General features: G+C 43.3%; 3 pseudogenes; 1 reads left to right on the top strand and 2 right to left on the bottom strand.

Moving 5' to 3' along the window:
* Positions 1–2256: 2256 nt before the first annotated feature.
* Positions 2257–4087, bottom strand: LOC100982333 (ornithine aminotransferase, mitochondrial-like; annotated as a pseudogene).
* A 166-nt stretch (positions 4088–4253) lies between these two features.
* LOC100982669 (protein SSX5-like) lies at positions 4254–12637 on the top strand (annotated as a pseudogene).
* A 14447-nt stretch (positions 12638–27084) lies between these two features.
* LOC100981000 (X antigen family member 5-like) lies at positions 27085–32087 on the bottom strand (annotated as a pseudogene).
* Positions 32088–60948: the final 28861 nt, after the last annotated feature.

Raw genomic sequence — 60948 nt, 5'->3', positions numbered from 1 at the left:
ATATTTTTATACAAAAAATAACTCAAGTGGATCATAGATTTAAATCTAAAATATAAAACTAAAAAAAAATCTTTTACAAGAAAGCATGGGACAAACGTCTGAGATCTAGGGCATAGTGAATGGTTCAAAAAGCATAATCCATAAGGAAAACAAATAAATTAGATTTCATCCAATTTAAAACTTGTGCTCTGCAAGAGACCCTGTTAAAAGGATGAAAAAACTGGGTCTTGACTAGGAGAAAATGTTTGCAAACCACATATCCAAGAAAGGACTCACATCCAGAATATATAATGGATATGTATAGTACTCTCAAAACTCAATGGTATGCTGAGTGTGGTGGCTCACGCTTGTAATCCCAGCACTTTGAGAGGTCGAGGTGGATGGAGGGCAGATCCCTTGAGGCCTGGAGTTCAAGACCAGTCTGGGCAACATGGCAAAAGCCCATCTCTACTAAAAATACAAAAATTAGACAGGCATGATGATGCGTGCCCGTAATCCCAGCTACTCGGGAGGCTGAGACATGAGAATCGCTAGAACCTGGGAGGCGGGAATTGGAGTGAACCAAGATCGTGCCACTGCACTGCAGTCTGGGTAACAGAGCGAGACTCTGTCTCAATAATAATAATAATAATAATAATAAACCTCAATGGTAAAAAATACAAACAAATAATCCAATTAGAAAATCATGAAAAGATGTGAACATATACTTCACTGAAGAGGAAATAAGCAAATAGGCACATGAAAAGATGTTCAACCCTCATTTCCTTCACTAGATGCAAGTTAAGACCATGGTGAGGTATCACTACACACTTATTACAATAGATGAAATAAAGCACATAGTGACAACACCAAATGGTGACGAGGATGCAGAGAAACTGGACACCTCATTAAATGCTGTTGGGAAGGTAAAATCTTACAGCCACTCTGGAAAGCAGTTTGGTAGTTTCTGACAAAACTAAACATGCAATGACCATACATTTCAACAATTACACTTCAGAGAAGTTAAAATGTATGCCTATCCAGAAACTTGTACATAATTGTTCATAGCAGCTTTATTTGTAATAGCCAGTAGCTGGAAATAATCAATATGTCCTACAATAAGTGAATGGTCAAACTGTGGAACATCCATCCTATGGAATACTACTCAGTAATAAAAATGAACTATTGGCCAGGCACAGTGGCTTACCTTGTTATCCCAGCACTTTGGGAGGTTGAGGCAGGCAGATCATGATGTCAAGAGTTCAAGACCAGCCTTGCCAATATGTTGAAACCCCGTCTCTATGACTAATACCAAAATTACCAGGGTGTGGTGGCATGCACCTGTAGTCACAGCTACTCAGGAGGCTGAGGTAGGAAAATCACTTGAACCAGGGAGGCGGACGTTGCAGTGAGCTGAGATCATTCCACTGCACTGCAGCCTGAGTGACAGAGTGAGACTCTGTCTCAACAACAACAACAGCAACAATGAGCTATTGATACACAGATATTAATAGCTTGGATGAATCTCCAGGGAATTATGCTGAGTGGAATAAGCCCTTAAAACGTGATATACTATAAGATTTCATTTGTACAGCATTCTAGAAAAGACAAAATTGTAGAAGTGGAAAACAGATTAGTGGTTGCCAGGGGTTAGGAATGGTGGGTGGGAGGAGAGTGAGTATTACTAAAAATGACTAGCACAAGGAATAGCATTGTGGTGATGGAAGTGTTGTGTACCTTTTTTTTCTCAAAGGGATTCTCACTCTGTGATCTAGGCTTGAGTGCAGTGGCATGATCTTGGCTCACTGCAACATCTGCCTCTTGGGTTCAAGGGATTCTCCTGTCTCAGTCTCCCATGTAGCTAGGACTACAGGCACCCACCACCTCACCTAGCTAATTTTTGTATTTTTAGTAGAGACAGGGTTTCTCTGTGTTGGCCAGGCTGGTCTCAAACTCCTGACCTCAAGTGATCTGCCCACCTCGCCTCCCAAAATCCTGGAATTACACGCATGAACCACTGCACCTTGCCATGTTCTGCACATCAAAACACTTTCACTGAATATAGATGCCATTACATTCTCTTACTTATGTTACAAAGCAAAAGGCAGCTTCATAAACACTATTCCATTATGTATCAACTGAAAAAAAAAACATATATTCCAGAAAAAGGTTTTGAAGACACATGGGAGTGGAATGTGCCCACATTAAGAGCAGAGCTTTTACAGGACCACCTCTCTCTAGTCGGCTCCCAGGGACCACTGAAAATGGCTGCTACACTCAGAACGACAAGATGGTCTTGTTATTGATTTCGCTGGACTCTCGAATCTCATCCTCCTTGACCACTAGCGGAGGCAAAAACTGATGATGTCACCATGGATTGGCTGGGCCAGAAATCCATAATCTCGAAGTTGTAGATACACCTTCCAAGCATCACAGTCTTTGTTGTCTTGAATAACAATAGCATTTAATAATTCTTTTCCTCCTAGGCAGAGTGGCTCACGCCTGTAACCCCAACATTTTGGAAGGCCGAGGCAGGTGCATCACCTGAGGTCAGGAGATCAATACCAGCTTGGCCAACAAGGCGAAACCCCATCTCTACTAAAAATACAAAAATTAGCCGGGCATAGGGGCACATCCCTGTAATCCCAGCTACTCAGGAGGCTGAGGCAGGAGAATCCCTTTAACCCAGGAGGCAGAGGTTGCAGTGAGCCAAAATCGTGGCATTGCACTCCAGCCTGGGCAACCGGAGTGAATCTCTGACTCAATAAAATAACTAAATGAATAAATAAAACAATCATTTTCCTCTTACGGCAGTCACAACATCAGAAGGTAGCTTCATGGGTTCATTTCTCAAGAGAATACCCATTTTTTTCCTGCATTTTCAGCAAGGTTTTCTTCTTCTAAAACCTCAAGGGCTGCGATGGTCACTCAGCAGCCTAGTGGATTGCCACCATATGTGGACCCATGTTCCCCTGGCTTAATGGTCAGCATTATGTCATTGTCTCACAGCACCACTGACACAGAGTATCAGCCCCTAGAAAGGGCCTTTCCAAGGAGGACTATATCAGGTCTGACATTTTCATGATCAACAGCCAGCCCTCTACCAGTTCTGGCCAATCCTATCTGTATTTCATCAGCAATGAACAGAACCAAGCTGGGAGCATGAGATGGGACGAGGGTAAGTAAAAATACCACAAACCTTACTACTATTCTTATGGAGATTCAGCTGGTCTTTCTTTCTTTCTTATGTATTTATTTATCTATTTATTTGACAATCTTGCACTGTTGCCCAAGCTGGAGTGCAGTGGTGTGATGTCGGCTCAATGCAACCTCTGCTTCCCGGGTTCAAGTCATTGAGTGAGCCCAGGAGGTCAAGACCAGCCTGGAAACATAGCAAAAGGCAGGGTGGTGCATGCCTGTAGTCCCAAAGCTGAGGCGGGAGCATCGCTTGAGCCCAAGAGAGCGAGACCAACTTGGTCAACATAGCAAAACCCTCTCCACTAAAAAAAACAAAAATAAAAATATTAGTGGGGGCTGGGTGGTGCATGCCTGTACTGTAGTCCCAAGATCGAGGCGGGAGGATTGGCCAATGTGCTGGGATTACTGGCGTGAACCACCGCTCCTGGCTGATTGCTACATCTTGAAATACCCCATATTCTCTCTAAGTGTTGGTGGGCTCTTGCAGTCTCAGAAATTCTAGCTCACTTCCTTCTAATAATTTACAAATCACCCAGTAATAGCCTCTAAATCCCTTCACAATAGCCATGCTCATTTCTCTTCAACAGAACAGAACCTCCCAACCCTCTGCCTGATCAGATCCATCACCAGAGACCATGTTATCTCTGGGACTCACTTCCCTTCCTTTTTTTATTGAGTGAGGGTGTCAGAACTCCCTCACTCAATACAATTACATAGTCATGTCCCTGCCTCTCCAAAAAGGGTCTGTACATCTTTCGGGGTAAGCCTAGCTCCAGGGAAACTACTAACAAGAGTAGCCAACCCCCTCCTAAAGACTCAAGGCTGCTTTGCCCATAGGAAACCTGTTATCCCCAATCAATACTTCTCCCAGAGATCCCTGGTTTCCTGTTTTCATCTGACTTCTCCCCATGGCCTTACTCAGGAACAGATAAGCCCCAGATGGAGAAATGCAGCACCTGATTCCAGGTGACTGAGTGTGGCCGGCCTTCACTGATTTCTCCCTCCACAAGACCAAAGGTCCTGTGGCTGGAAAGTCTCATTCTGTTTCTCTTGCAGGTCAGACTACTCCCGGTGCCATGAACGGAGACAACGACTGTGCAAAGAGAGCTAGGGATGATGCTCAAATACCAGAGAAGATACAAAAGCTGAGGTGACCTGGAGGGGGCATAGTAGTGGCCCAGGGGACAGTGTGGGGTGACCCGGTTTCTGAGGAGGGGAGAACAGAGACACTGGAGACAAGGAGCAGGGTCTCGGGGGAGATCTGGATCCTTGGGAACTTCCCACCCTCGCTCTGTCATCACCTAGCATCCCTAGAGACAAGTCTCTGACCTTGCACTTCATTTGGTGACTCCCACTCCATTCTGGAAGGTGGGAAGAGAGCCAGCCAGCAGCATTAAAGCCCTACTGTGTGGCAGGGGAGAAGCTAGGGTAGGTGCCCCATGTTCTGTCAGTTAGCCATGGCATCAACCAGGAAGAATTATCATCCCCAGTTCCCAGATCTAGCACACAGGAAGCGGCTCCAGCTGAATGGCAGACATGCCTAGCTGAGTACTGCCAGAATTCCTTTTTTTTTTTCTTCTAGGCCTTCAATGATATTGCCAAATACTTCTCTAAGAAAGAGTGGGAAAGATGAAAGCCTCGGAGAAAATCATCTATGTGTATATGAAGAGAAAGTATGAGGCCATGACTAAACTAGGTAACAGAAAATTCTAGGTACAGACAAGTCTGGGGACACGTGAGCATCCCTTTCCCTGCTTTGGCTACTTCTTAGGCTGCAGAAAGTACCTCACATTTTCCTTTTGTGCAGGGAAAAATCGCAAGGCAGCTTCTGGGTGTTCTGCTCTTCTGTATCCTGTCAGGGCTGAGGGCAGGGACTGGCCACAGTGGAGCTCATACCTGGATCCTGCACGTTTCTCTTCATTAGGCCTCTGTTCTGATGAGTCCAACTGTCTCTGTGGCATCCTGGCAACCCCTCACCGACACTACCTTCCTTCTCTTGGCTTTTCTCTCTTTTGAGTCAGACTCTCACCATGTCACCTAGCCTAGAGTGCAGTAGTGCAATCATAGCTTACTGCAGCCTCGAGTTCCTGGCCTCAAACAATCCTCCCGCCTCAGTCTCCCAAAGCGCTGGTACTATAGACGTGAGCCACAGTGCCAGGCCTAAGCTTCTCTCTTAGGGAATAAACATTTTGCTTCTTTCTAGGTTTCAAGGTTACCCTCTCACCTTTCATGCATAATAAACGGGCCGCAGATTTCCAGGGGAATGATTTTGATAATGACCATAACTGCGGGAATCAGGGTGAGTAGATGGGAAGGGGCTGGAAAGGGTCTCCTCAAGCCCAGTTGCTTTTCAGCTCAGCTACTTGGGAAAGATCCTCAGGCATTTTTTCCCTCACACACATCAGGGCTGAGTGAAAAAAAATTGCAGGCAGAAAGTTAACTACAGAGGCCATTCATATAAAATTTTAAAACATGCAAAACAAGAATATATATTTTTATGGATAATTAGTAAATGGTAAATATATGCAAACATGAATGTGAATAAAAAGCCATCAAATTAAGGTGACTGGCTGTAAGTGGAGGAGGGAGGGAGAGCAGGGATTGCTGAGTGCTGCACACACAGCTTCAACTGTGACTTGTCGATAGTGTGCTTTGTTTGTTTTTATTTTTGAGATGGAGTTTCACTCTTCTCGGCCAGGGTGGAGTGCAATAAGGCAATCTCAGCTCACTCCAACTTTCAACTCCCGGGTTCAAGTGATTCTCCTGCCTCAGCCTCCGGAGTAGCTGGGGTTATGGGTGTCTGTCCCCACCCCCAGCTCATTTTTTTATTTTTGGTAGAGACGGGGTTTCACCATGTAGGCCAGGCTGGTCTCAAACTTCCTGACCTCAGGTGATCCACCCGCTTCAGCCTCCCAAAGTGCTGGGATTACAAGTATGAGCTACCACGCTCAGCCTGTTTGCAGTATTTCTAATATTCTGTATGAAAAAATGAGACCTAACACAGCTGTGGGGTAATATTGAGATCTGACTGGACTCAATATTATTCCCCATACTTTTCTGTGTGTTTGAAATATTTCTTTTTAAAGGACATGTTGCTCTTCCTAAGCACCGTTAATGAATCAAAAGACAGTTAAGAAATGTGAAAAGTGACAAAAAAAGAAAGAAAGTGTTAAAACTATGGATCCGCCAAAAACTTCCAGAGTTTGTTTCATTAACAGCATGTAGGTATTGGATAAGTATCTTAGGAGTGAGGGTGATGAACACATTATGTAATAAGCATCGCTGTTTCTCTGTATTTTATCAAAACCAAATAGTCTTCTCATTCCCAAAGAACCCTGATTCTCTGTGATGAGATCGGGAGTGAGTCTGAAAGAGTGATCCCTCATCCAACACAGAGAGAGCTTTCCCACTTGTCAGTGAGCAGAGATAACATGGAGTGAAAAAAAGACAGGTTCTTCGGTAGAGATCTTTGTACATTTCAGGAATACAAAGGGGACATATGTGTTTACTGGCTCTTCTGCTCTGACAACACAATTACAAGACAAGGTCAAACTGTCCAAACTGTCTCCAATAGACCTATTACTCCCCAACTAAACAGGCCAGATTCTACCATCTCCCACAATCACTATAAGAGATCTGAAAATCCAGTGCTTGAGTATCTGCCAAGTTTTTGACATTAAAGGAGTGTCTTCATACCGAAAATATTTCAGAGCCACTGGACTAAATCATCCATGGTTCATCACACATTTAACAGCTTAATTGACATACCACAGTATTCACCCATTTACCACAGTATTCATCCATACCACAGTATTCACCCATTTGAAAATCACCCAATGATTTTCAGTTGTTGCCCATCTTGAGTGGATACAGTTCAGATTCCTAACCAATCAATTTAATTATTTGGGAAAAAGTAAAAGATATGTAATGGAATAAGATGAGACTGTGATGGGGTTTAGTCCCCATTTGATAAACTATGAGATGGAAACCATGACTAAACATAATTCAGAAGCGAATCTCCAATAACTCCTCAACAATGAGTGGACTCATAACCCTCTGCTGCAGAATACCCTGATGCGACAGAAGTCTCTCTAGAGTTTGGAAATCTTTACCAAAAAAGAAAAATTCTGATGTATTCTCTTTCAGTTGAATGTCCTCAGATGACTTTCAGCAGGCTCCAGAGAATCTTCCCGAAGGTGAGTATCTCTCAAATCTAATGGACCAGAGAACCTTTGTCCCTTCATGGATGTGAACACTGGTAAGAGTGGGAGAATATCAAAAATGCCCTCATTGCCTCCTTCTCCCCATATCTATCACAAAACCTGGTGTAGCACCAACGGTTTGATAATACTAACAGTTGTGATCCTTATTACTTCTTTTGTCTTCATAGTGATGCCAGATACTATTTTAAGCAGTTCACATGGATGAATTTATTTAATCCCTAAGAAGACCTCTGTGACGTTGTGTCTGTTATTATCTCCAAATAATAACGAGTCACACAGTTGAGTTTTCATCCATATAAAAGTCATGTGAGTTGGCGCAAATCTTCTAAGTTCTCTGAGCTCCAGATTCCTGGTCCACGAAATGGAAGTAAAGAATCACAGTTCATGTTTTAGATCATAGCTATCAGCAGCATAATAATAAAATGAGGCTATCGGGGTACAGAGATGTTAAAGAATTTTCCTGAGGCGCAGTGGCAGTGGTAGTCTAATCCAGAGCTCCAAGCCATTTAAAGCTCATTCACGTTTGCATTTGTTATGAAGTTCAGATGTTGCTCACTAGGGCTTTACCCCATAGGGCCTGCTGGTGCTTCCATTGAGACACCCACTCTCACAACAGGAAGGACCAGCTGGCCTCAGCTCTGTTACTGGGGCCACTCGCATGGCTTAAGAATCGCTTTGACTGTTGGCCCCTCCCTACTGTGAGCTCCTTGAGGGCTTTGCCTGCACCTGGGACATCCGGGAATCCCCAGTCCCAGCCCAGGGGATACCTCGGAGGCCCCTGAATGAGTGACCCCACAACTGCAGATTCAACTCTTGTTTAGAGGGTAAAGGGATCTAGGAGTTGGGTTGCCAGTATGGAGACCGAATTCAAAGAAGGATTCAGAAATGTATTAATTGTTATTATTACTACATTTAAACCGTGTTTACAAGCTCAGAGAGGACTTTCCCTTAGCCTATTTTACATGTATTGTTCACTATTTCATAAGTGAGGGAGCTGAATAAAAAGTAGCTTAATGACCAGGTGCAGTGGCTCACGACTGTAATCCCAGCAATTTCGGAGGCCGAGGCGGGCAGTTCACGAGGTCAAGAGATCAAAACCAACCTGTCCAACATGGTGAAACCTCATCTCTACTAAAAATACAAAACTTAGTGGGGCGTGATAGCACCTGCCTGTAGTCCCAGACACTAGGGAGGCTGAGGCAGGAGAATCGCTTGAACGCGGGAGTTGCATGTTTCAGTGAGCTGAGATTGCACCAGTGCACTCCAGCCTGGCGACAGAGCAAGACTGCGTCAAAAAAAAAAAAAAAAAAAAATAGCTTTGTCAGTGACACATCCCAAAGCAACCAGAATTGTTATGGGAACCACCTCACTTAATTCCACATTCAATGTTGGTGCCTCGGTAGGGTGGTATGCCATATGTGATACTGCTTTGTTTGCTGCCTGGATTAATTTCAGCAAACCATTTCTTTCCCTCTCCCTTCCCTGTATTAATCTCCCCACACCATCTTTCCCAGCAGTGTTTTGTCCCCTCTCTATGTCTTTACATTTACTCTCCCAGCAGCTGTCTACAAGCTTATATGGGATCCCTTGTATTTTACAGAACCTCTTCCCCTTGTAGACCTTGTGAATTCTTAGAATGCTATTTTTCTCCAAATCTCCTGTATACCAAACTCTCAACTACATGGAGATTTTTGCTGTTTGCAAGAATGTCAGTCTTAAAAGAGTGTGAAGATAAGCATTCTAGCCCTGGAAACCCCATTCATTTGGGCTGTTCCATTCCCTTCTGACCTCCCAGGTTTCTCCTAATTTAGGCAAGTGTAACTCTCCCAGCGTTATTGAGAACATTGATTAAGGTAATGCATGTGAAGACACTTTGTAAGCTCTGAAGCACTATAGAAATGTCACTGATACTGTTTATCTGTGACCTTCACATTATAAAGATCATGCCCAAGAAGACAGCAGAGGAAGGAAATGATTCGAAGGGAGTGCCAGAAGCATCTGGCCCACAAAACGATGGGAAACAGCCGCGCCCCCCAAGAAAAGCAAATACTTCTGAGAAGATTCACAAGAGATCTGGTAAGAAGAAAGAATTCGGGAACAACCCCTCTGGCTTTTCTGGCTATTTTCAGGTGTGTGGACTGGGTGTGTGGCATTGATCCCAGACAAGCCTGGGTCCAGGCTGGGCAGAGGAGCTTGCCCAGCTCCAGATGAAGCCATGTCTAACGTGACTTCCAGAAACACAGACTGGAGTTGTCATCCATATAAAAAACCACATGATTTGGGGCAAGTCTTCCAAATTTTCTCAGCTCCAGATTCCTAGTCCATAAGATGGAAATAAAGAATCATAGTTCATAAATCGTTTGGAGGTATTAAATTAAATCTAGAAGGTCTGATGATATGGAAGGTGCTCAAGCAATTCTGTCGGTGATTACCTGGGATCATTTCTTACTCAGCTCAATGCCTGATACCCAATACGGGTGTACTTCAGAGATATTGCAGGTTCGGTTCCAGACCACTGCAATAAAGAGAGTCACACACATTTTTCTTTTTTGAATTCGTAGTGCATAAAAACACGTTTACACTATCCTGTAGTCTACTAAGTGTGCAATAGCATTATGTCTAAAAATGTACATAGCTTAATTTTAAAATAATTCATTGTTAAAAATGCTAACAATCTTCTGAGCCTTCAGTGAGTCACACTCTTTTTCCTGGTGGAGGGTCTTGTCCCGGTGTTGATGGCTGCTGGTGGATCAAGGTGATGGTTGTTGAAGGCTGGAGTGGCCGTGGCAGTTCTTAAAAGAACACAGTGAAATTTGCCACATCGATTAGCTCTCCCTTTCGTGAAGCATATCTCTGTAGTATGTGGTGCTATTGGATAGCATTTTAACCACAGTAGAACTTCTTTCAAAGTTGGAGTCAATCCTCTCTAGCTATGAAAGTCTTAGATGGCATCTCCTTCCATTAGAAGGCTAGTTTATCCATATTGAAAATCTGTTGCTTACTGTAGCCACCTTCAACAGTGATCTTAGCTAGATCTCCTGGATAACTTGCAGCTTCTCCATCAGGGTTTGCTGCTTCACCTTGCACTTTTATTTTATGGAGACGGCTTCTTTCCTTAAACCTTATGAACCAACCTCTGCTAGCTTCACACGTTTCTTCTGCAGCTTCTTCACCTCTCTCAGCTTTCATGGACTTGAAGAGAGTTTGGGTGTTGCTCTGAATTAGACTTTGGCTTAAGGGAATGTTGTGGCTGGTTTCATCTTCTATCCTGACCACCTAAACTTTCTCTATTTCAGCAGTAAGGCAGTTTTGCTTTCTTATTCGTGTGTTCACTGGAGTATTAGTATTATTATTTCCTTCAAGAACTTTCCCTTTGCATTATATACTATTATTTCCTTCAAGAACTATTCCTTTGCATTCACAGCTTGGCTGTTTGGTGCAAGAGGCCTAGCTTTCAGCCTACCTTGGCTTTCAGCATGCTTCCTCACTAAGCTTAGCCATTTCTAGCTTCTGATTTAATGTGAGAGACATGTGACTGTTCCTTTCATTTGAACACTTAGCGGCCATTGTAGGGTTCTTAGTCATCCTAATTTCAGTGTTGCTGTGTGTCAGGAATTAGGAAGGCCCAAGAAAAGGAAGAGAGGCAGGGAAGAGCTCATCTGTGGAGCAGTCAGAACACACACAACATTGGTCGATTAAGTTCGTCATCTCCTATGGGCGCAGTTCCTGTTACCCCCAAAACCATGACACACAACTGGGTGATTATAGTCAATAATAACTTAATTGTACATTAAAAAAAATAAAGAGTGTAAGTGGATTGTTTGTAACACAAGGATAGATGGTTGAGGGTATGGATACCCTGTTTTCCATGATGTGAGTATTACGCATTGCATGCCTGTATCAAAGCATCTCATGTACCCCATAAGAATATACACCTACCGTGTACCCACAAAAATAAAAAACCAAGATTTAAAACACTAAAGAACAACAAAACAATTGCAATCATAATATCAAAGCTCACTGATGACAGATCACCATACCAGAAATAATAATAATGGAAAAGTGTAAAATTGGTGAGAATTTCAAAAACAAAATTGCGGTATCTGTGAGGCACTATAAAAATGAGGTGCAATAAAACAAGGTATGCCTGTGTGCCCTTAAATCATGCTGAATGAAAGGAGGTATAGGTGAATGTTCCCTTAAGTGAAGAGGTTGGGAATCTAAACCTGACAGCGGAAGGAGCCAGAAGCTAAAACTTTCATTGGCATTTGGCCTGTATTGGTGTGGGTCTAAGCTGTCAGCCTCTGTAAGCCAGCGAATGTGAAAAACTGGATGCAATGTTGCAAAGGTTTCTTAAACGTCAGTGACTGATACAGGGGAATCTGATGAGGGGAGTACATGCTGAACAGGAAACAGAGTGAGCTGGGCTTGACCAGGACACATGGCAATGGAGAAAAGCAGATGTGAGATGCTCATAGTGGTACTTGGTGTGTGTGTGTGTGTGTGTGTGTGTGTGTGGTGTGGTATGTAAATGCAGAGGAAAAAGTCTGAAATTAAACACTCAGAACTGCCCTCAGTAGTCACATCTGGGGAGAGAGGAGGGTAGTACTGTTCTATGCAGAGAATACCTGACAATACCTGTTTTCTAAGGTAGGTGCATGGATACACAAACCAAAATATGCATTAAGTATGTCTTGCTCATCAATGAAAAGGATAATATCTAACAGAACAGCACACTGTAAGAAAATACAATGGAGATGCTAACATCGAACTCTTGGCACACTAAGAAAAATGACGCGCAACTTTTCACTGTTGTGAACACTTGCTTTCACTTGCTATGCACCTGATGACGAGGGGTCCGCAGCCATGCCCACATTTGTGAATGGTGACCATGTTCTGTTTCTCATCATGGGCATGTGTCATATCCCCGAGGCTGAGGCAAGAGGAGATAAGGAAAGTAAGTGGCATGAGTTCCCACTGCCTGATAACTCAATCTCAACTCCTCCTGACCTGCAGACCCGGCACACTCCGATTCTGCCCTACCTCAGGACCTGCACACGCCTTCCACGGTTCCTCGAAGTGAACCATCTGCTCATGTCAAAGTGACTTCCTCGCCTGGGTTATCAATTTCTAGGCTAGAGGAAGGTGTGGCCTGCATATCAGGGCTGACCTGGGGTTTGGGAGCCCACAGCATCCTGGGTAGGGAGGATCCCTTAGATATACAGGACAGGGAGTAGAAAGAGCATGGGAAATCACCCGGGCATGGTGACTCATGCCTGTAAAGCCAGCACTTTGGGAGGCCGAGGTGTGCAGATCACGAAGTCTGGAGCCTGCTGAAAGTCATCTGAGGACGTTCAACTGAAAGAGAATACATCAGAATTTTTCTTTGTTGGTAAAGATTTCCAAACTCTAGAGAGACTTCTATTGCATGAGGGCATTCTGCAGCAGAGGGTTATGAGTCCACTCATTGTTGAGGAGTTATTGGAGATTCGCTTCTGAATTATGTTTAGTCATGGTTGGTTCATTTATCGGTGGCATCAATTCAGAATTTTCCATCTCATGGTTCATCACATTGGACTAAACCCCATCACAGTCTCATCTTATTCCATTACATATGTTTTACTTTTACCCAAATAATTAAATTGATTGGTTGGGAATCTGAACTATATTCACGCAAATGTACAACAACTAAAAATCATTGTACACTTAAAATGGGTGAATACTGTGGTATGTGAATTAAGCTGTTAAATGTGTGATGAACCATGGATGATTTAGTCCAGTGGCTCTGAAATATTTTCAGTATAAAGACACTCCTTTAATGTCAAAAACTTGGCAGATATTCAAGCACTGGATTTTCAGATCTCTTTTATTTTATTTTATTATTATTATACTTTAAGTTTTAGGGTACATGTGCACAATGTGCAGGTTAGTTACATATGTATACACGTGCCATGCTGGTGTGATGCACCCATTAACTCGTCATTTAGCATTAGGTATATCTCCTAAAGCTATCCTTCCCTCTTCTCCCCAACCCACAACAGTCCCCAGAGTGTGATGTTCCCCTTCCTGTGTCCGTGTGTTCTCAATGTTCAATTCCCACCTATGAGTGAGAATATGCGATGTTTGGTTTTTTGTTCTTGTGATAGTTTACCGAGAATGATGATTTCCAATTTCATCCATGTCCCTACAAAGGACATGAACTCATCATTTTTTATGGCTGCATAGTATTCCATGGTGTATATGTGCCACATTTTCTTAATCCAGTCTATCATTGTTGGACATTTGGGTTGGTTCCAAGTCTTTGCTATTGTGAATAGTGCTGCAATAAACATACTTGTGCATGTGTCTTTATAGCAGCATGATTTATAATCCTTTGGGTATATACCCAGTAATGGGATGGCTGGGTCAAATGGTATTTCAAGTTCTAGATCCCTGAGGAATCGCCACACTGACTTCCACAAGGGTTGAACTAGTTTCCAGTCCCACCAACAGTGTAAAAGTGTTCCTATTTCTCCACATCCTCTCCAGCACCTGTTGTTTCCTGACTTTTTAATGATCGCCATTCTAACTGGTGTGAGATGGTATCTTATTGTGGTTTTGATTTGCATTTCTCTGATGGCCAGTGATGGTGAGCATTTTTTCATGTGTTTTTTGGCTGCATAAATGTCTTCTTTTGAGAAGTGTCTGTTCATGTCCTTCACCCATTTTTTGATGGGGTTGTTTGTTTTTTTCTTGTAAATTTGTTTGAGTTCATTGTAGATTCTGGATATTAGCCCTTTGTCAGATGAGTAGGTTGCGAAAATTTTCTCCCATTTTGTAGGTTGCCTGTTCACTCTGATGGTAGTTTCTTTGGCTGTGCAGAAGCTCTTGAGTTTAATTAGATCCCATTTGTCAGTTTTGGCTTTTGTTGCCATTGCTTTTGGTGTTTTAGACATGAAGTCCTTGCCCATGCCTATGTCCTGAATGGTATTGCCTAGGTTTTCTTCTAGGGTTTTTGTGTTTTTAGGTCTAACACGTAAGTCTTTAATCCATCTTGAATTAATTTTTGTATAAGGTGTAAGGAAGGGATCCAGTTTCAGCTTTCTACATATGGCTAGCCAGTTTTCCCAGCACCATTTATTAAATAGGGAATCCTTTCCCCATTTCTTGTTCTTGTCAGGTTTGTCAAAGATCAGATAGTTGTAGATATGCGGCGTTATTTCTGAGGGCTCTGTTCTGTTCCATTGATGTATATCTCTGTTTTGGTACCAGTACCATTGATGGGACGTATCTCAAAATAATAAGAGCTATCTATGACAAACCCACAGCCAATATCATACTGAATTGGCAAAAACTGGAAGCATTCCCTTTGAAAACTGGCACAAGACAGGGATGCCCTCTCTCACCACTCCTATTCAATATAGTGTTGGAAGTTCTGGCCAGGGCAATTAGGCAGGAGAAGGAAATAAAGTGTATTCAATTCGGAAAAGAGGAAGTCAAATTGTCCCTGTTTGCAGATGACATGATTGTATATCTAGAAAACCCTATCCTCTCAGCCCAAAATCTCCTTAAGCTGATAAGCAACTTCAGCAAAGTCTCAGGATACAAAATCAATGTGCAAAAATCACAAGCATTCTTATACACCAATAACAGACAAACAGAGAGCCAAATCATGAGTGAACTCCCATTCACAATAGCTTCAAAAAGAATAAAATACCTAGGAATCCAACTTACGAGGGACGTGAAGGACCTCTTCAAGGAGAACTACAAACCACTGCTCAGTGAAATAAAAGAGGATACAAACAAATGGAAGAACATTCCATGCTCATGGGTAGGAAGAATCAATATCATGAAAATGGCCATACTGCCCAAGGTAATTTGTAGATTCAATGCCATCCCCATCAAGCTACCAATGACTTTCTTCACAGAATTGGAAAAAACTACTTTAAAGTTCATATGGAACCAAAAAAGAGCCCGCATCGCCAAGTCAATCCTAAGCCAAAAGAACAAAGCTGGAAGCATCATGCTACCTGATTTCAGATCTCTTATAGTGATTGTGGGAGTTGAAAGAATCTGGCCTGTTTAGTTGGGGAGTTATCGGTCTATTGGAGACGGTTTGGACATTCTGACCTTGTATATTTGTGTTGTCAGAGCAGAAGAGCCAGTAAACACATATGTCCCCTTTATATTCCTGAAATGTACAAAGATGTCTAGCCAAGAACCTGTCTTTTTTTCACCCCATGTTATCTCTGCTCACTGACAAGTGGGAAATCTCTCTCTGTGTTGGATGAGGGATCACTCTTTCAAACTCTCTTCCAAGCTCATCACGGAGAATTGGGGTTGTTTGGGAATGAGAAGAGTATTTGGTTTTGATAAGATACAGAAAAACAGCGATGTTTATTACATAATGTTGTTCATCACCCTCACTCCTAAGATACCTATCCAATACCTACTTGCTGTTAATGAAACAACCTCTTGAAGTTTTTGGCGGATCCACAGTTTTAATACTTTCTTTCTTTTTTTGTCACTTTTAACATTTTCTTAACTGTCCTTTGATTCATTAACAGTGCTTAGGAAGAACAACATGTCCTTTAAAAAGAAATATTTCAAACACACAGAAAAGTATGGGGAATAATATTGAGTCTGGTCGGATCTCAACATTACCCCCAGCTATGTTAGGTCTGATTTATTTATTCAGAATATTAGAAATACTGCAAACAGGCTGAGCGTGGTAGCTCATACTTGTAATCCCAGCACTTTGGGAGGCTGAGGCGGGTGGATCACCTGAGGTCAGGAAGTTTGAGACCAGCCTGGCCTACATGGTGAAACCCCGTCTCTACCAAACATTAAAAAATGAGCTGGGTGTGGGGGCGGGCACCTGTAACCCCAGCTACTCTGGAGGCTGAGACAGGAGAGTCACTTGAACTCAGGAGGTGAAAGTCAGAGTGAGCTGAGATTGCCTTATTGCACTCCACCCTGGCCGAGAAGAGTGAAACTCCATCTCAAAAACAAAAACAAACAAAACACACTATCGACAAGTCACAGCTGAAGCTGTGTGTGCAGCACTCAGCAATCCCTGCCCTCCCTCCCTCCTCCACTTACAGCCAGTCACCTTAATTTGATGGCTTTTTATTCACATTCATGTTTGTATACATTTACCATTTACTTATTATCCATAAAAATATATATTCTTGTTTTGCATGTTTTAAAGTTTTATATGAATGGCCTCTGTAGTTAACTTTCCACCTGCAATTTTTTTTTTCACTCAGCCCTGATGTGTATGAGGGAACAAGTGCTTGAGGGTCTTTCCCAGGTAGCTCAGCTGAAAAGCAGTTGGGCTTGAGGAGACCCTTTCCAGCCCCTTCCCATCTACTCACCCTGATTCCCGCAGTTATGGTCATTATCAAAATCATTCCCCTGGCAGTCTGCGGCCCCTTTGTCACCCATGAAAGTTGGGATGGTAGCCTTGAAACCTAGTAAGAAGCAAAACATTTATTCCTTAAGAGACACGCTTAGGCCTGCCATGGTGGCTCATGTCTGTAGTACCAGCACTTTGGGAGGCTAAGGCTGGAGGATTGCTTGAGGCCATGAATTCAAGGCTGTAGTGAGCTGTGATTGCACTACTGCCCTCTATCCTAGGTGACAGAGTGAGACTCAGACTTAAAAAAAAAAAAAAAAAAAAGACAGAGAGAGAGAGAGACAAGCCGAGAGAAGGTAGGGTGGGTGTGTTGGGGGCGGTGGCGGGTTGGGGGAGGCCTGGGATGCCACAGAGACAGTTGGGCTCATCACAACAGACTCCTAAGGGAGAGAAACGTGCAGGATCCAGGTATGAGCTCCACTGTGGCCAGTCCCTGCCCTCAGCCCTGACAGAATACAGAAGAGCAGAGCACCCAGAAGCTGCCTTGCGATTTTTCCCTGCACAAAAGGAAAATGTGGGGTACTTTCTGCAGCCTAAGAAGTAGCCAAAGCAGGAAAAGGGATGCTCATGTGTCCCCAGACTTGTCTGTACCTAGAACTTTCAGTTACCCTGTTTAATCATGGCCTCATACTTTCTCTCCATATACACATAGATGATTTTCTCTGAGGCTTTCATCTTTTCCCATTCTTTCTCAGAGAAGTATTTGGCAGTATCATTGAAGGCCTAGGAAAAGACAAAAAGGGAATTCTGGCAGTACTCAGCTAGGCATCTCTGCCATTCAGCTGGAGCTGCTTCCTGTGTGCTGGATCTGGGAAGTGGGAGTGATAATCTGTCCTGGTTGATGCCATGGCTAACTGACAGAAAATGAGGGACTTTCCCTAGCTTCTCCCCTGCCACACAGTAGGGCTTTAATGCTGCTGGCTGGCTCTCTTCCCACCTTCCAGAATGGACTGAGAGTCACCAAAGATGCAAATCAATTTTTTAGACTGAACGGGGAACCCTAGAGGGAAAGGTTTCTTTGTGGGATGCCACAATGGAGGCCTTGGCCAGCTCCTGCCTGATGACTGTATGTCCTGCTGGGGGTGCCCTAACAAGGGTAAACTCTTGTTGTCCAGGGGTACCACCTGTGCCCTCTGGGATTGCCTGTGCGCCCTGACTAGCCCATCACTCCCTTATCGCTGGAAGGCATTCACATCAGCTTCAGCTTCCTGGCCGGAGTTGTGCTGAGCCAGAAATGCTGGCTTGGGCTGGATAAAAATGGTTAATACAGAATCTTAGGAAGTCCCCTGCCTTTGTCAGATACACCTTCATCATTAATAGGATTTGTATAAGATGGCTATGATGGGAAATCTGATGTGTCAACTTTGCTAGGTCACAATGCATGAGAAATGTTCACTTTGACCAGGGTAGATGTCTCCGTGTAGGGTTTTCTTTACAAGAGAAGTAGCATTCAAATCAGCAGACTTTGGGTAAACCTCCCCAATGTGGGTGGGCCTCAACCAGTCACTTGAAGGCCTTCAGAGAAGAAGACTGGGGTCCTCCTCAAGATGAAGAAATTCTGCCTCCACCCTGCCCTTGGATTTGAGCTCTCATATCACCTCTGCCCAGGCTCTCCAGCCTGACATCCAGCTCTGTGAGATTTGGACTTGCCATTCACAACAGTTGCATGAGCTAGGTCTTCAAACTCAATCTCTCTCTCTCTCTCTCAATCTCTACACACACACACACACACACACACACACACACACGGGAACCCTAACCAATAGGCTGCTTACATCTGGGATGCTTAAAGGGCGTAACTGAGATTAGTACTGCAGGTTCGTCTCACTCTGCTGCATGGCATTCTCCTCCCACCCTCTGCAGACTGACATCCATGGGGCTCATCACTGTGACTCAGGGTTTGGTCACCCAACCATGTACAGATCACTACCATTCCACAAGTGTTCCCTGCTCTCCTTCTGTATGTGAGGTCCTCTGTTCCATCCTGAGGATACAGAGATCTATAGGGTATGTTTCCAGCCTTCAGGAAGGCACTGGGAGCCTGGTGAGGGACATACATATGCAACATCAGTTACAGCAACAGGCATAGCCAGTATGTTCACCAACTCATGAGAGATCACATTACCAACATCTCCCACTTAAGTTTCCCCATCAACTAACAGCTTATCCTGGAAATGGTCACGTTCATAGGTAAGTTGCATTCCCCTTTTTCTATTTTCTCCAGGAATGGACACATACAAAGCAAACTGATACCGGAATGTTGTGTCGGAGTAGAATCCAAGAATGGAATGCGCTGCAGTGATGTGATTTCTCAAGCAGTCAATAAGTCTTTATAAGTTCCCAGATGAAGCAACATACAGGCCCCCCTCGGTTTAAAGGGAGTGACATGTATGGAAAATCCAGTTTAGTGAAGACTCTGGAAAAAGACGTTTACTTCCCTGTAACACTCAGTCCCCAAATGCCAGTAGCCCCTGCCAATCATTCCAACAACTGCAGCTGCCCTCAAAAATTTCCAAAATGACCCAAAGTGGGCAAAGATATTGGGGCAATAAACCACAAGTTTATGATTGAAACAAAGTATCCTCAAGCTTCTTATTTACATCAAAAAATAGGAATGTTGGAGTTGGTGCAGAGGAAATAGCAGGGTAGCATGAAGAAGGACACAATTTTCCCCAGGAGGGCTTGCAGGCTCCTTCTTCCTCTATCTTGGTTTCTGTGATTAAAAAAAAAAAAAAAGTGGTTCAGGGATAGGTGAGGTGGCCCATGCCCCTAACTGCAGCACATTGGGAGGTTGAGGCATAAGTATTGCTTGAATCCAGGAGTTTGAGATCAGCCTGGGCAACATAAGGATACCCCACCTCTACAAAAAAATTAAAAAATGGCCAGGGGTGGTGGAACCTGTGTGTTTTCCCAGCTACTTGGGAGGCTGAGATGGAAGGATCACTTGAGCCTGGGAGGTCAAGGCTGCAGTGAGCCATGGTTTCTCCACTGCACTCCAGGCAGAGCAACAGACCCCTTCTGAAACAACAATAACAAGTGGTTTGGGGCCAGCTGGGGTGTGTGGTGAAGCTTATCCTGGAAAAGATCCTGTTGGTAGGTAAGATGGATTCCCTTCGTTGTTTCCCTCGGGCATGCAGAGCTACAAAGCAAACTGATACTGGCATGTTGTGTCAGAGTGGGATCCAAGAATGGAATGACCTGAAGTGATGTGATCTTCCAATGGAGTCAGTAAGTCTTTCATAACTTCCCAGATGAAGCAACATACCAGCCTCCCTCAGTTTACAGTGAAGTGACATGTATGGAAAATCCGGTTTATTGAAGACTCTGGCAAAAGATGTTTGCCTCCCTGTGACACTGAGTCCCCAAATGCCAGTAGCCCCTACCAATCATTCCAACAACCACAGCTGCACTTGGAAACGTCGAAAATATCCCAAAGTAGGCGATGATATTCTGGCTATTAACCACAAGTTTATGATTGAAAAGAAGTATAGTCACACTTCTTATTTACATCAAAAGAATAGAAATATTGTGGTCAGTACAAAGGAAATAACACGGCATTAAGGAGGAGGCCTTAAGGAGGAGGCATTAAGGAGGAGGCCTTAAGGAGGAGGCCTTAAGGAGGAGGCATTAAGGAGGAGGCATTAAGGAGGAGGAGACAAAGTGTCTTTGCACACTGTTGATTGTTTATTTTGCTGTGCAGAAGTTTTTGAGTTTGAGATAATTTTATTTGTTTACTTTTGTTGTTGTTCCCTGTGCTTTTAGAATCATATCCCAAAAAAATCATTGCCCAGACCAATGTCATGGAGCTTCTTCCCTATGTTTTCTTCTGGTAATTTCATAGATTCGGGTCTTACATTATAAGGTTTTAATTTACTTTAAGTTGACTTTTTATATGGTGAGAGATGAGGGTTGAATTTCATTCCTCTGCATGTGGATATACCATTTTGCCATTACCATTTATTGAAGGCTGTCCTTCCCTCACTGTGTGTGCTTGACACCTTTGTCAAATTCATTTGATTATAAGTGCATGGATTTATTTCTGGGCTCTGCATTTTTTTCTCTCAGTCTATGTGTTTATTTGGGGGATGCCATTGTACTTTAGTTGCCTTTCTGGATTTACATTACTCTATTTTGTTGTACTTGCTTCTCTCTGTCAGTTTTCATGTATTCCTTGGCTTATCTCTTTATTCTTTCCTTTGGAGAATTGATCAAACATTATAGGTTTATGTTACGTGATTAACATAGATGCAAAAATCCTCAATAAAATACTAGGAAACTGAATCCAACAGCATATCAAAAAAACTATCCACCATGATCAAGTGGGTTTCATACCGGGAATGCAGGGATGGTTTAACATACACAAGTCAATAAATGTGATACACCACATAAACAGAATTAGAAACAAAAGTCACATGATCATCTCAACAGATGCAGAAAGTGCATTTGACAAAATCCGGCATCACTTTATGATTAAATCCCTCAGCAAAATCGGCATAGAAGGCACATACCTTAAGGATGTATTCTTCCTTCCCTTTGGCCACTACATTCATTGTTTTTTATTCCCATGGCTCCCTTCCCTGTGTTTCTCCTTTGCACTTCAGCTGCTCTTCTGTTTAAGGATCTCTCCACCCCACCACAGTGTGACAGCCCCCACAGAAAGTACCACGTGTTGTTGGTTGGTCTTCCAATTTCCAGCACCCCAGATATTTCCTGTAACATGGCAGGCCATCAATGCATGTCTACTGAATTGAATAATCTATCTTCTGTAATGATCCTAACAGAAAAGCATCGCCTCTGTTTAGGAGACATTATTGTAGATGATATGTTTCTAGGCACCTTACATATGATCCTTGATTTTGTGCTGGACACTCTAGGGTAATGCATCTGCCACGGTGCCCTGGAGCTCTAACAGGTCACCACATAGGGCACATATGCAAAACTAGATTCCAGGCTAACCTGAGTCTTGGCAGAATACATTGAATGCCCTTGGAGCAAGGGGAGATAGGAAGCATGGTGGGGGAACTGCTACAGGTTATTTCTCACCAGTTCCCTATCTGGTTGGAGGCTGAAACAAGGCCATTCTTCATCCATCTCCCTAGTTTCAGGTAAGCACAGACCTTTCCTCATCTTAGGGTACAGTTATGGAGTATAAAAGTGCCCACTGCCTTAAGGTACGGCTGTGGGCTCCTCACAGGTGGAGAGACCAACCATCTTTGCTGTCACTGAGAACCCCCAATTCACTGTCATTCTATGGGACTAGGAACATGGTGCCAAAGCAATGCTGATCTTGCTTTTGCTGTGTCTGCAAGCAATCAACCACTTGGATCCATTTGGGCTCATGATCTCCTTATTGGCCAAATCTATGAATATGTGACAAGGTAAACTAATAACTGCAGTGGTGATCCTTGTGGCCCTGTTAGCCACGACAGGGCTGCTTACGGATGGCTTGAGCACTTGACACACTACTGTATTGAGTTGTGTGGTGCTGAATGGCCAGAATATTGACTTATTCTTCTTGGCATTACACATAGCAAACAGGTTTTTGGTACATAGTACTGACTTGGGGTTGGCTTTATCACACCTCGGTTATTTTCCAATCAACTTCAGAATCAATAACATGTCTGACACCAGCTACACTGCTATTTCACTAATACGTTTATTTAAATCAAATAATTTTCTGAAGTCAAATGCAGATTAAAAGTAACTTGACATTCCAAATTGAAATTCAAAAGCACTTATCACATACTAGAGATGCAGTTATAAGGAAAAATGAAATGAAAATGTTTGAAATCTAAAGGGAAAAAGGAAATCTAAGTAGTAATCCAAATTTATCTGCAATGTAATGCCTACTTGGTATGTTATTTCCTTCATTCTTCATAGCAAGTATTTAGTGTAAATATTGTAATTTCTACTTTGGAAGAAGGGAAACAGTCCCAAAGGATGTAAGCATATTGCCCACCATCTCAAGGCCAGTATGTGAGAGGCAGGATGGAAACCCGTGACTATTTCATGCCATAACCTATAAAGAGAGAGTGTAGGTAGGACCCAAGTCATCTTGCTTCAGCAAGTTGCCCTGGTTGCTTGCCCCTTTCTTCTACCTAGGCCCTAATTCTTTCATCCAGTTCTGTAGCTTAGGGACTTCTTACATGTTTTGTGGCAAATGGGATACCCTAAGAAAGGAAGCAGATGAGGAGACACATAGGGTGAGGTCTGGGGAAAGGGGCAGGGAGCTTCCATGCCCTCTACGGGTATGCTTCCTTCCATGTGTTCAGCTAGGCTGGAGCCTCTCTGAATCCTGTCCTTTTGGGTTTTCATGGAGGTTTTCATTTTGTAGGCGTGATTGATTAAACCGTTGGCCCGCCACAGGTGGTCAACTTAACCTTCAGCCCCTCTCCCTTCCCTGATGTTTGGGGGTGAGGCTGAAAGTCCCAACCCTCTTATTCCCCAGCCTAGAGCTACTTAGGTGCTGCCAGCCATCAGTCAACTCACTAGCATACAAAAAGACACCACTTTGTAGAGATCCTAAAAATTGTAGGAGTTCTATACCAGGAAGCATGGTCTAGGACCAAATATGTATTTCATAATATCATAACTGTGCATACCAGCTGAGTCAGAATACAAAATTTAGAAAATTATACTAAATTTTTTAAAAAATGGAGTCTATAGTTAAAAAAAAATTAAGCTTGTAACTGGATTTTCCAAACATGTCACTCCCTGTAAACTGAGGAATGCTTGTATGTTGCTTCATCTGGGAACTTATAAAGACTTATTGACTGCTTCAGAAATCATACCACTACAGGGCATTCCATTCTTGCATTCCAATTTGACACAACATTTCAGTATCAGTTTGCTTTGAATCTGTGGATTCCTGTGGAAAACAGAATAAGGGGAGTCCAACTTAGCTACCAAAACTATCGTTTCCAAGATAAGCTGTTAGTTGATGGGGAAAATCAAGTGGGCGATGTTGGTAGTGTGATCTCTCATGATTTGGTGAACACACCGGTTATGCCCATTGCTGTTACTGCACTGAAGTTCCCTTCGCAGGTGTATCTCCCTCACCAGGCTCCCAGGTCCTTCCTGGAAGTTTGGAAACATACCCAGTAGATCTGTGTGTCCTCAGGATAGAACAGAAGAACTCACAGGCAGAAGGAGGGCAGGGAACACCTGTGGAATTGTAGTGATCGCTACATGGTTGGATAACCAAACCCAGACTCACAGTGATAAGCCATTTGGATGTCAGTCTGCAGAGGATGTGAGGGGAATGCCACAGGCCTCTACCTTAGGAGCCATGCAGCAGAGTGAGACCAACCTGCAGTAGTGATCTCAGTTATGCCCCTTAAGGGTCCCAGATGTAAGCAGCCTATTGGTTAGAGTTACTCTGTGTTCATGTGAGTGTGTGTGTGTGTGTTTGCATGCGTGTAGAGAGACAGACAGAGAGAGAGACATTGATTTTGAGGAGAGACATTGATTTTGAGGTACTGGCTCATGCAACTGTGTGGGCTGGCAAGTCCAAATCTTGCAGAGCAGGATGTCAGGCTGCAGACCTGGGGAAGAGCTGATATGAGAGCTCAAATCCAAGAGCAGTGTGGAGGCAGAAATTCTTCATCTTGAAAGGACCCCAGTCTTTTTCTCTGAAGGCCTTCAAGTGACTGGATGAGGCCCACCGACATTATAGAGGGCAATTAGGTATACCCAAAGTCTGCCAATGTACATGTTAGTTCTTATGTGGAGAAAACTTTTCACAGAGACATCTACCATGGTCAAAGTGAACATTTTTTGTGCTTTATGGCATAACACAGTTGACACATCAGATTTCCCATAATAGCCGTCTTATACAAATCCTATTAATGATGAAGGTCTATCTTAGAAAGGCAGGGGACCTCCTTCCTAAGATTCTGTGTTAACCATTTTTGTCCAGCCCGAGCCACCATTTCAGGCTCAGCGCAACTCTGGCCAGGAAGATGAAGCTGATGTGAATGCCTTCCAGGGATAAGGCAGTGATGGATAGTGAGTGCACACAAGTAAAAACAATCCCAGAGGGCATAGGTGGTACTCCTGGGCACCAAGAATCTACTCTTGTTAGGGCACCCCCAGCAGGTCATACATTCATCAGGCAGGAGCTGGCCAAGGCCCCCAGTGTGGCCTCCCACTGAAGGACCTTTCCCTTTAGGGTTCCTCTTCCAGTCCAAACAATTCATTTGGGTCTTTGATTTAGGCAAACTGTTAGAAGGCAGTAAGTTCAGGGTACTCATTGACACCAGTTTCTCCTCTTCACAAGCGTGGATGACATCACTAAGTGTTCTGTGTGGGATGTTTGGGAGCTGGGTCACCCCTGCTGTCCCATAGTCGCAGTTCTGTCAGGGGTGATCTTGGGTTCAGGATTCAGTGTGGTTTCCAATTTGGCCTTAGGGTATGACTGTGGGCTACTCCCAGGCAGAGACCCAACATCTATGCTATCACTGAGTATCTCTGATTCAGTGTGGTATTGCGGGGGTAGGGACACAGTGCTGAGACAGTGTCGATCTGCATTAGCTGCGTCTGCAAGTGTTCAACCACTTGGATCAATTTGAGTTCATTGTCTTTTTACCCAGCAAATCTATGAATATATGACAAGCCAAAAGCAACTGCACTGGTGATCCTTGTGGCCCCATTAGCCACCACAGGGCTGCTTAGGGACTGCTTGAGCAACTGACACACTATTGTTTTGAGTTATGTGGTGTTACCTGACCAGAATATTGACTTATTCTTCATGGCATCACACACAACAAAGAAATTTTTTGGCCCAAACTGCTGCCATAGGGTTGGCCTTGTCACACCTCAGTTATTTACAAATCAGCTTCAGAATCAATGCCATGTCTGATACCAGCTACATTGCTATTTTATTTACATATTTAAATAAAATATGCTTGTGAAGTCAAATGCATTTAAGAAGGTAGATTGATATTCCTACTTGAAATTCCAAAGCATCGGTAACATACTAGAGATGTAATTATAATGCAAAATGAAAGAACATTATTTAAAATTTTAAAGGGATTAAGGAAATATAACTAATAAATTTATGTGCTATGTAATACCTGCTTCCTATATTATTTCATTTATTCTTCATAGCCACTGTTTAGTGTAAATATTGTAATTTCAACTTCAGAAATGGGTAAACAGTCCCACAGGATGTGTCTTGCCCACCATGTCAAGGCCAGTGTGTGAGAGGCAGGATAGAAACCCATGGCTATCATAACTTATAAGAGACAGTGTAGGTAGGACCGAAGTAATTTTGCTTCAGGAAGTTGCCCTAGTTGCTTTCCCCTTTCTTCTACCTAGGCCCTAATTCTTTCATCCAGCTATATGGCCTAGGGAATGCTCACATATTTTGTGGCAAATAGGATACCCTAACAAAGGATGCATATAAAGACCTACATAGGGGAAGGAATGAAGGAAGGGGAAGGGAGCTTCCATGCCCTCTATGGGCATGCTACCCTCCATGTGTTCAGCTAGCCTAAAGCTCTCTGAACCCTATACTTTGGGTTTTGATGGAGGTTTTCATTATATAGGCATAATTGATTAACCCGTTGGCCAACCATTGGCAATCAACTTAACCTTCAGCCCCTCTCCCTGCCCTGAATGTTGGGGATGGGGCTGAAAGTCCCAATGCTCTAATCCCCCATCCTAGAGCTACCTAGGAACTGCTAGCCTTCAGGCAACTCACTGGCATCACTATGTGGAGATTCTAAATATTGTAGGAGTTGTATATCAGTAAGTGGGGTGTGGGACCAAATATATATTTCACAATACCACACCTGTGGATACCAGATCAATGAGAATGCAAAGTTTGAAAAATTGTACTATTTTTTATTCAAACAGAGTCTCAGTCACCCAGGCTGGAGTTGTAGTGGCATGAACGTGACTACCTGCATCCTCGACCTGCTGGGCTCCAGGGATCCTCCCACCTCAGCCTCCAGAGTAGCTGGGACTACAGCTACATCCATACATGAATACATTCATGCATTCATTCATTTATTTTTGCAGAGAGGGTATTTTCCCATGTTGCCCAGGCACATCTCAGTCTCCCAAGCTCAAGCAATCCTGCTGCCTCAGCTTCCCAAAGGGCTGGGATTACAGGTGTGAGCCACTGCACCCAGCCACAATTTTCATTAGCGTCTAATATGTGAGAATAAATGAACAAAAGATGTGCAAGACTTCTTTGGAGAAAGCTGTAAAGCTTTATTGAGATTTTTTTAAAGCCAAATATCTCAGAAAAATTCAGCTTGCATTCTTTCAGCTTGTCTTCGTTTAAACCTGTGGTTGCCCTTTACCTGCAACAGAAATATAACAGGAGGGAACATTACTAGCAGAACTGTATTCAGATGAAATGAAAGGTATACAAAGGACACCAAAGTTTTAGTTTTATACAGTGGACTAAAACCAGAAGCCTAAAAGTCACCCTATGGCTAGCGCATTCAACTAGATCTCTGTAGAGACTTTGAAGATACACTTCCAAGCATATACATTAGCAACATGTTTTAAACACAACCTGCTTTTGGTGCTAGAAGGAAACCAAAAGACAGTCCGAGGTCAGAATACATTAAATCCAGTGAACCTATTGAAAGAGGTTAAATTAGATAGTAAACATTGTGTAGGGTTTTACTCAAAATACAACCAGAACACAAAAAACCTAAGAAACAGAAGGAATTTGTGAAAAATGTATAATTTAATGTTTTGGCTTGAAACTATGGTCTGGATATCCAATGGGCTCCTGCAAATACTCAGAAAACTATGTTTTGAGAAAATAGTTAATGTTACATTAGGAAATACATAAGTGAAATGAATAGAAAGGCCAGTATTGCATTTGTTTTTTCTCTATTATGCAGAAGTGTAAAAATATTGCTTTGGGCTAGTTTACTCTTCTCTCTCTCTCTCTCTCTCTCTCTCTCTCTGTGTGTGTGTGTGTGTGTGTGTGTGTGTGTGTGTGTTTTAACATACAGTAACCATTTGCATCTAGTTTTCACCTGCAGACCTCATGTTAATATGAATAATGATAGTTTTTTCACCAGAAAGTATTCCTCTTTGTATAATTAATTAAATGGTCATACAAGTTTTAAGCTGTCACTATCATTATTGATATTACACTATGAAAGAGGTACGCATCATAAACAGTGTGGCAAAAAAAAAGAAATGGAGAGGGAAATGAAAAAGGAGAGAAAGACAACTGGGAAAGCTAAATATTTGCTTCTAAAAGTAATTGTTGTGAGGGACAACTGGCAAATTTCACAAGCTCATACAGAGTCTTTGTGATGTTCAGATATTCAGGTATTACAAGGATAGATTGAATAATGTAGGCATTCCTAGCATGCGAAATATTTCATCCATACTCTGAAAATATTAGTATTCAAGAGTGTATTCACTTTCAATTATGCCCTACACTCAATATCTGTGTCTTGCTCATATTCCGTGCTGTGCTTTATCCATTTTCTTCAAGATTGTGTAAACTACTAGATGCTCTCTTCACAGCTATTTCTCAAAAGAACAATCTATTAAATTTATTAATTTTGGATTAGTTTTCCTTTTGTTAATGATTTGTACCTTTTATTTACTGCCTGCTTCCTTCTTCCTTAAGTTCATTCTGTGACTCTTTTATAATTTTTTTATTTCTTGGTATTATTTTCTTGTATCATGTAATTTGCTATCTATTTTAATAAGATGTGCATTTAAGGCTATGACTGTCTGAAGAATTCAACTGATGCCTTTTCAATAGGCTCCTGAAAATCATCTGAAAAACTATCTTTTAATATAAATAGTCGAATGGAAGGGTTCTGCAGTGTAGAGTAAAAACATTTAGGTAATTTCTCCGTTGAACATGCAATGCTTCCTTTAAATTCAGAAGTTCTTCTAATTAAGTCAGCAATTTTGAAAATGTGTATAAAAGATATTTATGTCTACTACACAGGATTTGGTACATTACAGTCTTTGAACTTTACATCGTATCATCTGATGACTGAAGGCAGAAACCTCTAATATGTAACCTCTGATACGGTTAGAGGTGATCCTATCATATGTGTCTTCAATCTAATTACACACAGTAGCTCATGAAGGGACTGGAGGGCAGGGATCATGCTTAGCACAGGCATCTTACACCCACTTTGAGCATCACTGACCTACATGCATGCTCCCTACTTATCGGCCACAGAAACCTGACTGTCTCTTGCCATGTTATTATTCAGTCATTCGAGCCTTCACTGCGGGAAAGATTTAAAATGCAATCATTGTTTAAGAGCCTGAGAATTCAGAATCTGACAAAATCCAAGAACACTCATGAAAGTCTCCATTCACAAAAACAAAGATCAAGCAGAGTCCCCACTCATTTTCTTAGGAGCAATGGAATCTCAACTCAGATATTACAATTGAACTGAAGATGATTGTTACGAAAAACAAATCATGAAAATCAGAGTATCTTTGTTTTCTCTCCAACAGAACCAGAGCATGCAGAAATCAGCATTGAAATGGATTTTAATCTATCTGATGTGCATTCACTACTTTCAATAAAAGCAAAAATGGGTGTAGGATTTATGTGATTTGTCCAGAATCTCACAAATTATGTTAGAGCTGGTACTAGGATCTCCTTCAGGGATCAGCATATTTCATATAAGATGGCATTACAAATGTATTATGCATTCATGAAAAGCAGAAATTAGAAAATAATCTGAAAATTGTTAGCTGTTGGATATACTCAGAAGTAAGAAAATGCTTTCCTATTTGATGATTCAATATGGCTTTGAGCCTGTTTGTTTCTGTATCTGATAGTGTTTCAGTCTTGCAGTCAGGCATGTTGGGTCTGAACTACCTTCCAAGAAAGGTCTGCATTTGAATTCTGTTTAAAGAGGCAGTGATGTTCTCTCTTTTTATTATCAAAAATATAATTTTATGGAAAACAGAAAGCATATAATTCTGAATCTTAATGGATAACATACCTCCTTATGAGATTTTAAATTGCTCTGATTTTGGCAGAATCTTCCCCTGGACATCAGGACCATCTCTGCCTTTACCCCAGTCTTTGACTGAGACAGCTCCTGGAAATCAGCTGCCAGGTCAGGCGCTGAAAAACACAAAGGTTATTAATTAAAGCAGGCAAACAAGGAGATAACTAAGGAAATGATAATATTCTTTTCCTCAGTGTTACGCAATAAAAGCCTGTAGGCAACTGTGGTTATAAATGTGATGCAAAGATGCCACGCCTTTGTTTTCCTGTATTATGATACCTTATCTTAAATGACAATCTGAGGATAAATCACACCACACCTCTGTTTCCTATACTTTAACCTTGTGTATTATAAACAGTGAGTATCTGCTATCTAGGAATTCTGAAGACTGCCCCATGGAAAGCAATTAAATCATACCTTAAATGTAATTTTCTGAAGAATTAGATCAATGTATTGGTGGCCCTATGACAAATCTTATACTCCTGACACTCCTCCCGTGTTGAAGTACCTTGAAAATGTTGGAGTTAAACTTAATTAAAGCGATGCTTAGGTCCAAAGGCCCTCTATGTGACTTTCCATACATGATTGCCATTAAGAAACAGTACAAAATATAATAGCAAAATCACTGTCTTCCAGTGAGAGTACTGGAACTGAAGTGCAAAGAAATTAATGGGCATTGTTGACTCATATTCTGGAAATCCCTCAACAGTGAATTGCTAAAATAATACATGGCCCAAATTCGGTCTATGTTTAGTTTTAAAATGCTATCCATTGAGGAAATTATTTCTGTTTCATGATAATCTTATCGTACTTTGGGGTTTCTAATTACAAAAGTATTTAAACAACTTTTAAAAGCCCTTTCAAAATCCTACTAATATAGCTACCTGTATGCTAGTGTCCTGAATTATCCAGCTTTTGCCAAATATACTGTCAAAAATACAGAGGAAAATGCAACAGTGGCTTTCATTCACTGAGCTCTTTTCTGGGGTTGCTATCCTGCTTCACTGAACTGTGTTTTGTCCTGAGCCAATATTGAAGTATCTTATAGTACAGAGACATCCGAGTATTAAACATTCGTAAGCAAAATCATTCATATTTTCTAACAACATAGATGGTAGAAAGAATGCAAACCTTGGAACAAAATATGAATTCCTTCTCCATGAGTCAAGTGGTCTTGGAAAACCTCTATCTCCAAGTCTCAGGTTTCTTATTGATAAAATGGGGCTAACATCCCTTTGCAAATGGTCTTTATTCAGGATGTTAAAAGGTAGGGTGACTTGGCACTCCACATGCTATTAAAGGGTGCTTACAACACTGTGGACAGCATGGCTGAGGAGGTCACACTGCAACATCCTAAGAAGATCAAATTAAATGAGTGAAATAATGTACATTTTTATACAACCAATTAAACAGTTTCATCTGATTTAGGAAGAACTGTATTTTCAAGCCTACAAAATGCATCTCGAAGAAAAAGAGAAGAATCATCATATCCAGGGACTGCAGGAAGCTGCAAACTATGCCTGTCACGTTTCCAGCCAACTCTCAGCAAATGTTTTAGATCCTTTCCTAATGTTTTCTTTCCTCCTGTTACTGGTCATGGCATAGGGCATGATGCACATACAGGCCTCCTCCCCCCATAGACATTCTTTCTTTCCCTTCCCACCACCTCGAATCTCAGCTGCACCCTGATCTTCTTCTGTCTTCTGACCAGGTGTACCATTCTGACTTTCAGCTTGTGGTTCCTCTTGTTAAGGCTCTGGCACACTGGGCTCCTGGGACGAGGTGTGTGTGTGTGTGTGTGTCTGTGTGTGTGCAAAGTTTTATCAATACATGTCAATAATATGAATATACAGATTACATAGGTACTTCTGATCATAAGCATGTCGAAAGACATGCTCCAACACTATCCCAACACTATTCCACATACTTATTCTTCATAAAGTTACTCTTCCCATAGAGAGGTTACTCTAAGGCAGTTATCCTCAATGGCTTTGGAAGCCATTTTAATTTACCTTGGATTGAATGTATGTAATGTGCTATGGATAAGCATGAGGAAGGAATCATCAGCAAAATCCACGCAAAACCAGTACTTAGTCTTCTTGGGTTAGTCTTTCCTTCATGAGATGCCACAATCATTTTTTATCAACATGGGAGGCCTTTATCAGTGTATCTATACGAGTCCAAAAACACTATCAGAAAAATAACTTTCTGCAAATAGAAAACATCGAATGGTAAGACATTCACAAGCAGAGGCCCAATCGGTTGAACAGGCTGTAAATATTGTCTTGATCTACATGTTGATCTTCCTCGCCAACTCATATTTCACTCTGCAAACAGAATACTGTGGGAAAATGCACGTAAGAGGATACTATATTTGAGCGTTTCCACGGCTAAATGTTAACTTGTTATTTTTTAAAAAGTTGGTAATATATTGAAAAGTATGACACAGGGCTTGTATCAATGTGCATGCCTTCTGAATCGAATGCTTGCACAGCCACTTAATTTGATCAAGCTAGCTGAGCAATGTCTTAATGCTCATGGCAAGACACATGGTATTTCCGATGAGGTTTAGTTTCACAGCTGGACTCTCCATCATGACGCATTTAGGAAAATACACCTTGAGAATTAAAATTAAAGTGACCATGGCTTTTGTCACACACCCAGTTGCTAGGCCCATTTCCCCCTGAAAATCAAGTTTTGTTGGAACGCAGAGCCCCACCCATTGGAACTTCCAAGATGGAGTTGAGAAGTTGCCACACAGCGCTGGGTGGTCCTCACTGGTTGGGCACCTCTGCAGGGCACTATACACACCTTGTAGCCAAGGTCACCACCCCGAAGAGTTCCCACTTTCCAGGCCCCTTCCTTACCGCCCAAGCCATCCCAGCCCTGATCCCCCTTGAGGAGTCTGGAATCTGTCCTCTGTTGGGGTTTTCAGGTGTTTCTGGGACTCGGATACCACCAACAGCACCCCAGTATCACCCTGGCTTCACCTACACCACCCCCCAACCCACTCTGAGGCCCTCCTTCTCCCTTTGTTCGGACTCCAACAAGACAAGAAGGCCCATAGTCGCCAGGCGGCATGAGAAGGATGGTGACCTCAAAGCCCTTCTTTGGAGTCACCGACCATGATGCCCGAGCCTCCAAAAGCCCACTGGCTCCTCCTCACCCTCATTCACACTTCAACTCCCAGTTGAATTGGCCTGTGGACCTACCGGCTGCGTCTCAGTAGTGGAGAAAGAATCCAGACCTCAGGGTCCCGAGCTGCAGGCTGACAACCCCGTAGCGTTCACCATATGGGCAAAGGGGCAGATGGAAAGATGCCCAGTGAACATGTGCACTGAGGTGGGCACCCGAGGAGCATGCACAGTGAGGTCCTCTCTTGCCTTAAGGGCTGCACTGCCCTTCCTCCTCCGGTCCTGCCCTGTCCTCTGCCCCTTCCAAGGTCCCCACTAAGGACTTTGGAATCCATCTTCTCTGTGGTTTTTTATGCCTTCGAGACTGAAATACCTCAGATAATGTCATGCTTCAACTAATTCCATGTTTACTTGGCCTTCCTCCCCTCTACGGCCCTCCTTCCTCCCTTGCCCGGGACCCCACAACAGCAAGGCCATGGCGGTGTTGCTGCCTTTTAGTTGAAGGATGACGACCTCTATGAGGCCATGGAACAAGTGGTCCAACCCATGGGAAGCCCTCTGCTTTCCCTCACACTCACTGACACTTCAACTTCTGGGAGGACTGATCTGCAGACCTACCTGCTGTGTCACAGTTGGCAAGAAAGAGTCACGACGTTTCCTTCCACAGCTCTGCAGGGACAGAAGGCAGACAGCAAGGCGCATGGGCAGCGAGAACTTACATAGCAAGGGGCATGCCCATTGAGTCAGGCACTTGCAGGACTTGCAGGGTGGGCCATGGTTTTCCTGCTGTTCTCATACCCGCATCCACGGGGTGCTTATAGTAGAAAGAAGGGGACTAGGCTGGGTGCGGTGGCTCATGCCTGAAATCCCAGCACGTTGGGAGGCCGAGGTGGGTGGGCAGATCACCTGAGGTCGGGAGTTCAAGACCAGCGTGACCACCATGGAGAAACTCCATCTCTACTAAAAATACAAAATTAGCCGGGCGTGGTGGCACATGTCTGTAATCCCAGCTACTCAGGAGGTTGAGGCAGGAGAATCGCTTGAACCCAGAGGCGCAGGTTGCAGTGAGGCAATATCACGCCATTGCATTCCAGCCTGGGCAACAAGAGTGAAACTCCATGAAAGAAAAAGAAAGAAAGAAAGAAAGAAAGAAAGAGAGACTAAAGAGAGCTTTTGTTTTTGTTTGCCCAAACAATCTCATGCATTGAGAAACATTGTGAACACACAGTCTCATGTCACCTTTAATGGAGGATGTGTCCTATACCTCACTAAAGTCTTGATCTCCTGGGTTTAAACAATCCTCATGGTGCAGCCTCCCAAGTGGGTGGTACTACAGATGAGAACACCACACCTGGGCAATTAATTTATATTTAGAGGGGGGCCTCACTCTGTTGCCCATGCTGGTCTCAAATTCCTGGGCTCAAGTGGTCCTCACACCTTGGCCAATTTTTATACATGCTTTGATTAATCACTTTTTCCTCTGGTTTTCAGTTTTCTGCCATGCTTCTAATGAATGTAATGGAATAAACTCTTCTGCAGACTAATTATATTCACACGTGTTTACTTTTTTTTAGATTGTGTTATTGCACGTTTAAATCTGTGGAATGGTAACTGATTTACCTGAATATACCTGTAGGTCATTCACACTGTGTATTATGGTTCAGAAATATTCATAGATATTGATGACAGGATCTAGGCGCAGTCTACTGTGACATGATGCACAGCAGTGGTGACTATCTGCATCATATACTGTACTCCTCAAGTATCAGCCAAGTAGCCTGTTCATAAGGCAGGGCTGACATTATTTGCATAATGCTGTAAGGGAGAGCACTACCTTGACAGGGGCACTAGTATGTTAGAGGTCAAAGGGATTTAAGTATATTTATTCTGATTTTGAAATTGGTGTAAAGTGGGTCTTTTAAAGTGAGGGAGGCCAGGCGTGGTGGCTCATGCCTGTAATCCCAGCACTTTGGGAGGTCAAGGCAGGCAGATTACCTGAGGTCAGGAGTTCGAGACCAGCCTGGCCAACATGCCAAAACCCCGTTTCTACTACAAATACAAAAATTACCTGGTGAGCTGATGAGTGCCTGTAATCCCAGCTGCTAGGGAGTCTGAGGCAGGAGAAGTACTTGAATCCGGGATGCGGAGATTGCAGTGAGCTGGGATCTTGCCACTGTAATCCAGCCTGGGTGACAGAGCAAGTCTCCGTCTCTCTCTCTCTCTCTATATATATATATACACAATACATATCTATATCTATATATATTATATATAGATATATATATTATATATATAATATATATTGATATCTATATTATATAGATATATATAATATATTAATATATTATATATAATATATTAATATATTATATATAATATATTAATATATTATATATAATATATTAATATATTATATATAGTATATATACACAATATATATATCGCTGTACTGTATCAGCGATATCTAGAAGGATAGAACTAATAGCATAGATGTAAATATGAAGTGGAGTTTATTAAGGAGTATTGACTCACACGATGACAAGGTGAAGTCCCACAAGAGGTCATCTGCAAGTTGAGGTGCAAGGAAGCCAGTCCGAGTTCCAAAACCTCAAAAGTAGGGAAGCCAACAGTGCAGCCTTCAGTCTATGGCTGAAGGCTCCAAAGCCCCTGGCAGATGACTGGTGGAAGACCACGAGTCCAGATGCTGATGAACTTGAAGCCTAATGTTAGAGGGCAGGAAGCATCCAGCATGGGAGAAAGTGGAAGGCCGGAATACTCAGCAAGTCTAGTTTTTCCACCTTCTTCTGCCTGATTTATTCTACCCACAATGGAAGCTGATTAGATGGTACCCTCCATGATTGAGGGTGGATCTGCCTCTCCCAGCGCACCAACTCAAATGTGAATCTCCTTTGACAACACCCTCTCAGACACAACCAGGAACAATACTTTGCATTCTTCAATCCAATGAACTCGACACCTAATATTAACCATCACACACAGACCTGGACTTTAATGATTCCTGAGTGGCCTCACTCCAGCTCAAAGGGCAGGCTTGAATTTCATGTCAAATTTGAACTTCCTGCTGCCATTCCTATGGAATATAACTCCAGACTTGCTGGATGAGTTCAAAGGATCATAATAGGATTGGGATCAGGGAAGCTGTGAAGGAGCCCTTGTGACTCACAGGCTGCAACAGAAAGTATAAAAGACACTGTAGAGAGAAGAGTTGCCTGATACATGACCTTAGCAACTCTCTAGCTGCTAAGGGAGGAAACAGAGCTGGGACCAACACAGCCAGTCTACCTGTGGGAGGGCTCAATTTCCCACATGAGCAGAGCTTCCCATCTTCCATGCACGGGAATCTATGACCAAACTTAGATTTCCACAGGATGTTTGGTGGGTGGGACAAAGTCTACAGATTCTGAGCAGCTGGCAAGTTTCAGGGTACAGGGTAAACACTGACATGTGAGCTCAGATTGCTTTGTGGTTGAGGCCAAATTATTTACTACCTACCATGTTCAGTGCAACTCTCCTGCTTGTCTCATAACATGGGAGCACAGTAGGGAAATGGAGGTCCCCCTGTGAATGGATGCCATAGATGACATTCAGCTATGCTGCAGCCCAGGCAAAGCCTGCATGTGATACCAAGAGGACAAGAAGTCACATGTATTTTTTGTCCCTTTTGCCTGTGAGTTCCTGTCTGTGCAAGTAAGACTTCACCTGTGCAAAACAGACACTGATAACTGACAAACATTTCATCAGTAACTGTACCTTTTGTTGTTGTCTTTGTGGCCCATATCAAAGAAGAACTTTTTGTCTAAAAACACTGAATTGCTAAGGAGGTGGACAAAAATGGGTTCTCACGTGTATTTGCATATATTCTATAGCAACATAAGGATGTTCTCTGAAAAGGTTTTAGTCGTTTCTAAACTGGTTTTTAATCCATGGTGGATCATAAGGTTAATGTTGTCAGCCAGCAACAGCATTTTAAAGAAAGGAGATAAAATAAATTACTAAAGAGCATTCACTGCATATAGAATATACAAATACAGTGCACATCCCCATACACATACATATATTTATTTGCCTAGTCAACTATATACAAACTGTGTACTCTTGAAGGGGGAATTAATGAATTTTATGAGTGTAATAGTCAAGAAATTTATTCTTTTCCTTAAAGGTAGAATTTAATATAGCCCCTCAACCCAGAGGCCTGGGTTGAAAGAGAATATTAACTGCTTATTTCTCCTCTATGCTCAGAGAGGCTTATCTGTGTTCCATCATTTCACATTCCTTGAGGCACAGCGAGTTCTTTCTTCCCTCCCTAGCGCGGCTGTGAAGTCACAAGGTTGATAAGCAAATGCTACAAAAACATGTATTCCCAAGGATGTAAGACATGTGGTGCAACAAATGTAAAAAAAAGATTAACTGCCTTTGTTCTCGCTTCCACAAGTACGCTTCCTGCAGCACGTAACTCCCGCCACAAACTACTTAAAAGGTGATTGATCCCTTTGTTCAGGGCTCAGACTTTCTGGACCCTAGTCCGACTGAGCCTGTGATCACCTTAATAATAAAGGGCTCTCCTGAACTCTGTTCTGTCTCTCCCATCTCTCATTTGTCCTGCAGCATTTCTGGGGGCTCATCCGGGATTGGAGATGGTAGGTTTTTGTCTCCTTTACCTATGGGCTTGAGCCCCAGGACGCGGGAGATTTGGGACCCTTGGCGCCACTGGGTGAAGTTACCCAGAAGGAGAACGGCTCTCTCGTGTCTTGAAGCCTTCACTTGACAGCGCAAACGGAACCGACTCGGGAGTTGCAGGACAGTCACAGGAGCAGCATGCAGGCAGACTACTGAACCATGCTATATTTGGGCCCTAGGAAAGCCCATCCCATAAGGACAGAAGGGGAGCCTGATCACCTCTCAGGGTGCGGCGATTAGTCCTACTCTAGAGAGCAATCAATGGGAGGGGCCTGTTGACTCAGACAAAACTCACGCCCAGATCGGCACTGGGCATGAACAAAGTTCGTGAGCCAGTCTCAGGACACTGGTTCTTGGGAGAAAGGGGGAGGTGTGTGAAAAAGCATGAAAGAGACAGTCTTGTGAGAGGCCAATGCGGGGAGTGATGTTGGGAGGCACAAGTCTCTCAGCGCAGACTGTGTCCTCGGAAGTGAGTGTGGGACGAGCCAGACCTAGGTCGCTGCATAAGGCCGACAGGATCAGGTTTATAGCTTCACAGCAGTAGTTGGCTGTGACTTGGCCAAGCAGCATCTGAACCTCCCATAATAGGACCTGGTCTGGTGACTCTGAGAGTGAAAGTGCACCGAAAGGGAAGAAATGGGAGGAAATGCATGGAAGCCAGCTCCATCAGAATGTATGTTGAAGAACTTTAGGAAAGGCTTTGATGGTGATTATGGAATGAAGTTAACACCACAGAGGCTGAGAACACTTTTTGAAATTGACTGGCCCTCTTTTAATGTAGGGTGGCCTGCCGAGGGAACCATAGATAGGGAAACAATTGGCCGAGTGTTCTGGGTGGTAACCAGAGTCGGGGAACAACCTGGGCACCCTGATCAGTTTCCACATGTAGACTCCTGGCTGAGCGTAATTCAGAACCACCCAAAATGGCTACAGACCTGCTTTGAAGATGATTGTAAGACTTTAGTGGCTCATGCAAATCAGGGCAATGTAGAACCCACAAAGCGCTGACTCAGGAGAAGGAGCAGCAAGGAAAATGAGAAAAACCTGTCCTACAAGCCCCGCCCAAAGAGTTGGAAACTCCACCCCACTACATTCCAATCTACCCATCTCTGGAGAGGCTTAGGCAAGAGGCTGCTCCGGTAGCCACCTCTGGAGGGTCGGATTCATAAGAGAGTACTCCCCAAACTTCCCCACAGTGGGAAGGACCGGAACCACTGCCAGATAAATCAAAGGAGGAGTTTCAGGACGGGGCAGGCTGGCTCTGGTCCGGACGTGCCCGAGCCACGCAAATGCCCCTCCAAGAGACCAGAGGGCAAATCTATTTAGACGCACAAAATGAAGTTCAGGGAGGGGAGCAGATTTATGTCTATCAGCCCTTGTCCACTACTGACATTTTCAATTGGATGCAACATACTCCCTCCTATACGGAGAAGCCCCAGGCTCTCATTGACCTAATGAAGTCCATCCTTCTAACCCACAACCCAACTTGGGCAGACTGCAAACAACTTTTCCTGTCACTGTTTAATACAGACGAATGCTGCCAAGTAATACAAACGGCTCATCAGTGGCTAGAGAGCAATGCCCCTGTGGGCACAGCCAATGTTAAGCAGTATGCGCAGCAGGCTTTACCAACTGAAATAGAGCCTGGCTGGGACCCAAATCAGGCTCAAGGACTGCAGAACTTGTTGAGATATCGAGAAGTGTTAGTACAAGGAATAAAAGCTGGAGGGAAAAAAGCAACAAACATTGGAAAAGTCTCAGAGGTCCATTAAAAACCAGATGAAAGCCCCAGTGAGCTCTATGAAAGGCTTTGTGAGGCTTACCGGCTCTACACGCCATTTGATCCGGAAGCAGCAGGGAATCAGTGCATGGTTAATGCAGCATTTGTAAGTCAGGCACAGAATGACATAAAACGAAAGCTGCAGAAATTAGAAAGGTTTGAGGGTATGAACATATCCCAGTTAATCCAGGTGGCAACCAAGATTTATGTGAATTGGGATGAAGAAGCTAAGAGGGAAGCCAAGTGTAGGACAAAGGAGAAGGCAGAGTTGTTAGCCGCAGCTTTGGTTGAAAGAGAAGCCAGATTTGCAAGAGGGCATGGACATGGTCAAGGATGTGGTCAAGGTAGAGAACAAGCTAGGTCAGGCCAGAAGGCCAGGACAGGTCAGGAAGGACAGCCAAGACTAGAGAGATATCAATGTGCCAGGTGCAAGCAAAGAGGGCATTGGAAAAATGAGTGCCCAGAGAAGGGAAAAGATAAAGGCAACAACCAGGGACGGAATGGCTGGATAGGACCTCCTTCTGCCACTGAACAGGGCATAATAGGAGCAGACATGGATCTAACTGGGCTGGCAGGAGCCAACGATTATCTTGAGGACTGAGACAGACCAAGCTCCATTTCACTGGGCCCCGAGGAGCCTATGGTCTCAATGGTAGTAGGGGGCCAAAAAACAGACTTGATGATAGATACAGGTGCTGAACACTCGGTTGTGACTCAGACAATTGGACCGTTATCAAAGGACTATGTGAACATTATCGGAGCCACAGGTACCACAGAAAAGACAGCTTTTTTCAAATCTAGGAGGTGTATGATTGGGAACCAAGAAGTCCAATACAAGTTTTTATTTTGCCAAATTGCCCAGTGCCACTATTAGGAAGAGACTTACTACACAAGTTGCAGGCTCAGATCTCCTTTACACCCAGTGGAGATATGACCTTAAGCCTAGGACTGAAAGAGGCTATGGTATTAACACTCACTATTCAAAAAACAGAGGAATGGAGGCTTTACGAAAGCAATTGTCAAGAATGTGGAAAGATACACTGTAGCTAAAGGAGAAAAACTGTTTACAGATCTGCTCCTTAAATTGCCAGGTGTCTGGGCAGAGGACAACCCCACCGGGCTAGCAGTGAATAGAGCACCTGCGGTAGTAGAGTTACTGCGCAGAACCTATCCAGTGCGGTTTCGCCAATATCTCATTCCCATGGAGGCCTATTGGGGAATTGAAAAACATTTAAAAAGACTCCTTGAGTTCTGGATAATAGAAGAATGTACCTTCTCCTGGAATACCCCCTTGCTGCCAGTGTTAAAACCGTCTGGTGACTACCAACCTGTACAAGACTGAAAGGCAGTCAACAAGGTGGCGGCTACACTGCATGCTGTTGTACTTAACCCGTATACTATGCTTGGACAAATGCCTGCTAGTGCTGCTTGGTTCACATGCCTGGACATAAAAGATGCATTCTTTTGCATTCAGTTAGCCCCTATGAGCTGAGACATCTTTGCTTTTGAGTGGGGACCACCTCAGTATACCTGGACTAGACTTCCCCAAGGATTTAAGAACTCCCCTATCTTTGAGGAAGCGCTTGTCTCAGACTTGAAGGCTTTCACGCCACCTAGTGACCGGTGTATCTTACTGCAATATATTGACTATTGTTGGCCGCACCCACTAGAAAGGAATGTATCGAAGGGACAGAGAATCTCCTTTGAGTGTTGTGGGAGGCTGGCTATAAAGTGTCTAAGAAAAAGGCACATATCTGTGGCCAAGGAGTTCAGTACCTTGGTTTTCCTATTCCCCAAGGGCGGCGTGAGCTTGGGCGAGAGCGAAAAGAGACTGTGTGTAGCATTCCTTGGCCAGACACAACACTGGCAAGTACGGGAGTTCCTTGGGGTGGCTGGTTTCTGCCGTATATGGATCCCCAACTACTCGCTCTTAGCAAAACCTTTATATGAGGCTACCAAAGTGGGGATAAAGGAGCCCCTCCTTTGGGGAAAAGAACAGGACATGGCCTTCAAGGAAATCAAGAAAGCTTTAATTCAAGCTCTGGCACTCGGGTTGCCAGACTTGACAAAGCCCTTTTACCTGTATGTTCATGAAAGAAAGGAGATGGCCACAGGAGTCTTGGTGCAAATGTTAGGGTCATGGTATCTACCTGTAGCATATCTGTCCAAGCAACTGGACTGGGTGGCCACAGGATGGCCGCCCCGTTTCAAGGTGCTGGCTGTCACTGCTCTGTTAGCTGAGGATGCTAACAAGCTCACTTTTGGACAGAAGTTGATAATTCAGGTGCCCCATACAGTTGTCACCCTGATGGAACAGAGAGGACATCGTTGGCTCTCTAACCCTAGAATGCTGAGATACCAATGGCTCCTGTGTGAAAATCCATACATCACCTTAGAGACTGTAAACACCCTAAATCTGGCTACACTTCTGCCAATAGAATATGCAGAGCATGGGAAGCCCCCGTTATGTGCCCCAGGGTATCATTGCTGTGTAGAAACAGTAGATGAAGTCTTTTCAAGCCGGAAAGACCTAAAAGACCAGCCCCTAAAGGACCCAGACATAGAGTATTTTACTGATGGAAGTAGCTTCATATCCGAAGGTATCAGAAAGGCTGGATATGCAGTAGCCACACTGAACTCAGTCGCTGAGGCCTGCCCTTTACCAGTAGGAACCTCTGCACAGAAGGCAGAACTAATAGCTCTCATAAGAGCGCTACTTCTAGCAAAAGGAAAGTCAGTGAATATCTATACTGACTCAAAATATGCCTTTGCTACCTTGCATGCTCATGGAGCCATCTACAAGGAGAAAGGACTGTTAACTACTGAAGGGAAAGAAATAAAGAACAAAAAAGAAATAGAGCAGCTCCTAGAGGCAGTATGGACTCCAAAGAAAGTAGCATTAATTCATTGTAATGGACATCAAACAGGAGGAAGTAACGAGGCTACAGGAAACAGGAAAGTAGACAGGGAAGCAAAAAGGGCTGCAATAACAAAAATGACAGAAAAAAGAGAGACTTATGTCATGCCCTTATTAGAACCTCCCCTTGCAGAAACTCCTAACTACACCTCCAGTGAAAAGGCATGGTTCGCACAGGAAAACGGGGATTATCAAAGAAAGGAGGCTGGTGGAAGTTTTCAGACGGGAGGCTTGCCATCCCAGAAGCCGTCGCCCCTCGACTTATAAAGCAACTTCACCAAGGAACACAGATAAGGAAGACAGCCTTAGAAACTCTTGTAGGGCAATACTTCTTTGTACCACACCTGACTGCCATCACAGGAGCCATCTGCGAGCAATGTGTCATATGTGCTCAAAATAACCCCAGACAAGGGCCCACTCGGCCCCCAGGAATTCAAGAAACAGGAGCAGTTGCCATGTGAAAACCTGCTTGTAGAATTTACCCAGCTGCCTTGGGCTGGAGACTATCAGTACATGTTAGTGTTAGTCTGCACCTTTTGAAGGTGGGTTGAAGCATTTCCCACCAGAACAGAGAAGGCTCGAGAAGTAACCAGGATACTACTAAAAGACATTATTCCTAGATTTAGACTGCCACTAACTTTAGGCTCAGATAACAGACCAGCCTTTGTGGCAGAAGTAGTGCAGCAGTTAACCCAAATGTTAAACGGAAGCTGCGTACCGCCTATCGTCCACAGAGTTCCAGAAAAGTTGAAAGGATGAACCAAACACTGAAACAACTGTGGAAGAAGTTTTGCCAGGAAACTCATTTAAGGTGGGATCAGGTGTTGCCAATGGTCCTTCTCTGAGTCAGGTGTACCCCCACTAAATTAACTGGGTATTCACCCTATGAGATAGTGTATGGCCGACCACCCCCACTCATAGCTCAAATAAGAGGAGATTTAAAAGAAATAGGAGAACTAACTCTAAGGAGACAAATGCAGGCATTAGGTGAAGTAATGCAAGAAGTACAAGGGTGGGTAAGACAGAGAATACCTGTTAGACTTACAGATGCAGTACAACCCTTTCAACCCAGAGACTCTGTATGGGTTAAACGTTGGAACCCCATCACCCTCAGGCCTTTATGGGATGGCCCCCATGTTGTGATCATGTATCGGGGGAAATTCAGCCAGATATCAGGCGAAATTCACCCCCAATATTTCACGTAGTTTCTTTTCTATTTTCCCTAAGTGTCAGCCGGTCTGAGAAATAAAGGGACAGAGTACAAAAGAGAGAAATAAAGGGACAGAGTACAAAAGAGAGAAATTTTAAAGCTGGGTGTCCGGGGGACACATCACATGTCAGCCGGTTCCATGATGCCCCCTGAGCCGTAAAACCAGCAAGTTTTTATTAGTGATTTTCAAAAGGGGAGGGAGTGTACAGGGCGAGGTCACAGGATCACAGGACCAGGGCGAAATTAAAATTGCTAATGAAGTTTTGGGCACGCGTTGTCATTGATAACATCTTATCAGGAGCCAGGGTTTGAGAGCAGACAACCGGTCTGACCAAAATTTATTAGGTGGGAATTTCCTCGTCCTAATAAGCCTGGGAGCGCTACAGGAGACTGGGGCTTATTTCATCCCTACAGCTTCGACCATAAAAGATGGCCGCCCCCTGAAGCGGCCATTTTAGAGGCTTACCCTCAGGGATGCGTTCTCTTTCTCAGGGATGTTCCTTGCTGAGAAAAAGAATTCAGCGATATTTCTCCCATTTGCTTTTGAAAGAAGAGAAATATGGCTCTGTTCTGCCCGACTCACCGGCGGTCAGAGTTTAAGATTATCTCTCTTGTTCCCTGAACATTGCTGTTATCCTGTTCTTTTTTCAAGGTGCCCAGATTTTATATTGTTTAAACACACATGCTCTACAAACAATTTGTGCAGTTAAAGCAATCATCACAGGGTCCTGAGGTGACATACATCCTCCTCGGTTTACGAAGATGATGGGATTAAGAGACTAAAGTAAAGATAGGCATAGGAAATCACAAGGGTATTGATTGGGGAAGTGATAAGTGTCCATGAAATCTTAGCAATTTATGTTCAGAGATTGCAGTAAAGACAGGCATAAGAAATTATAAAAGTATTAATTTGGGGAACTAATAAATGTCCATTAAATCTTCACAATCCATGTTCTTCTGCCATGGCTTCAGCCAGTCCCTCCATTCGGGGTTCCTGACTTCCCACAACAATCATGTCTACCCCTACCACTGTTAAAGTTGCAGGTATCACACCTTGGGTTCATCATAGCCTGCTGAAACCTGCAGCCCCAGCCCCAGACTGGTGGACAAGTAAGCAAGATCCAGATAATCCAGCTGGACTGATCTTGCAGAAAGACCAAGGTGCGTCAGAGAAGGACGACTGCCCTGCTCCGACCACACTGGAGGCTGGTCGGTCTATGTATGGCTGAAGCTTGAAGAAACACCAAACCTTGCTCTAGTCACACAACCAGAAGCTGAGTAGTCTACACATGGCCGAAGCCTGAGGAAGCCAGTGCCAGATAAGTAAATGTGGATAGAATTTTCCAGTGTAGTTATTCTTTTGCTTGTACTAATTGTCTTACTGTCATGTTACCTTTGCAATTGCTGTCGAACTTGCTGCCCAGGAGGATGCCCATGCATAGTCTAAACCTGATTGTACTAGTAGCAAAAATGCTAACAGCTGTCCAAGGAAACCAAGATAGTTGCCATCACTGCATGATGGATGCTTGGTCTGAAAAAGGCATAACTAAGACTCTGATATACCAGACCTACTATGAGTGCACAGGGACTCAGGTAGGAACTTGTGTTTATAACCAAATCAGCTACTCTGTTTGTGACCTGGGAAATGGGCAGCCTCAAATCTGTTATGATCTGGAATCCCTGCCCTATGATTTCTGGCTTGAAATCCGAATAGGGGAACCCTTGTTGCCATCATATACGAATCCAATAGACACTGGAGTAGGGAAGCTTGTAACCAAAACAAAGGTATTTCCTTTTTCACACAGAGGGCCTGTCTCAATATATTTTGATGCCTGCCAAGCTGCACATCTTAGCAAGTTGAACAATCTAGGAGTGGTCTGTAGGGATCTAGGCCAGGAAAGAATCAGCAGCAAAGCTGCTAAGATCTTAATGGGAGAAACAGAAAAGGATTGTCTTGACTGTCACAGTCAATGGACTACCCACGAGTTCAGTCAGCACCTTTACCCAGGAAGAGTGGCTTTGTTTGCCTGCCTGAAAGCCAAAATTGGGTGCACAACCCGAACATGCAACCCCCTCAATCTGACTATACTGAAACCAAATATGCCTTTCTGGACTAACGGACATAAAGGACTAATGGGCTTTAACCAGGAAGGAGCAAACCAAGGGATTCCGAATGTAATTATTAAAAAGACTCAACGAGCTAAAGTTCAAGTTAACCCAATGCAGCAATTCAGGTTTTATAAATTCCTTATTAAGCATTTCGACCCCAAAGAATCAAAGATTCAAATTCCACCAATAACAGCAGAAAATCTGTTTGCTCAACTAGCTGAAAGTATTGCTACTAATCTTGGGGTCACATCACGTTATGTTTGTGGAGGTACAAATATGGGAGATCAATGGCCTTGGGAAGCCAGAGAATTAATGCCACAAGATAATTTTACCATACCAGAATTTGTTACAAAATTCAATGCCAACCCAAGTGTTTGGCTACTAAAGGCCCCTATCATTGGGAGATATTGCATAGCACGATGGGGAAGAAAACTTTCAAACTCAGGTAGGGGATACAACTTGTTCACATCAACAATATTTCGAGGAATCAGAAAATAAGACCCAGGAGAGAAGTTGTACAGATAATTCCTCTGTGCTGGATTTCAATCCCCTCTCCCAATTTCCAGTGTTAAATCAGTCATGGTATCGGCTGAATGTCCCAAATATTTGGAAGGCACCAGCAGGACTATACTGGATCTCTGGGACAAAGGCCTACCAACTATTGCCTGAAAATTGGATCAGAGCCTGTGTATTAGGAACAATAAGACCATCTTTCTTCTTACTCCCATTAACCCAAGGAGATTTAAGTTACCCAGTCTATAACAAAGAAAGGAAAAGGACCAGAGGAAATGTCTCTACCCAGATAAGTACCACCAAAAAGGTAAACACAAACATAAGAAAAGACATTGAAATAAGAAATTGGAAAGACAATGAATAGCCTCCAGAGAGGATCATAAAATATTATGGACCAACTACGTAGGCCCAAGATGGGTCACGGGGTTACCATACTCCTATATACATGCTGAACTGAATTATAAGATTACAAGCGGTACTAGAAATTATAGTCAATGAGACAGCTCGAGCCTTAGATTTGCTAGCTATACATGCCACCCAAATGAGGGATGCCATATACCAAAATAGGCTAGCGTTAGACTATCTCCTAGCCGCCAAAGGAGGAGTTTGTGGCAAACTAAATTTGACCAACTGTTGCTTACAAATTGACAACAATGGAAGAGCTGTTATGGAAATTACTGCTAAGATGTGAAAGTTAGCCCATGTCTCAGTGCAGACCTGGTCCAGATGGAGCCCAAATACACTTTTTGGAGGATGGTTCTCACGGCTTGGAGGCTTTAAAACTCTAATAATCGGTTTTATAGTCATAATTGGAGGATGCCTAATACTGCCTTGGCTTTTACTTCTTCTCATCAGAAGCATCCAATCCACCACTGAAGCAGTAGTAGACCGGACGACTACCACCAAACTAATGGCACTGCAAAAATACCAATCAGTTCCTCAAGAAGAATATGAGCCTACACCGGAAGAGATAAACGACTGTGGTGCCCTTTATTAATCTGCATGTATGGCAAGCACCAAAGTGGGGAAATGAAGGGGGAATTAATGAATTTTTTAAATATAATAGTCAAGAAATGTATTATTTTCCTTAAAGGTAGAATGTCATATAGCCCCCCAACCCAGAGGCCTGGGTTAAAAGAGAATATTAACTGCTTATTTCTCCTCTATGCTCAGAGAGGCTTATCTGTGTTCCATCGTTTCACATTCCTTGAGGCACAGCGAGTTCTTTCTTCCCTCCCTAGCGCGGCTGTGAAGTCACAAGGTTGATAAGCAAATGCTACAAAAACATGTATTCCCAAGGATGTAAGACATGTGGTGCAACAAATGTGAAAGAAAGATTAACTGCCTTTGTTCTCGCTTCCACAAGTACGCTTCCTGCAGCACGTAACTCCCGCCACAAACTACTTAAAAGGTGATTGATCCCTTTGTTCGGGGCTCAGACTTTCTGGACCCTAGTCCGACTGAGCCGGTGATCATCTTAATAATAAAGGGCTCTCCTGAACTCTGTTCCGTCTCTCCCATCTCTGATTTTCCCGCAACACTCTCATGCATTGTAATAAAAGAGTTTGGATGTCAGTACTTTAGCGGTTGTCAGACAAGATATTTACAGGCCATTTCTTTAGCCATCTGTGAAGATGATGGATTAAGACTTGCTCAGAATAAGTTCACTCTTGTCTGTAGCTTTCTACCTAAGGCTTGAAATGGCATTCAGTGATGTTTAAATTGGTCAGTTTTACTGTAGACATTTGACCCTCAGCAAACTCATTTGTGAACTCATGAGCTGGTGAGAAGGATGGCTGATGAGTTGTGGGGCTTTACCTCCTACCATGTCTTTCCGCAGCTGCAGGGTGTGTTCATGTGTGTGCCTCTGCGCTAGTCTGATGGTGCTTTGATATGTTCCCTTTTATTTCCCCCTTTATTATTGACTGTGTCTTATGGGTCCATTATGTACTTCATTAGTATCCAGTGACAGCGACATCTGTGGTATTCAGTGTTGATCAATTTTACATGAATTTAAAAAATATTTTGAAGCATGAATATTTTTCCTTACCAACTTTCCTTAAGTACTGTAAGCAGTCCAATGCAATTCAATATTAGTAATTACTGGGCTATAATCCTGCTAAATCACTAATCATACTAACTGTTATTACACCTGAGCTTTTATGTCACCATACTGCTTTGATAAATGACATAATGACAAACACATGGAAAGAGGGATTCTGAGATACTGACTTTTTTATTTCCAAAATTTATATTAAGTTCAGGGTTACGTGTGCAGGATGTGCAGATTTGTTACATAGGTAAATGAGTGCCACCATGATTTACTGCGCAGATCATCACATCACTCAGGTATTAAGCCTAGCATCCACGAGCTATTCTTCCTGATCCTCTCCCTCCTCCCACCCCCGCCCTCCAGTACGCCCCAGTGTGTGATGCTTCTCCCATGTGTCCATGTGTTTTCATCATTTAACTCCCACTTATAAGTGAGAAGATCCGGTATTTGGTTTTCTGGTCCTGCATTAGTTTGCTAAGGATAATGGCCTCCACCACTGTCCACGTCCCTGCCAAGGACATGATCTCTTTAGTTTTATGGCTGCATAGTATTCCATGGTGTATCTGTATCACATTTTCTTGATCTGGTTTATCATTGATGTGATGAACATATCAAATATCACAAAGACACTTGATACGTGCTGTGGGAAATCTCACACTATGTTGGGGCAGAAAGACAAACAGAAGACCAGTTGAAGTGCAAAGGAGAAACATAGAGAAGGGAACCAGAGGAATAAAAAACAATGTAGTGACCACGAGGTGGGAGAAAACCAACATCATTTATTTTAAAAAAAACTTTCTCCTTTGCCTTTTCCCCTTCTCTGAAAATCAACTTATTATGTCTGTGAGTCTATTGCTGGACTCTATTCTGATCTGTTGATTTTCCCCAAATGCCACACTGTCTTGAATATTGGAGAAGTAACACAATTGCCATATGGGGCTGGATGATTAAAAATCATAATCAACAACTACATACAATTCTCCTAACTCAAGGGAGCACCCTCACCTCAGCTCGGGATGCCATGCCTCCCCTCTTCTCAGGGGCTTTACTCCTGCAGTGATCACTCCTCTCTCCTGAACCATCAACGGCTCCCTCTATATTAGATCAATCCCCAAGCTAAGAGAGAACTCCACTTCTTCCCATTCATTGAGAACATAGTCAATCAATCAATAAAATAGAATTAGTGTGAATTTTGACATCATGTACGGTGAATACCCCAAAGTTATACTTCAGAATTGTTTTGGATATTGTGGTTCATTTTCCTTTGTAGATAATATGAGAACGGACTCCAGTGAAGTGTGTTGCTTAAGTTCATGCAGTTTTCCTTTGCGGGGCAGCAGATACATGTGTTGGTACTTACAAAAGGACATGGGGGAAGAAGGTGAGTTTTCCCTTAGCTTGGGGAATGATCCAACGTAGAGGGAGCAGTCGATGGTTCAGGAGAAAAGAGTGATCATTGCAGGAGCAAAGCCCCTGAGAAAGTGGGAGACATGGTATCCTCACCTGAGGTGAGGGGGCTGGCTCCAGTCAGGAGTATTGTATGCAGAAGGGCAGCAGAGAATGTCAGGGAATCACTGAAGGTGAGGGTGGCCTTGGGGATCCCTGACACAGTGGCAGCAACAGTGTGATTCACCAGCAATACCCTGGCTCACTACAATATGGTGAAAACCTTGTTTGAATAAAGGAAGTGTGAAGGGATACAGAAGATGAAGTTGTCACTCCTTTGAGACTATGGATTTCCCCATAGTATGAAGCACCAGCTGAGCTGTTGTCTATTATGAAAAATACATGTACTCCCAGCATTTAACAATAATCCCTCCAGCTGCAAGAGAACTGGCTCACTGGATCTCTTAAACGCTGTTCTGCACAGGATAATGTATGGAGGAAAAGTGCAGCCTGGTGCTGACTTTAATTTTTGTTTTCTCCTGCAGGCATGTAGAGAAAGGACGCAATTGTTGCCAAAGATCTTTCAGTAGGCCAAAAACCCTGACGTATGAATTGCTCTTTCCTGCAAGCAGGAGGGAAAAAACCAGTCTCCTGGACTGGAGCAAGGATTTAGATAAACCTTAAGCCTTATATAAAGGGAGAAGAGTGAGGAAAAAAAAAAGGCGACATGAGGTGGCTCACATCTGAAATCTCAGTATTTTGGGAAGCTGAGGGAGGAGAATCACTTGAGGCCAGGAGTTCAAGGCCAGCCTGGGCAACATAATGAGACCCCTGCTCTTCACAATTTTCAAAATTAGCTGGGCATCATGGCACGTGTCTGTAGTCCTATCTACTCAGGAAGGTAAGGCAGCAGGATCGCTTGAGCCCGGGAGTCCTAGGTTGTGGTGAGCTGTAAGTCCTCCAGTGTACTCCACCTTGGGCAACAGAGAGAAGCCCTGTTTCAAAAGGACGATGCGGGTGTGTGAAGACACATTCCAGCCTTGTCATCAGCTGGGCTGCCACTGCTGCAGCACCCCACCACCCACAAAAAAAAATTTGAGGCAGGATCTCTCTTGGCCATGATACTTGTAACTCTGTGAATGGTGAATTTAGTGATAGGGGTTTGATGGAAATTACAATGAGATTAAAAGAAAAAAAAAGAAAAACAGGTACAGTTGTAAAATGGCTTTGCATTTTGTGGCCACTACATCTGAATGTATGATATTGATGGAAGGGTTCCAGAAGTTTGACTAATTAATGCAGCTGTCAAAAGCAAGGAATTCATCTTTTCTACACTTCTCACTGGATAAGTGATGTAGACAAAAGGGATGGAGGTTATGTAAACTGATTTTTACAATTTTTATAAATTCAGGATTTCATCCTGACCATTTCTTAAATATGATGAGTCTTTTCACTAAATTTATATCATAATGTGTTCTTCTGAAAATGTTTTGTTCCGTCTGCATACAACCCTTCCAGGAAAAAAAAAAGGTCTAGAGGAAAAAAACGGGATGATTAAAGAGATAAAAACTTTTCATCACAGAATACTACATGCTGGTTTTGTAACAATGGAGAAAATAGAAAACCTGGCTCAGGAGGAGAGGCAAGGGAGGGAAGGAGGACATCGCTTGTCTCTGTTTTTCAAAATGGTTCCTGGAAACTCTCCACTTTCCTTCAAGAAATACTTCCCATGCAGGCTTTCCAAGTCACTGTGAGCCAATGTTGAAATCACACAGAGTTACCTTACAGGTGATTACCTTACAGGTATTAAGGGAAATCAGTTACCAGTGGAGAAGTATAAATATGCGTTAACACAACCTAAAGAATGGGTACAGATGTGAATTGATTGAGTCTACAGAAGTAGTTAATTACATTGTATGCATGGTAGAAAACCCAGAACCAGAGGAGAAAGTGACTAATCAAAGCATGTATAAAAGTTGGCCAAGATGGGAGGATTACTTGAGCCCATGTGTTTGAAAGCCACCTGAGCAAACAGTGACACCCCGCATCTAAAACAATAACAATTTAATACATTAGCTGGGCCTGGTGGCGTCTACCTGCAGTCCCAGCTACTCGGGAGGCAGCAGCTTGAGGAGGATGGCTGGAGCCCAGGAGATGGAGGCTGCAGTGAAGCATGGTCATGCCACTGCCCTCCTGCCTGGAGGACAGAGCAACACCCTGAGAAAAAAGTATGTGTAAATGTAGACATACAAGTCTTTATTTCTGTCACAAAGGTCTTTCTGAGACACATCCTCCACTAAGGGTGACATGGGACTCTCTGTTCCCAATGTTTCTGGATGCATGAGAATGTTTGGGCAAGAGACAAAAAAAAAAAAAAAAAAAAAAAAAAATCTCGCGTCTCTTTCTACTACAAACACCACCCTGGGGATGTGGGCCTGGGGACAGTGGGAAAACCCTGGCTGTCACTGCACGTGCCTGATTGTGTGCACGTCCTTTGTTGCCCGGGTGCCTTGTCTATTTGCCTCCTGTCCCTGTAGAGCTATGCAAGGAGACATCGTGACTTCCTTCTGTGTTGCTAAGAGTCAGCCAGTAGGTCCACAGATCAGTCCTCCCAGAGTTGAAGTGTGAGACAGTGTGAGAAGGAGCCTGCGGGCATGGTCCATGGCCTCCTAGGGGGAAGGGCCTTGAGGTCCCCGTCCTTCTACTAACAGGCGACAAAGGAGCCACGGCCTTGCTGTCGTGCAGGGCCTGGACAGGGGAGGAAGGAGGTCCATAGAGAGAAGGAGGGCCTGATGAAGATGGAGTGCATTTTGAAGGGGAAAACTATTTGTGGTATTTCAGTTCCGGAGGCATATGAAACCGCCCATGGAGGGCACATTTGAAGTCCACAGTGGTGACCTGGGGCAGGGGGCAGGCCTGCAGAGTGGGGGATGAGGTGAGGCAAGGCGGGGCACCACAGCCCACAAGGCAGGTACCGACTTCCCTGCCCATGCTCCTGGGGCCCCTGCCTCAGTGCGCATGTTCACTGGGCATCTTCCAGTCGGCCCCTTTGCCACATGGTGAACGTCGCAGAGCTGTGAGGGTGTGAGGGTCACTTTCTCCCACTACTGAGATGCAGTCCGTAGGTCCACAGACCAGCCCTCCCAGGAGTGGAAGTGTGGGTGAGTGTGAGGAGGGGAACGTGGCCTTCCAGAGCATGGGGCAGCATGGTCCTTGGCCTCTCAGGGTGAAGGGTCATGAGGTGATTGTCCTTTTCCTCGTGTGTCGGCACCATCACGGGCATTGTTATGGTGGGTTCAGAACAAAGGAGAAAGGTGGGCCATGGACTTCAGGGGGATCAGGTGAAGATGGGGAGAGTGCTGGGGGCCCTGTTGAAGGTCCGAGGCCCACAAGGGCCTGGAACACCTGAGAGATGACAGATTCTAGGCTCACCGTGAGGGACCCCAGAGAGGGCCAGGTGGGAGATAAGGAAGGGGCCTGGAAACTCAGAACACCTCAGGTTGTTGATGGCAGCTCCCAGGTCTGTAGGAGCACTCAGGGATGCGTCTCAACTTGTCTACTCCACCGTTGAGGTTCGAATGGATGGGGCTCTGCATTCCAACAAAACTCGATTTTAGGGGAGAAATGGGACTAGCAAATGGTTGTGTGACAAAAGCCGTGGCCACTGCGGTTTTAATTCACTAGCTGTATATTTCTATATGTCTTTATGTGGAAGGTCCAGTTTTGAAACCAACCTCATCGGAAATACCCTGTGTCATTTGCCAAGAGCCTTAAGACATTGCTCAGCTAGCTTGACCAATGTAATGTGCAAGCATTTCATTCAGAAGGCAAACACACTTATACTTGCCCTAGGACTTATATTCAAAGTCTTACCAAATTTAAAAAAAATTGCAAGTTGAAATTTGGCTATGGAAGTGGTCAAATATAGCTATCCTGTCAAGTGCATTTTCCCGATCACAGTTTCCTGTTCGCACTGTGAAATATGAATTGGCTAGGAAGATCAACATATAGGCCTAGACCAAGATGATATGTACAACCTCCTGAGCTGATTGGGCCTATGCTTGTGAGTGCCTTGCCATTCAATGCTTTCCATTAGCAGAAATTCCTTTTCATGATAGTGTTGAACTAGTATAGGTACAATGATTAAAGTATCCCATGATTCCACACATTCATCCCAACATAAATTAAAATGGCTTCTGAAGCCCTTGAGGTTAACTGTATTAGAGTAACCTGTCTGTGAAAAGAGTAACTCTATGAACAATTAGTATATGGTATAGTGTTGGAGAAATGTCTTCAGACGTACTTATGATCAACAATATGTATGTATTCTATACATTTATAATATTGACATGTAATTGATAACAAAACTTTTTTTTTTTTTTTTTTTTAAATTTTTTTATTTTTTATTTTTTATTATACTTTAGGTTTTAGGGTACATGTGCACATTGTGCAGGTTAGTTACATATGTATACATGTGCCATGCTGGTGCGCTGCACCCACTAACTCGTCATCTAGCATTAGGTATATCTCCCAATGCTATCCCTCCCCCCTCCCCCCTCCCCACCACAGTCCCCAGAGTATGGTATTCCCCTTCCTGTGTCCATGTGATCTCATTGTTCAATTCCCACCTATGAGTGAGAATATGCGGTGTTTGGTTTTTTGTTCTTGCGATAGTTTACTGAGAATGATGGTTTCCAATTTCATCCATGTCCCTACAAAGGATATGAACTCATCATTTTTTATGGCTGCATAGTATTCCATGGTGTATATGTGCCACATTTTCTTAATCCAGTCTATCATTGTTGGACATTTGGGTTGGTTCCAAGTCTTTGCTATTGTGAATAATGCCGCAATAAACATACGTGTGCATGTGTCTTTATAGCAGCATGATTTATAGTCATTTGGGTATATACCCAGTAATGGGATGGCTGGGTCAAATGGTATTTCTAGTTCTAGATCCCTGAGGAATCGCCACACTGACTTCCACAATGGTTGAACTAGTTTACAGTCCCACCAACAGTGTAAAAGTGTTCCTATTTCTCCACATCCTCTCCAGCACCTGTTGTTTCCTGACTTTTGAATGATTGCCATTCTAATTGGTGTGAGATGATATCTCATAGTGGTTTTGATTTGCATTTCTCTGATGGCCAGTGATGATGAGCATTTTTTCATGTGTTTTTTGGCTGCATAAATGTCTTCTTTTGAGAAGTGCCTGTTCATGTCCTTCGCCCACTTTTTGATGGGGTTGTTTGTTTTTTTCTTGTAAATTTGTTTGAGTTCACTGTAGATTCTGGATATTAGCCCTTTGTCAGATGAGTAGGTTGCGAAAATTTTCTCCCATGTTGTAGGTTGCCTATTCACTCTGATGGTAGTTTCTTTTGCTGTGCAGAAGCTCTTTAGTTTAATTAGATCCCATTTGTCAATTTTGGCTTTTGTTGCCATTGCTTTTGGTGTTTTGGACATGAAGTCCTTGCCCACGCCTATGTCCTGAATGGTAATGCCTAGGTTTTCTTCTAGGGTTTTTATGGTTTTAGGTCTAACGTTTAAATCTTTAATCCATCTTGAATTGATTTTTGTATAAGGTGTAAGGAAGGGATCCAGTTTCAGCTTTCTACATATGGCTAGGCAGTTTTCCCAGCACCATTTATTAAATAGGGAATCCTTTCCCCATTGCTTGTTTTTCTCAGGTTTGTCAAAGATCAGATAGTTGTAGGTAAGCGGCGTTATTTCTGAGGGCTCTGTTCTGTTCCATTGATCTATATTTCTGTTTTGGTACCAGTACCATGCTGTTTTGGTTACTGTAGCCTTGTAGTATAGTTTGAAGTCAGGTAGTGTGATGCCTCCAGCTTTGTTCTTTTGGCTTAGGATTGACTTGGCGATGCGGGCTCTCTTTTGGTTCCATATGAACTTTAAAGTAGTTTTTTCCAATTCTGTGAAGAAAGTCCTTGGTAGCTTGATGGGGATGGCATTGAATCTGTAAATTACCTTGGGCAGTATGGCCATTTTCACGATATTGATTCTTCCTACCCATGAGCAAGGAATGTTCTTCCATTTGTTTGTATCCTCTTTTATTTCCTTGAGCAGTGGTTTGTAGTTCTCCTTGAAGAGGTGCTTCACATCCCTTGTAAGTTGGATTCCTAGGTATTTTATTCTCTTTGAAGCAATTGTGAATGGGAGTTCACTCATGATTTGGCTCTCTGTTTGTCTGTTGTTGGTGTATAAGAATGCTTGTGATTTTTGTACATTGATTTTGTATCCTGAGACTTTGCTGAAGTTGCTTATCAGCTTAAGGAGATTTTGGGCTGAGACGATGGTGTTTTCTAGATAAACAATCATGTCGTCTGCAAACAGGGACAATTTGACTTCCTCTTTTCCTAATTGAATACCCTTTATTTCCTTCTCCTGCCTGATTGCCCTGGCCAGAACTTCCAACACTATGTTGAATAGGAGCGGTGAGAGAGGGCATCCCTGTCTTGTGCCAGTTTTCAAAGGGAATGCTTCCAGTTTTTGCCCATTCAGTATGATATTGGCTGTGGGTTTGTCATAGATAGCTCTTATTATTTTGAAATATGTCCCATCAATACCTAATTTATTGAGAGTTTTTAGCATGAAGGGTTGTTGAATTTTGTCAAAGGCTTTTTCTGCATCTATTGAGATAATCATGTGGTTTTTGTCTTTGGCTCTGTTTATATGCTGGATTACATTTATTGATTTGCGTATGTTGAACCAGCCTTGCATCCCAGGGATGAAGCCCACTTGATCATGGTGGATAAGCTTTTTGATGTGCTGCTGGATTCGGTTTGCCAGTATTTTATTGAGGATTTTTGCATCAATGTTCATCAAGGATATTGGTCTAAAATTCTCTTTTTTGGTTGTGTCTCTGCCAGGCTTTGGTATCAGAATGATGCTGGCCTCATAAAATGAGTTAGGGAGGATTCCCTCTTTTTCTATTGATTGGAATAGTTTCAGAAGGAATGGTACCAGTTCCTCCTTGTACCTCTGGTAGAATTCGGCTGTGAATCCATCAGGTCCTGGACTCTTTTTGGTTGGTAAACTATTGATTATTGCCACAATTTCAGCTCCTGTTATTGGTCTATTCAGAGATTCAACTTCTTCCTGGTTTAGTCTTGGGAGAGTGTATGTGTCGAGGAATGTATCCATTTCTTCTAGATTTTCTAGTTTATTTGCGTAGAGGTGTTTGTAGTATTCTCTGATGGTAGTTTGTATTTCTGTGGGATCGGTGGTGATATCCCCTTTGTCATTTTTTATTGCGTCTATTTGATTCTCCTCTCTTTTTTTCTTTATTAGTCTTGCTAGCGGTCTATCAATTTTGTTGATCCTTTCAAAAAACCAGCTCCTGGATTCATTAATTTTTTGAAGGGTTTTTTGTGTCTCTATTTCCTTCAGTTCTGCTCTGATTTTAGTTATTTCTTGCCTTCTGCTAGCTTTTGAATGTGTTTGCTCTTGCTTTTCTAGTTCTTTTAATTGTGATGTTAGGCTGTCAATTTTGGATCTTTCCTGCTTTCTCTTGTGGGCATTTAGTGCTATAAATTTCCCTCTGCACACTGCTTTGAATGCGTCCCAGAGATTCTGGTATGTTGTGTCTTTGTTCTCGTTGGTTTCAAAGAACATCTTTATTTCTGCCTTCATTTCGTTATGTACCCAGCAGTCATTCAGGAGCAGGTTGTTCAGTTTCCATGTAGTTGAGCGGCTTTGAGTGAGATTCTTAATCCTGAGTTCTAGTTTGATTGCACTGTGGTCTGAGAGATAGTTTGTTATAATTTCTGTTCTTTTACATTTGCTGAGGAGAGCTTTACTTCCAACTATGTGGTCAATTTTGGAATAGGTGTGGTGTGGTGCTGAAAAAAATGTATATTCTGTTGATTTGGGGTGGAGAGTTCTGTAGATGTCTATTAGGTCCGCTTGGTGCAGAGCTGAGTTCAATTCCTGGGTATCCTTGTTGACTTTCTGTCTCGTTGATCTGTCTAATGTTGACAGTGGGGTGTTAAAGTCTCCCATTATTAATGTGTGGGAGTCTAAGTCTCTTTGTAGGTCACTCAGGACTTGCTTTATGAATCTGGGTGCTCCTGTATTGGGTGCATAAATATTTAGGATAGTTAGCTCCTCTTGTTGAATTGATCCCTTTACCATTATGTAATGGCCTTCTTTGTCTCTTTTGATCTTTGTTGGTTTAAAGTCTGTTTTATCAGAGACTAGGATTGCAACCCCTGCCTTTTTTTGTTTTCCATTTGCTTGGTAGATCTTCCTCCATCCTTTTATTTTGAGCCTATGTGTGTCTCTGCACGTGAGATGGGTTTCCTGAATACAGCACACTGATGGGTCTTGACTCTTTATCCAACTTGCCAGTCTGTATCTTTTAATTGGAGAATTTAGTCCATTTACATTTAAAGTTAATATCGTTATGTGTGAATTTGATCCTGTCATTATGATGTTAGCTGGTGATTTTGCTCGTTAGTTGATGCAGTTTCTTCCTAGTCTTGATGGTCTTTACATTTTGGCATGATTTTGCAGCGGCTGGTACCGGTTGTTCCTTTCCATGTTTAGCGCTTCCTTCAGGAGCTCTTTTAGGGCAGGCCTGGTGGTGACAAAATCGGTCAGCATTTGCTTGTCTGTAAAGTATTTTATTTCTCCTTCACTTATGAAGCTTAGTTTGGCTGGATATGAAATTCTGGGTTGAAAATTCTTTTCTTTAAGAATGTTGAATATTGGCCCCCACTCTCTTCTGGCTTGTAGGGTTTCTGCCGAGAGATCCGCTGTTAGTCTGATGGGCTTCCCTTTGAGGGTAACCCGACCTTTCTGTCTGGCTGCCCTTAACATTTTTTCCTTCATTTCAACTTTGGTGAATCTGACAATTATGTGTCTTGGAGTTGCTCTTCTCGAGGAGTATCTTTGTGGCGTTCTCTGTATTTCCTGAATCTGAACGTTGGCCTGCCTTGCTAGATTGGGGAAGTTCTCCTGGATAATATCCTGCAGAGTGTTTTCCAACTTGGTTTCATTCTCCGCATCACTTTCAGGTACACCAATCAGACGTAGATTTGGTCTTTTCACATAGTCCCATATTTCTTGGAGGCTTTGCTCATTTCTTTTTATTCTTTTTTCTCTAGACTTCCCTTCTCGCTTCGTTTCATTCATTTCATCTTCCATTGCTGATACCCTTTCTTCCAGTTGATCGCATCGGCTCCTGAGGCTTCTGCATTCTTCACGTAGTTCTCGAGCCTTGGTTTTCAGCTCCATCAGCTCCTTTAAGCACTTCTCTGTATTGGTTATTCTAGTTATACATTCTTCTAAATTTTTTTCAAAGTTTTCAACTTCTTTGCCTTTGGTTTGAATGTCCTCCCGTAGCTCAGAGTAATTTGATCGTCTGAAGCCTTCTTCTCTCAGCTCGTCAAAATCATTCTCCATCCAGCTTTGTTCCGTTGCTGGTGAGGAACTGCGTTCCTTTGGAGGAGGAGAGGCGCTCTGCATTTTAGAGTTTCCTGTTTTTCTGTTCTGTTTTTTCCCCATCTTTGTGGTTTTATCTACTTTTGGTCTTTGATGATGGTGATGTACAGATGGGTTTTCGGTGTGGATGTCCTTTCTGTTTGTTAGTTTTCCTTCTAACAGACAGGACCCTCAGCTGCAGGTCTGTTGGAATACCCTGCCGTGTGAGGTGTCAGTGTGCCCCTGCTGGGGGGTGCCTCCCAGTTAGGCTGCTCGGGGGTCAGGGGTCAGGGACCCACTTGAGGAGGCAGTCTGCCCGTTCTCAGATCTCCAGCTGCGTGCTGGGAGAACCACTGCTCTCTTCAAAGCTGTCAGACAGGGACATTTAAGTCTGCAGAGGTTACTGCTGTCTTTTTGTTTGTCTGTGCCCTGCCCCCAGAGGTGGAGCCTACAGAGGCAGGCAGGCCTCCTTGAGCTGTGGTGGGCTCCACCCAGTTCGAGCTTCCTGGCTGCTTTGTTTACCTAAGCAAGCCTGGGCAATGGCGGGCGCCCCTCCCCCAGCCTCGCTGCCGCCCTGCAGTTTGATCTCAGACTGCTGTGCTAGCAATCAGCGAGATTCCGAGGGCGTAGGACCCTCCGAGCCAGGTGTGGGATATAGTCTCGTGGTGCGCCGTTTTTTAAGCCGGTCTGAAACGCGCAATATTCGGGTGGGAGTGACCCGAGTTTTCCAGGTGCGTCCGTCACCCCTTTCTTTGACTCGGAAAGGGAACTCCCTGACCCCTTGCGCTTCCCAGGTGAGGCAATGCCTCGCCCTGCTTCGGCTCGCGCACGGTGCGCGCACCCACTGGCCTGCGCCCACTGTCTGGCACTCCCTAGTGAGATGAACCCGGTACCTCAGATGGAAATGCAGAAATCACCGTCTTCTGCGTCGCTCATGCTGGGAGCTGTAGACCGGAGCTGTTCCTATTCGGCCATCTTGGCTCCTCTCAAAACTTTTTATCTGGACCAACACACACCCCTGTTCCCAGGAGCCCAGTGATAAAGAGCCATGAGAGGAGGAACCGCCAGCTGAAAGTCAAGATCCAAAACCTGGTCAGGAGAGAGAAGAATGATCAAGGTGCAGCTGAGATTCAAGGTCCTGGGAAGGGAAAGAAAGAATGTCTATGGGGGGAGGAGGCCTATGTGTGCATCATGCCTTATGCCTTGAGCAGTAACAGGAGGAAAGAAAGCATTAGGAAAGGGTCTCAAATGTTTGCTGAAAGTTGGCTGGAAAATTGATAAGTATAGTTTGTAGTTTGCTGGAGTCCCTGGATATAATGAATCATCTCTTACCTTTGAGATACATTTTCTATGTTGAAAATACTGTCCTTGCTAAATCAGAAGAAACCGTTATAATAAAATGGCAAGTGACAGTCTTATTTCTGTGGCTGATAAGTAGAGAGAATGCACGTAGGTCAGTGATGCTCAAGGTAGGTGTAAGATGCCTGTGCTAAGCATGCTCTCTGCCCTCCTGTCAGTCTTCATGACCTACTGTGTGCAATTAGATAGAAGACACGTATGATACAATCTCTTTCAACCATATCATAGGTTACATTTTACAGGTTTCTGCCTTGAGACCTCAGATGATAGGAATTAAATTTCAAGTATTCTAAGGGTACTAATTCCTGGGTAGTTGACATAAGTATTTTTTTACGCATGTAATGCCAATTGATGGCTATGAATTAGAAGACTTTCTGATTTTAACTGAAGCACTGCATGTTTAGGGGAGAAATTACCTAAATGTTTTTACTCTACACTGCTGAACCATTCCATTAGACTATTTATATTAAAAGATAGTTTTCAGACAATTTCTGGAAGCATATCGAACAAGCCTCAATTGTATTCTTAGGAAGATCATAGCCTTAAATGCACATGTTACTAAAATAGACAGAAAATTACA

Source organism: Pan paniscus, chromosome X (genome assembly GCF_029289425.2).
Source record: "Pan paniscus chromosome X, NHGRI_mPanPan1-v2.0_pri, whole genome shotgun sequence".
NCBI lineage: Eukaryota > Metazoa > Chordata > Mammalia > Primates > Hominidae > Pan > Pan paniscus.
The sequence above is the reverse complement of the archived record's forward strand: the minus strand, read 5'-3'. Positions and strand labels throughout refer to the sequence as shown.